Source organism: Antedon bifida, chromosome 7 (genome assembly GCF_963402885.1).
Source record: "Antedon bifida chromosome 7, ecAntBifi1.1, whole genome shotgun sequence".
Lineage (NCBI taxonomy): Eukaryota > Metazoa > Echinodermata > Crinoidea > Comatulida > Antedonidae > Antedon > Antedon bifida.
This window is the reverse complement of record NC_136232.1, coordinates 17,674,563-17,735,510: the sequence shown is the minus strand read 5'-3', so window position 1 is coordinate 17,735,510 and position 60,948 is coordinate 17,674,563. Positions and strand designations below refer to the sequence as shown.

Below are 60,948 nucleotides of genomic sequence, written 5' to 3'. Positions count from 1 at the left end.
ATTTATAGGGGGCGCGCGTGCGGAGGGTGCGCCCCGCTCTGGATCCGCCATAGATTCCTTGCCGAAAAGAACATGAGTTTAGACACCAAGATCATTCAATCTAGCCTAATTAGTTCCGCTTTTAAGCAATTTTAGAATTGGTCGCCATTTTGACAAATGGCCGGCATTTCAATATAAAGCAAAAAAATGGATCGAACAGTGCCTAATGGATTCCTTTTATGAAGTGCATGTGTTTAAACACCAAGATCGTGAATCTACCATATTTAGATCAGATTTTAAGCACATTTTATATGAAATTGGTTGCCATTTTAAAAAATGGCCGCCATTTCAATATAAAGCAAACAATGAAGTGTCAACAGGGCCTAATGGATTCCGTGTCTGAAGTACATGTGTTTAGACACCAAGATCGCGAATCTACCATTATTATTTAGATCAGATTTTAAGCATCCACTTTCTGTTACAAAAATGTTTCATAATATTGCAAAATATATTATCATAATTCTATTTAATGTGACATGTATAATAGCTATTACATAAAGTCTTCTTGGTCTGTATACATCCGCCCTTACGAGGGCGGGCATCCACTCTCTGTTACAAATTTCTAATGCAAAAATCGCGTTTTACTCATTCTTGTGATATTATATTCTTTGGCTGGGTCGTTAAGTTCGCAAGCTATAACTGATGTTGTGATAATAAGAAAAGGCGATGACAGTCAGATGAATTTAATCAATTTGTTGTTTATTAATTCCTACGGATTATTTTTCGAAGATGGGATGATGTTTGATTCTGTCAAAATATAGTTATTTTACGATAAAAACCATGCCTTTTATAAAACGAACGGTTGAGCCCGTGAACGTTAGCGATAAGCCGGTGCCTAAATGCTGCCGAAATGAGTTGGAGACAGTATCTAATTTTACGTTGTGTGGCTTGATAAGGCAGCTGGCCTGCCTAGCAGACCAGGCCAACAGTGTTTTTGATGAGATTGGAATTGAAACAAAACTAGTGTTTGAAAGGACCAATTCGTTGATTCTATGTGTTGAAAAATTAAAAGCAAAGGTACATAATTTGGATGCAAGAGCAGTTAAAGTTCGTAAGTATTTTATAACTATCGGCTATTTTTGATACAATACAATATCAATTATTATGTATTCATCTTTTCCATTGATTGTAGAACTCTAATGAAACATTGTATTTATTCAGTATTTTATTATTCAACTTCTGTATTTTTTTTCAATAATAGTCAATATAATTCAATTAATAGTCAGTATTTTTTTTATTATCATTACTGTAAAATAATCACTGTGTATATATTTTATAATTATATTTTTTTGTAAAAATCACTGCACATAGGCCTACACATTATTATGGTTATTAATTATGAATTTCTGATTGACTGAATAAAGTTCACAAGAAACAAGGCCTCTCTTTATTCTCAAGCATATATTTTTTTTGTTTAAAAATGCAAGAATTTCAATAAATTTCCAATAATGTTCGCATTTGAAATCAAATTTTCAAATGTTTGACTGCATGTAGCCATGATTTTAGGGTGCTACTGCAGTTTTGTACCTAAAACTGGACATAAGACTTCACAGTCACTTACCATCAAAGCCATGCATCGAGTGAATGTTTTTAAATTGGGTAAGCTTGAGTGTTTTTGGTGTGAAAGTGCATTAGCACCGATTTTAGTAGGGAGACGAATAATCCATCTGTCACCTTTCAAAGTCCTGTATGTTTCAGAAATGCCTGGGACAATTCAGTCCAAAACATTCCACTTGGTTGTCCGAAATATCCCAGTTTAGACCACTGATTGTTATATTTTTGGTATTTATTGAGTTTTTAAAAGACTAAAGAACTAATGGATGTCGGTAAAATATATAAAATAAATTACTAGAAAATGTAATTGTATGTAATTAATACTATCTTAATGCATAGTTTTTGCAGAGAAGAATTTGTTGAATCGTTGGTGTGGGAAAATATGAAAATGTTTACAATTATTCGGCCTTATTAAAAAAAATAAGTTAGATTTTATAGTTTTTGCTTTTTTGCATCGTTACCTCTAGTACCACAAACTCTTTTGAAAATGAAACAAACTAAACATTAAATTTTATTGAAGAATTTATTTTGTTCATGTAACATTGTAACCCACTACCTTGAAAAAGAAGAGAATCTCATAGTAGCGAGATCATAACTTACAAGCTTGTACTGTACTAGACTCGGCTACTTAATAGACCATTCCAAATACTGTATTGTCCATCACTAGAGAAGAGCAATACAAGTTTGGTAAAAAGTGATTACAGTCCATCCGAAATATTGACGTTGCCCAGAATTAACTGCATATTAACTTAACTGAGTACTGTATTTGAGCCACATGGTGGGGGCTGTGGTGAAGCAAATGTTGTTAAAGGACACCCCTAGATGGCCGGAAATGGTACTTGCACATAAAATTCATGTAAGTGGCACATCTACAGTAGTTAGCCGGAAATGACACTCCATTGAGCGGGCTAGCAAACAGCAAAATAATCGTATCCTATTTTCTTCAGGACCCTAGCTAAGGGCTGCATTATGCCAGTGTCTATAGGACTAATCAATAGCCATATTCAGGGCTGAAAATTAACCTTTAAACCATAGTGGCCAACTTGTTTATTCGAGCATAGTGTGTGCAGCGATCTTCGCCCCCGATGGAGTGTAAAGAAAACATGACTGCTAGGCCTGATATGGCCTAGCTTATATTAGCCTAGGCTGTTTGTAATAAAAGGTAGGTGGATGCGGTTTATGGAAGTCACCAAATAAAGGTCGCCATTGGTGACCGGGCGACGGTTAATTTTCAGCCCTGCATATTGCACTTTGCTCTCAATGCAGAAACTGCTTAACACTATAGATCTTGTGATTTTATTTACAAGTTCAGATACAGTAGGCCTGCACAGGAAGGCCCACATAATTGTATCCTCCATTTTTACCTATTCATAGTGGCTGTCTCTTTTTAGCAGACCCTCAACTCATGTTGTGGGCACGATACACCACGATATTGATGATAACAAGGTATGACAAGATGCAGAGAGAGCAATCAGAGTCATTTAGGACCATGCTCGGTGATGCACTTCAACATTTCTATCGTAAATCTCGGTCTAGGTCTAGATCAAAAAGATCACAAAAGAGAAGGAGATCCTGTACAGTAGTGTCACGTTCATCAACCTCCTCAGATAAGGAGTACATTTCCAGGCATAGGCCTAGACTATCGCTGTAAAGAGGAATAACTGATGATATGATCTTAATTGTGGCAGAGGAAGAGTTGGTCCAGCTACCAACCAGCCCAACCTAAAATGTGAAGCTAACAAACCTGCACAAAGTGTTGAAGGGCACTGCATATTCCCATAAGGTACTAGAATGGTGGGAAGTCCAACACATACGTTGGAACAACCAAAGAAAGACGATTTGATCTAAAGCCAGATTCCTCGGTGGCACGATTTTTCAAATCTCATGACATGCCCAAACCAATGAGGGACTTAATGAAACGAGCGAACACCAATGCATGTAAAACATGTGGTCAATACAGGAGAACCTCCTCCGAGCATCAATGCCTTTTCTAAAGGCCATTGAAATTAATAACCCAATGGGTAAAAACGAACTAAAACCACTGTTAGAGTCAACTGAAAGCTTGCTAGGTTCGGCAATTCAGAGTATCTCTCTGTTGCGAAAGAGACATTCTGAACCCTTCAGGGTTACAGTATCTCCGAAATGTCACCCTTTCAATAGAGTGCATCTTTGGCGAAAAGTGGTCCACGAAAATCGAAAAAAATAAAAAAAAACCAAGTCATGGACAATCGTATAAACCTGAACACAGTGCATCTACTTCAACAGATTTCTTTTGCCAAATCAAAAAGACCAATATACAACCATTTAAAAAAAAACTAGACAACAGAAAACAGTTTGATTCGGTACCCCATTGCTTCCGCCTTATGAAGCTGGGGGGATACAATTTCACATAAACAATTGGGAAAAAATTATGACAGATCCATGGATACGACAAACAGTAATGGGTTACAGAATCAAATTTTATCAAAAACCTGTTCAAACAAAAATACCCTTGAATCGAATAAAAATGAATCGGCAACAGCAAACCTACGCGATCTAGAAATAAAAAAAGGCAAACCCGTTCAGGGTCAGTTCATTTCAAACATTTTTGTGGTACCGAAAAGTGCGGAGGGATTCAGGCCGGTCTTCAATCTAAAACATCTCAATCGTTACATAACGATGGTATAATGGGGGGCGTTGATTAAGGGAAAGTCTGCATTGGGTCCTCAACACCCCTGAAAAATTGCATTATTTAGACTCATTTTAATGAGGTACACTTTTGTCTAAAAATGTGATTAAACCCTACTAGTACTAGTAGTACTACTTACTAATGACCATAGCCATGTGTGTTTAGATTTAAAGTTTTATGTTGATTGACAACCGCTAAAAGTAACAGTAAGGCTAGCGAAAGATAGATCAGTATTAAAGGCCTACAAATTGTGAAATTTACAATTCAAAAGATTGGACATTTCAAGAGGGATTTGTGTTCAGGTTCATCAGGTAATTTCGGCCGATTTAACTATTTTTCCACGGAAGAAAAACACAACCAAGTCCGATGGAAGTGCTATGATTACAATTATAAAATTATAATATCTGTAAAGATGATTAAATTTCGATCAGTTTAATTTTTTCCTCAAAAGAATTTATTATTTGCAAAGTTATTATAAAAAGAAGTTGAAAATTTGCCATATTTAGTGGATTTTGATGACCTTCACTGACGTTTTAATTAAATTTTGCTACAAAATATTGTTGTAATGTAGTTTTTTAAATAATATGTCTAGTAAACTATCTGTCATTTAATTTTTTTTAGCTTTTTTCTTACTGAAAGTGATAGATAATAATATTTTATAGTTCATATGAGATTGCATAATGTAAAGGATCATTAAAATAACTATATTGCTATTAGATACTCCAGTGTATAGGAATATAGATTGATTTGCTGCAATATCCTTTGTCCCTCTATTGCGCATCATTCTATTATTAGCATAATATAAACATATCATTATCATCACTGTATATGGTTGTCACTGAGTAGAATATTTTATCATGCCAAGCATCTGTCAAAAATCCTATTTCAACTTGCAATACACAAAGTTACATTATATAATATAGCTGTATACCACACACATTTTAATTCCCAATGGGTAAAATATTTATCTCCTCCGTGAATGCAGTTTAAATGTTGGTCTTTAGCTATGCACACAGCCTGTCTCCTTGGATGTACATTATTTATGTTAGCTTTTTATCCATTGCATACAGCAATGAAATGTTGCTATGTGTAGATTAAAGCTGTGTCACTATTACGTATGTCAGGAACTCCTATTACATATGTTTCTGAGTGGTTGAAAATACTTTAGGAACTCCCTTGTGACATAAAAGTATACACACAAAATCCTCAAAGTTGTAAAATAACTCAAAACAAAGCTTTAATTTCAATCAACTTCAACTTTCAACAATCCAGTACACTTTAAACAACAGCTTCACAATAACCTTTACAATCCAAAATCAAACCTTCTTCAAAATATATGCTTCAATCAAAATCCTTCTCCCTATTTACAATTGTCCTACTTCCCATTATATACAATATGTTCATAACCTTCTAGATCATTCGTTATACTTTATTCTATTGGATTACAACTTCTATTAATAGTATACTTTTGGAATGTTCCTGATTGTTCTTCTATTAATTATAAAATTGTTTCTTAATTCTAAACATACCCTTATATAATTATTCTAGAATGTTCCTATACTATGTTACTGTATATATTAAGGAATGATAAATTATTACAGTCTAGTTCCATGCCTAAAGTTAATTGTGTTTAATTAAGTGTCTTTAGTGCACTCTGCTCCCAAGGGATGTTTACTCTTGTCTTTGTTGTGAATGTTTTTCGACAAACATATAAATCTCATTTCTGTTTATTGTCACATGACTTAAATTTCTGTATGCAGCATAAATGACTGACTGTTTATGATAATATACTACCATATAAATATTATTTCCCTTTAGAATAACACAAACTAAAATGTATAAAAAATTGAATTCGGAAAATATTTTATTAGTTGAAAGATTGAACACACATACAGTATTATTAAAACGTTTACATGGTGAATAAAAGTAGTATAGTAAGGTTTGTGGTACACATGTGTAAAAAGTATTTTGTCATGAGAATTTCTTCACTATTGGTAGTTTACTAAGTGTAACTCTACTAGAGTGGATTTGAATGGGTGGCAGTCGACTTGTATATATGAACGTTTCGATTAAGTAGTGACATGTTGACATGCCAGTGAATGTACTATATGAGAATAATGTATGGAAATGACTTTTCTTCTGTCATGTCATCCGTAGAAAATAAAATAAGTATCTGTATTATACTATGATTTTAATTGTAGAAACTTAGAACAGTGCTTTTTCATTTTTTTCTAGGATATCAATAGATCTGCTTCTGTCTACATTTTGTAATTACAGTTAACAGTAACAGCCGTACTTTCAAAGGCCTGTTTGTTCTTCCTATCTGTCCTTTTTAGCTTTATTTTCGAAGCTTGTGTGCAAAAAAATCAATCAAATGATCAAAAATAGCTATATATAGCTATACTATAGTACAGTTTTTCTTGTTCAAACATTTAATTCTTTATATCAATGTATAGAGTAATGTCTACTCTACATTTTGGTTTTAACATTTGATTCAATTTGAATTCAGTTCAAATTTTATTCCATTACTTTACAAATAACATATCCTGAAATCAGAATTTTGTGACAACATCAGTATAACAAAAATGCATTCCCAAAAGTTTTTTGCCTTTTATCCATTCACACAAGGTCCATAGAATATATATAATCAAGAACAACACAATTCAAGTATTACCATAGACGTTGTGAAGCTCCAAACTTTGGCCAAAATTGGATTTTTTACCACAAGTAAAAACACCCCTAATGAAAATAAATGGTACGGTCCATTTCCATGCCCGACCAACAATATTTTGCTTTCAGTTTGTTTATACGTCTTTCATCATCTTGTAATAAAAATTAAATTTCAACAATTCGTGTAAGAGTTATTGAAATCAACAGTGACAGTGAAATAATAGGAAAAATTACAAAAAATGCTGTAATTTTTAAAATGGCGGTTACTATGGCAACAAGATACAGATATAAAAAATAATTTATCTGTGCATGTTTCAACCAAACCTCTTTCATTGTGCAAATTTTAAAGAAAATCTATTTTTTTGACTTGGCCACCTAAAGGTCGATATTTGTTAGACAACTGCTCTTAAACAGTCATTCCTTGTCTTAAATGTACTGTACGTTTTATGGTAAATTATGATAAAAAGAGAGAACCAATGCACTTAAATAGTGTCCTCTCATGGACAGTCTTTAGGCCTGGCCTAGCTAGGCTTAGTTTTGTAGGCCTAGCTGGTAAACAGCAGTATGTACGAACATTGTACACTAGCTAAATAGGCCTAGCCTGACGTTGTCTAGTTTCTGCATTAATTCTCTTTCTTTTTTTGCCAGAATCCAAATTGGGGAAAACCCGGTATTTTCGCTGAAAAGTTATGAATCTTCCATTTGTTTTAGCCTAATGATTGATTAAAAAGTGGGTGAATTACAGAAGAAAAACCAAAATATCAATCCGTGCGCAGTGCATGTTGGGATATATAGCGGGCTGCTTATATTATTAAAATCAACTTATTTTTAACCGTTTAAAGACCAAAAATGATTGCAATAGGACCATAATATTGATTTTTACATTAAATGTAGTTTGTGACATTAAATTAGATCTAAAAAATGTAGGCAATGGGAACCGCCTGTTTTTAAAACATGGAAAAATACAGCAGCCAAGTCTATAAAGTAAATTAGTATGTTTGCGAGAGCAAATCTGTAGGCTTTTCAGGTTTCATGCATAGCTGAGGTTGTGCACTATTAGTTTGTCAGTAGAAGAATATTGAACCTTGAAATAAACTAATGAAAGGTTTTTGATTAGCCATGTGAAGTAGGTTAGAACACATGAACAATGGTTGTTTTGGACATTTAGTTACAGTACAGTATGGTTGCAAAGTAAATACATAATTGTGACCCGATCTCGCAAAACCCTCTCTTTGTCGGCAATTCAAAATTCACGTAATCAGTCAAAATACGTCCAAATCGACTACCCTGGCAGATTACATGTTTTTGCATTTTCGAAATATTTCACTATTTAAGAATACGTCTACCTGATTTAAACTCCCGAAATTTAATTAAAATTATGAAAAAAGAGAGTTTTAAAAACATGTATTTTCCTCAAGCCTAACAATTTATTCACGATCTACGCTAAAATTTTGCGTAAATTCAGTTGAAAGTTGCAGAGTTTGACGACGTTTTGATCGCCAGTTCGCTGCACAATGTTGAAAGGTGACACATCAAAATAAAGCTCATCCATTTGACATTCCAAATATGGAAGTTTTAGGGCGGAGTTTGAAGAAGGAACCAATGAAAACTTTGATTTACTATGACATAATTTCAGAAAATTCGGTTCTTCGAAGTTTCTGGAACAGCGAACTGCGTGTGTTGCTATGGCGCATCATCGCAATAACAAACGTTATTGGTAAACGCGCTAGATGCTATACGCTCTACGCGCGGAAATAAAAAGTTGTTTACATTTTTGTGAGGTTATTTTCATTTTACACACAGCATGTCGTAAATTGGAATAAAAACGATTTTAATATTCAAATTAAAGTGTTCTGCAATAGCTATAGCCTGTATTTGTTTATTCCATAGTAAAATAGACAAGTCAAAAACAATTCACGTCATAAATTCAATTGTATTTTCTATATTTTTTTGGGCTATAGGCCTTAATTTTATTATGGTTGTAGGCCTACTACTACTGGGCCTAGCTTTATTGTCAATAAATAATTTTCTTTATACATTTTATATATCCAATCGGCTCTTAATTATTTATTTAATTTATTGTCCAGTCCTTTCATCTTAAATGTTTTTTAAACTAATTGGATTCAAGTCCAAACATTACAGCGAATCTTCCAAGTTATAAAACAAACAAATGTATTAAATCGTCAATACAATGTAAGTAGCTAGCAAGCTGTGACTCTGCAAGGCGCCAAACTTGTCTAGGCTAGTTTACTACTAACGCCAGCCCCAATGTCGATGCACCGCTGCCATACACGGCCTGATGAACACCCATCAGTAGGTCTTACAGGCGATGACGGCGAAAATCTGAATAGGCCTAGCTAGGCCTGCTTGGTTTTTCGCTGTTGATATCGTAAACACCTCCGAAACCAGTTAAAATAAGCTTGACGTTATAATGCTGTTTTTCAATAGTGCAAAATAGTTAATTCGAGTGACTAAATAGGTTAAAACGGCGTCTGAAATCAGTCAAATTGACTATGATGTGCACGCTGCTATTATATCGCACACACTTCCTAGTATGACGTCATTGTGCCTTAGACCAAAATACCGCGTTGCTACGGAGTGAGTTTTCAGCGCGTATCAAAAAGAATTTCATTGCAAACTTCAAACGCGATTTTCTCGTAAACTAATTGAATGATTTGTAAGTTTTTAAAATGTAATAACTTTTTAAATATTTGCTCGATTTTTATGAAATAAACACCACTACAAAGCTTATGATTCAAATAATCCAAATATATAAAAAAATACAAAATGAATATTTCCGACAAAAGTAGGGTTTTGCCAGATCGGGTCACAATTAATATCTTAAGACTCAAACCATTCACCAAGTTGCCAAAAATGGGCTGAATCATGCTGGCACCAAAAAAGTGAGCCCAATCATCCCGGATTCAAAAAATTAAATGCTAACTCTATAAATGTGGAATGTACCAGTCATTCTCAATTTGATTAAATCATATTATAACACACTATTATTACTATTATTATTATAACGCACATGTGTGTATTCTTGCCATTTTATAGGCATTTTATGCACTATGTACTGTTTGGTATTAGTATATTATACTGAACACAAGATAGAATTATGTTTTTTTATAAATATTGTTTTATATTTTCATTTACAAATGTAATTTGTATATCTTAAAATAATCACCAAATAAAATTCTGCAAAAGACAAAAAAAAAACATTATCATGACCCTTGTCACAATGATTTGAGTTGATAACTGGCTATTATGTTGAAACATAGTGCTATTTACCATTGATGATGTTGAATCAACGTTTTTGCTTCATTGTACTTTTGAGCAGATGCTAATAAGGCTTGCATAAACACTGCATCTCATATTAGGCTGTGTGAACCCTGCTTCGGATAATCGCCTTTTCATTTTGTTTCTCCAATCATGCCACATGAGACTAAACACTCAAAATTCACACATCCACAACAAATAATTGTTCAATACTCCTTTTCAATTATAACAATGCGTCAGAGTAGATCACAATGGTTTTTGTGTGAATAGACTCAATATGCATGCTGTATCACAGCTATCGCCGACAATTACTGCAATTGAATTTAACTTTCCGTGCCCCCTAATATTTACCTTATGTTAATGTGTGTATACTAGCATATTATATATGATATTTATTCTTATTATTAGAAGGTACTGAGTGTATATTTGTTTCATAGTCTACATGACCAAATTTAAGCATGCATTTTTCACTTTCATGCTTTTGGGTTTTAATGCAAAATATCAATTGATTTTATTTTTTATTGACTAGAATACTTTAACCTCAAATTGTGTACTGAATAATTTAAGATGTGTTCACTACTGATTTAAATTTTGCAGCTAATCTCAAACATAACTTAACTTTCTAATATGTATAGAGCCATATACCAAGTAATCCTCTTTTTAATTTAATAATAAATTCACTCTGCTATTTTTGGTAATCATTCACTCAGCTACTTTATAATAGAATGTTCAGTTGTTGAAATGTACCAAATAATATTCTGATTGTTGTTCCTAAAATTATAATCCTAATTAATAATTTTTTGTTCCATTTCAGACTCCAGTTTTTCTTTATTAATAATTTATTGTATAACCACATTTTTGTTAATTTCAAGTTCATTTATGATTAAACTTGTATTTAATAATAAAAAACAACTTTTCTGCACTTAGTGTTATGAATATATTTACGTATGTATTTCATCATGATGTTATAATGTGTGTTCGTAAAATTGTGAATTCGTTAAATTGGGGTTCGTAACTGAGGGTTTTTACTGTGCTGTAGAGTGTTCCTTTGTGATCCAGAAACGAGTACCATTTAAATAGAGTATTTTTGCATATTTGTTTTGTTTTACATTTAATCAAATTTGCCCACTTTTTAAAAAATGATGAATGAGTACAGTAATTACTTTTAATTCATCATTGACAAGTTCTTACAGCATACAAATTAAATTGATATGGTAATGAGGAAATGATCATTATACAGTTTACTAAATCTCACAGATCCTTAATTCATTACTGTACATTTTTTGCTCCTAAAAATTTCCTTTGGAAAAACTGTATAGATAATTGATTGTGTTTTCAATCTTGCTAATGGTGGTTTATTGTTAAGAACACATTATGGAGGAATATGCAGAAGGCTCTTGGCTACTACAGTATTCTAGTATACTCACAAAACAATTTATATTGTGCTTCTTCTTATGTTAATTATGTTAATTCTATATTCAAGTGCACTGATTGCCAATTGTTTTTTCCCCTCTAAAGCAGCACATTTTAGGTAGTGAACTGTGAAATACAGACATCATACAGAACAAAGAAATTGCTAAGGGTTATTTACTCTAATTCTTAATATGCTGCTAATCCTAATTGGATTTGTATGTTTATTAATTGTATTGCAGTAATATTGAATTAGGTATTTAAAAAAAAAAGTTGAATTCTTGTGGAATTCATATTTAATGTATTTCATAGAAAAAATTTAGTTAAATAAATACAATCATTTTGTTGAATGCTTTGTTTTCATAAATCCACAAATGTGTAATTGTTCTTTTTACATCTAGCCTATTTTGTAGTTCAAGGTACTGTATATATTATAAGGCTTATAAGACATTTTGGTATTGACATACAGTATTACAACCCTAGAATAATCATACTATATATTGTTTTCTTTGAAGAAATGTTACCTCTAAAGACCTCTCTCTGCAGAATGCCTCTCAAGTCCTGTGTAAATTTTCTGTATAATGCTCCGTCACATTACCTAATGTTAAGAGCTGTCCAGTTTCATACAGCAGCCTTACGACATCGACAGTATTAATTACCACAATTTGTATAGATTCATATACTGTGGGGTGGACCCCTTCATTAATTCACTAATTGTCAGTATTATGTTTGAATGGCTTGCTATCCATTAAAGTTCCAACCACAAATTTAAAAACACAGTCATTGTGTCCTAATATTAATTATTTATAAATTATATATTATTGTTATATATCATGTGAGTGGTTGTTCATCATAGTTATTATTCATCAGATCTGATAATGAGTTTAGCTAATCAAATGTTTTGAATCAAATACACATATCCTCCTATAGTACGATATTTACATTAGGTACACACAATGACTTCATAAAATTGTGCTGTTTAAAGTCCATTTTGTACTATTTATTTGGTATAGCATTATGCTTTTGTAGGTTGTGGAAACATTATGAACTGTACATCCTACTGTATACATACAATTGATTCTAAAAAAAAAAAATGATCATAAAAACATGATTTTGTGTATGTTTAAAGTTTAATTGATGTGTATCTAAACAAGACATAGCTTTTACTCTAAAATTAGGGAGGTCAAACTATGCTCCAGACAACGTACACCTGCTGAATCTGAAGTCAATAAAGTAGTCTTTTTGAAATTGCTATTAATATAATATAATATAAAATCCATTTAGAGAGTTGTAATTTTTCAGAGGTGCTAACCGATATATACACCTACTAACCTCAACTTTATTTGTACATAGCAAGGATTAATATAAATGTATTTTTAAAGAAGTATTTATATACTTAATATTATACTTATTATACATACAATTGATTCTAAAAAAAAAAAATGATCATAAAAACATGATTTTGTGTATGTTTAAAGTTTAATTGATGTGTATCTAAACAAGACATAGCTTTTACTCTAAAATTAGGGAGGTCAAACTATGCTCCAGACAACGTACGCCTGCTGAATCTGAAGTCAATAAAGTAGTCTTTTTGAAATTGCTATTAATATAATATAATATAAAATCCATTTAGAGAGTTGTAATTTTTCAGAGGTGCTAACCGATATATACACCTACTAACCTCAACTTTATTTGTACATAGCAAGGATTAATATAAATGTATTTTTAAAGAAGTATTTATATACTTAATATTATACTTATTATTCTAATAGAGTACGAATATTCCGAAAAATTCCAAGCAGTGTGCACACACTGCACCGATGCATGCATAAACATAGGACGCTCATCCCTCTGGTACCTGCGTCTGGAAGGAAATGCTTTAATTTTATATGTTGCAGTTATTTCGTTTTCCGAGTGTGTGCAGAAAACAGATTTTACAGTTTGCTTGATTTCGCTATGATTTCTGGATCAAAAGTTACGATCTGATGAAAATTGATTTTCCAATTTTAAATGGGTTCCTCCCCACAAAACTAGATCAAGTATATATTTTTTAAAGCTTAAAATATAATGCATTAAAGGAGTTTCAAATTGTTTTGTACAAACGCTTAGCACACATTCAGAAACCCGTCACAAATACTGTATTTTTCTAGGAGCGTCAAAGAGGTGAGGAACGCTTTCGATTGTTTGAAAGATTTGAAGTTTATTTGCACTTTAGTGGCATGTACTGTGATATCAGTTAACATCAGTGTGTGTTCTGTGGCCTTGGAGACTACAGCTTCACTGGCATGCGAAGTAACCGATTATGAACAGGGCTCTGTAGAGAATGAAGTTGTATTTGGATTTCATGCTGCCTTGCTTATGTCCAGTTTAAGCATTGTCACAAAGTGGCCGAGATGTTTTATCGCACACAATGCTTAATAATAATACGAGTGGTCTACTAATCTATTCATTTGTATTCAACTTTAAATAAGTTTAATAGTATAAAAGCCAAATTTCAATAACACCAAAAAAAACAAAGATAGATACTACCGGACAGTCCACACAAGTTATCTTCCTTGGCTAGGCCTAGGTTGCGTTCTTGCGTTAGTACCAACAGTAAACGAAACACCACACATGCACATTCCAAGCAAATCTACCGGGCCACGAAAATTTACAACACAACGCGCAAATATTGTCACGGCTAATTCTCAGCATTCACGTACACAGACTGCGGTCGGCTGAGGTCCACACCGGACTCACAATTCCCAACAACATATATTATTATTATTACGAGGCGGCTTCTCGGCATTCACATACCCACACTGCGGTCTGCTGAAGTTCACACCGAACTCGCAATTCCCAACAACATATATTTTTACGAGGCGGCTTCTCTGCATTCACTTACCACAACTGTAATTGGAGAGGCAGGAGGTCCACACAGGACTAACAATAACCAACCATGTACATCAGTATTTCAGTATATCAACTCACCCCTGGCGTCCACACAGGACAAATTGTATCAAAAAATCTCCTCACAGGATTTAACAACCTGCTTCGTTCATGGCCTCTTCGTTTCTCCCCCGATCCTCCTCCACGCTTCTCTGTCCAGCTTCCCACCACCTGTCCATGCAAAACAAAACCAACAACAATACCCTTGACATACCACCGTTAGATGGTGTCTTACAATTCAACTATACAAAACCACCATTTTGTGATATGATGTCATCGTAAGTCAATCAAAGCTGAGCTTTCCCGCGATTGGCAGAGCTCACAGTTGAATGATTTTGGATTCTGGCTAACAGTATTTGATTGGTAGACGCGAATCACCCACAGCGGAATGTTTTTCTCACATGGGCTCTCTGTACTGATCGTTACTACACTAATTTAGAGCAATGAATTTGTGCGAATTCCATTAAACAACTTTATCTATTTTATAAACATTTTATATTTTATTGATATTTCCAATTTATTATTTATTTATTATTTACTAAAAAAACGTAATTAGGCCAAAAAAAAAATTATTGTGTTGGCCACATTTTGGATAAATCCCCAAAATGGCTAGGTCGGTAGGAAAATTGGTTTTCCCGGCAAAATAATAAACAATGTATACAAATGATGGAAAAAGACCATATTTAAAAACACTTCCCGTGTTTTCTTTTCATCGTACCCTAGGCTCACGCTAGCTATAAGTATTGTTTCACTAAAAGTTTATCAAATAAACGTAGGCCTAGCTGCTTGCTAGGCCTAGTTAATAATTTTTTAAAGCCAAAATGATCAAGATCGAAATAAAACTATTTCTGTGTTATTTTGCTATATTACGCAAGTTTACATATTATTTCAGATGAAAATACTGAGTTTTATATTGTTTTATCCATTCCTTAATTACACTGGCATTAAAGATAAAACCTTAAAATGTAGGCCATAATCAGCTATATAGTCTGATTTCTCATTGCCAGGAAATTCCCCAGACATTGATTGATTGAAGAGTAGGCATATATGCTAGAGGCCTAGCATGTGTGCCAGAATGGGTGGATTATCACTAAATAAATAACAAGTTGGAATCGAAAGCTTAGGAGCTTCCGGTAATATTAGGTAAATTTTAATTAACATTGGTAGAGTCCATTAATTATCAGGATGTTTAAAAATTGATTACAACAGGGGCGGTTCTAGGATTTTGTGAAAGGGAGGCGCAACTGTAGAGAGTCCATACCGGAAATGGCACTTTCACATTATTATAAATGTATTAAAAATTGATATTTTATTTTATGAAACCTGAGGTACTAGCCTATTAAATGGGGACATTTTTCCCATAGGCCTATTTTTAGTAAAAGTGTCACAACAGGGCGCTTTGAGCAAGTCAGCGTTTGCACATGACGGAAAAACGTGCTTGTCCAGGGCCGTCAACAGTACCTGTGACGAAGCGAACTTTGTTGAATGACGCCTCAGATGGCCGGAAATGGTACTCTCGCACATCAAATTCATGATAAATGAAGACGCTTTCATATATGATGATGATACACTATACTAGCCACACATACTGTAGGTAACCACGGCGTTCCATTTTTTACGTATATACACTTTATGCTTGCTGACTGCCAGCAATCTAAACAATAGGTAGGCCTACGCGGTTGTATGGCGGTGTCCTTTGTACGAATCGTTCGTGCCCCAGCTCGCTGTATGTGTACGATACACGCGTCAATATCATGTTACATCCAGGGACCAAAATGCATTTATTTTTCAGGTGAAAATAGCCAATTCATTTGCAACTCTTAGAAATTTACAGACAGCAACGGCAATGGTGACCTCTAATAAAGATAAATTAGCACGGCGCTGAAACAATGTGTTTTAATCAAAAGTGAAAGTACTTTACTCTTACGCTTTTTTTCCCACATTTTTTTTCCTTATGGTATGATCATTTTTTTTCTTCAGATTTATAGAGGGGGGGGGGGCGCATGCGGAGGGTGCGCCCCCCCTCTGGATCCACCACTGTTACAAGGTATTTTGTGATAATATAAATAAAATAGAGGGCATAAGATTTTATATAGTTTCAACGAATTTGACAATGTCACAACTTTGCCAGCAGAACATTTCAGTCAGAATTCCCAGTGGAATCATCACCGCTGTTGGATATTGTACACAATTATCTAATTCCTTTTAAATGTTAAACTAATAAGTTGTGTTGTAATTACCATTTTATTTTTAGGATTCAAGGGTGTAGACAATACCTATATACTGTATGAAATAATAACTTAAATATGACCATTCATGTTAATGAACTATGACATTAATGCACTATAAGTCTATACATTATTCCACACAACCTACTGAACATTTATTTACTCAATTTGTTAATTCCACTTTAAAAACACCTTAACAGTAATTATATGTACACATTGCAAAATGATTTATTCAAATTGCTTAATATCCTGATAGTGAATGCATAGTGAAGACTTCACTTTCAAGATATTGATATGTTCAATAATTCTCTGGTCATACAAATGAGGCATATGGCCACATGCATTTAATGTTTTATAGTGAAAAATATCACAGAACAGTAATAGCAATTATTTACTTCTTGGAGTTTAGAGCTTAACATTTACTATATTATCCACAAGTAAAACTTTGCTAAAACAAAAGAAGTGTAACAGTAAAATGAGCAACCACCTAGTTAGTATAATAGTACTATATAATTGTATAGGATTAATGAGAAGATCAAGCATAAATTACTTTTGCTAGACTGAAAAGTAATAACAAATATCATAACTATTATTTAAATTTTTACTAGAGATTTCGAGCCCTGCTAGGTAGGTAATAATGATGACACCACTCAGTTAATATATAGGGTTTGTTTTAAGCTGTTTTTGCTATGCAAGTGGCTTATTAAGAAAATTGAGCAATTTGGTAGTCTTAAGAACACTGCTCATTATCTCATTCCTTGACAGCATTACAATCTAGCATTGCTACTTATGTTAATCGCTCTTGCTGTGAGAAGACATTGAAAATGTCGATAAGATCTCTTTTGAGATCAATAAGCTGTAAAGACTAACAGTGCAAATGTATTATATTACATTATATTGCTCAATATTACAATTATATTCAATATTTATTATTTTTTTCATTTTCTTAATATTGAACTATAATCTGGCTATTTTTGATGATGAGTTTGACCTGGGTCACCGACATTGCCTCAACAATATCTGAATCAAGACTGTATAATTCTAGAATCCAATCCATTTTTACTGATCTTAAATATTTTTAAATATTAATAAATTAATAATATTTTTGCTAATCAGTGGCTAATCCATGATTAAGGTAATGCATATATTACTTCAAAAACATTAAACCATACCATTCCTTGTCTTAATTGTACATTCTATAGTTAATTACAAGAGAGAAACAACATACTACAGACTGTTAAAGTAGGCTACAAGGTTGGCATGTGAAAATGTCTCGCTGAATTCATTTTCTTTATTTTTTTTTAAAGAATCTATTACAAATTTAATAAAAATCAGGTAAGACAGGGTATTTTTAAGTTACAATTCTTCTATTGTTTTCCCTTCACGATTGCACCAGCTAGGCCTACAAAACTAAGCCTAGCTAGGCTAGGCCTAAAGACGACCGACGCGAGGAAATTCACCGCGAGCTACTTAGGTAGTGCATTGTTTATCTCTTTTTATCATAATTTACCATAAAACGTACATTTAAGACAAGGAATGACCTGGTTTTAATGTTTTTAAAGTTTTTATATATGCATTATTTTTACAAAACGTCACAAATTGTAGGAAATGGGTCGTTAACCATTGAAAAACTAAAAAAATAAATAATTATAATATTGACAGAAAATATAGATTGGCCTTAAATTAGATCGATTGGGATAGTGTCCCATGGCATGGCATGGGATAGTGTCCCATGGCATGGCATGGGATAGTGTCCCATGGCATGGCATGGCATAGTGTCTTACATTTATGAGAAAATCTGTTTTTGAATTGAACAATAACCACCCAAGTTGTTAAGGTGAAGTCTGGAAGGAAATGTATCAGGGGGATTAGGACAGTGATTAATTTACTATTGGTACAAAAAAACAATTTTGGTCCATTTGTTTTTATCTTGCTCATAATAGTAATAGGTATTTTTATCGTTGTTTTTACACAATAAATTTATATTTCTACAGACAAAAGTGGTGAAGGTGGTGTGGTACTTTATACTTGAGTGGTGCATGAAAAAATGATTTACCACTTTATCATTTACATACACAATATACCATATTAAAACAATGATACTCATATACCAAAGCAATGAATAATAAGACTAAATCAACATTTTATATTTAAACTACATATCTCCAATATAATTCAAGTTTACAAAATAGTACACCTTTGCATATAATTACAATGCCTAAAGGAAGGATTTTTGCAATTAACTTTGCATATTACTTCACTAATTTGTGAGATTCCCCATTGTTCACACCTAATTAGATAAGCCTGTACAATATTATTTCAAGTGAAACGTGCATTTTCATTTGTGTATTCATGTCTACTAAAATTATTTGCAGATTAGCTTGCTATTTTTTTAACCAAGGAAAAATTAAACATATATTAAAAATACAATTAGTATGTAAGCATAGTTTATATTTATTTTAATTCTCAAGTTTAAAGACCATGTAACATAGGACCACTCCATCCTACCTATAATGACTCTTATATTTATGTTAATAAACATAATAATGATAATAAACATATGCATTCATATGCATGTTAATTAAACATGCATATGAATGCACTAGCCTACAGTATTCTCGTCTGAACCCACCATTATCAGTAAAATAGTCTGAACTTGCGTTGAACAGTACAAGTCCCCCAAAGCAACGTAATTTGAGGCCGTTTTAATCAGATTTAGGGTAGCACACTTTTTCCATTTTTTATGGTACATAAATAAAATACTGCGTGCAAAACACATTGCATGAGGTTCGAAGCAATGACTGTGTGTAAATCCATTCTTTCAATTTTAAAAATGGCCTTTAAAGTTCAATATGCCTATGCCTATATTTATTGGGTAAATTGTAGCATAGAAAATATACGCAAACGTAAAACGTACCCACAGGCCAAGAGGTATATCATTAATTGCAGAGGTGTAGGCTGGTTGCTGTCTGGGGGCGCAAACATTACAAGTCTACAGAACCAGCCCGCCATGGTTGGGATGGAGCTAAGAAAATCTTGAAAAATAGAGTTGCTATGTCCCCAGAAATTGGATTATACTTCGAAATATGAAACAAAATACAAATTACAAGTATACAGATTGGATGGATTTAAGAAAATTGTGAAAAATAGAGCTTCTAGGTCCCTGGAAATTGAACTTATCAAGGCCCCAAAATTGTAAGTCAACAGGACCAGCCTGCCATGGTATATCACTGGTCTATTTATTCTATTCAATTCAATTATATACATACAAAATACATTCATAAAATTTAGCAGCAGGAAAAAAAAAAATTTCAGCTGAATTGCACTTTATGATAATAGAAAATGATTACAATAATTAACACATTACAAATTTAACTCATTAAGTAACTGTACTAAAATATGATAAGGGACTAGTCTTGTAACGCACCATTTTATAATTAATGTTACGTATCCTGTCAGCATTGCGGGTATAATATTTATGAATAGTATTCCTCTAGGTGGAAGAAGTGGGAACAACTTAGATTTAGGATTCAAAATAGATTTCGCAAAGGATATACGAAAGTCTCTATGCCTTTTACACGCAACATAATCAAAGCATTATTGTATGAAGTATAATTTCTTCCTAATTAAATTTTAAAGGCACGTTTCTGAACTCGTTCAATTACCCTAATATGGTTTGATGTCAAACCTCCGTTCCAAACCAGAGCAGCGTATTCTAACACCGGTCTAACATAACCTAAATACACTGACATAAGGTCGAGGGAAGAGACACCACAGCGTTTTAATGTCCTTAAAAAGTACAGTTTACTGTTTCCCTTCATTATCATAGATTCTACATGTTTAAGTCGGACTGTAATACAACTTTGTTTAGACCAAGCTAAAAAATTATTAGCACAGATTGGAAGATTACACATTTGAAACGTCTACATAATAGATTTATATAGCGCAAATATATACGATGCGCTGAAAATAAAGAGAAAGAGTGGAAAACAAAAGAAAGATAACAAAAACACCAAGCTAGCACCCAAACAAGAGTATGGGGATACACCATTGGATGACGGGACACTTATGTGGGACCAGCCCACCATGGTTGGAGTGGAGCTAAGAACATTTTGATAAATAGAGTTGCTAGGTCCTGCAAATTGGACTTATTATACTTCGAAACCTGAAACGAAATGACCAGCTCTATGGTTGCGGCTGAGCTAAGAAAATTGAAAACTATTACAATTATTAGAGAGTGAGCTCGCTTCGCTTGCTCCTCGTCTAGTAAGTGTAGACGATGGTTCTCGGTATGATAAAGACTCAGGTAAAAAGGTTATAGAAGGACGTTCTGGCCTGGAAGTTTTCGGCCGTTACCATTATTGAAATGCTTGATTTGTAAAACTAAACCTACTCTGTTTCACAGTGTCTTAGATGATTAATAACATTTTCAAGTATATAGTGTTTATTGTTTGGTAGAGGCTTTATAGGGTGGAGGCAGAGTTCATGTAAGGGAAGTCTTTATTCGATTATTTTTAATAACATGGGAACATTTATACTGAAATAAAATTATCTAGTAGATATGAAAAGTGGTAAAAAAGAATAAAATATGCTTGGTAAATATTCAGTCCAATGAATTCTACTACAAATAGTATAGTATAATACAATATTGTGTGTATAAATGTAGATGGGTGTTTATTAGATGGTTGGGGGTGTGGGGTGGGGGGGGGGGGCAATGGTTGTGGCGATTATTATTCTAAGTGATGTTTTATTGGGGAGGTGTTGGGCGTTTATTCAAATAAATATCATCCTAATTGAAAATCCATCCATCTTTTGAAACTAACTTCCGCCACACAGTGGGCCGTTTTGGCCTAAGAAGGAAGACATTTTAAATGGTTTGCAACATGGGCAGAAGTATCTCAGGGTCCTAACGGGACACAGATAGTGCACAGTTAAATACAGTCCTGCCAGCTTACTCAACAACTTGGCTATAGGGCTTCAATCGATTTCAAACAAAAGGTCTTATCATCAGTTCTGCCGATGTAATTTTATACTCAAAGGCGTAGGGTGCGTGATATTTCATTGTTTTTTTTAACATTAAGCGCTATAGACTCTGGGCCTAGCTAGTTAGGCTAAATAAAAATATTGGGCGTAACTGCTATATTTGTCAATCATTGTTCCCCTTAATTCATCGATATTGTTTATATCACATTACAATAGACGCATGGCAAAACAAATGCCTCTCATAGGATCGCGATCAAAAACAATGCAGTTCGTGGATCGCGATCAAAACCAATACCTCATAAGCCATGTGTAGTCTCACATAGCCATGAAGCTGGAATGTGGGTTACGTTGCTGTAATTTTTTGTAGATACCATTCTGTAGACCAAACTTCATTTTTTAGGTAAAAGTATCTGAAACATCTTTTAAGTGCCAAATATGTACTAATATTCTTGCAGTCTTGCTATTCTATATATAACCACGCAATAAACATAGCACGGTTTCATGAAAATAATGAATGTATGCATGGTCGGGGCATTTAATACATGAATAGTAAACCAATAACATAATTTAGAACCGTATATATCATTGTACTAGTTGCATAAATTTATAACTAAGCCTGTACTAAAGAGCATTTGTTTTACTTTTTCGCACATCATTAATGCATAGCTGTTGCTAGACATTTGGAAAGTGATTTTGATGAGCATCATTTGTGATGCTATTCTATTACTTTCAGTTTTTAAGTTTCTCTTAGTCGTGTTCTTTCTCTAATAGTAGAAAAGTTTTTGGGAGTCGACTTCTTTGAAGTCATGTCTGTGTCAACAGTATCATGAAGGCAATTTCCGTACCCCTCCTTTGGAACACTTTTCCGCAAAACGAGAGGCAAGATATATTTTATAATACTACAGCCAACTCCTACTCAGGGACCCCTATTAAGGTGATAGAGACACGTTTAAGTATGTAAAATGGTTGATTCAATCCCTATTAAGGGGAAATTTTTTTTTTTTAAACATCAAATGATTTATTCTTTCACATCGTTATTGATACAAAAAAGGATATTATGATAATTATGATAACCAGTAACCTGTGCTCCGCACTCTCTTTTTCTGCCTTTATGTGATTATATACTAATTCGCATGGGATGAATAAATATTATAAAAGCACACTCTTACCTGATAAAAGTACTCTGACAAATTATATAAAAAAAAAAACAAATTGTCAAATTCTGAACTATTTATGGCCATTGATTTTTGTACACGAAGTATTCCTTTACTTTGAAATATCTGTAAAAGAAATGAAAGCAATACTGGATATGGGACTTTATGCTAAAGAAAAATTGTTATTTATGAATAGTAATCTAGGTTGCGCATCAGAAAGTGAGGGACATGCATGTTGAACTTCGTCAATCAGTCGGCAGTTTACATGAAACAATATGAATTGGTAATTTATAGAACTCAGATGATAATAATAATGTGGAATAATAAAACTAAAGCTGCTTACGGACTTGAAATCAAGACGGTGGTGGTAGTAGAAATTAGATGATGCACGCTGACACTAACATAAAACACCAAACTATATACATTTTGGGTGTTTTTTGTGGCGTATTATTTGATATTTTGTTGAGCTTTGTTTTTAATTATGCTCAGAAATAGTGATGTGTATGCAATAAGTCACATTTACCTATAGATAGAATAAAAAAGTGGACATAAATCGAATGAAAAGTGCGGAAACACGACATAAACACATTGTTAATTGTTTTTCGTAATTGTGGTGGTAAGTTGTTTTCATGTTCAACAATATATTAAACCATTTGGATTCTTTTTGTTTGTGTGTGTTTATTTTGATTCATTTACATTTTTTTTTATTTCAATGGTTTTGATCTTTTGCAAATTTTGTTGGTGGTTGATTTGTTTCTTTTATAATTAAATTGTGGTCTAGTTTTGATTTTTTTACTTGAAGCGGTGACACTTATTATTTACACATTTTGCGGATACGAAGTCGAATGTACTAAGCATTGATATCAATGGCCACGGCGTTTTACTCACCGAGCTATCCGTGATTGACAACATTTATTATGTTCAAAGGATAGATGTAATTGATAAAAACTTCAATGACACAATCAGTCGATATGGTTGGCCAGCTGCCGAGACTAGACACCATTTTAATTCGGCCATTGTGGTACACAACGGAGGAGGTTGCGTACGTGACGTACCAAGTCAAACGTCAAATTACTGTTATTTTTTCCCTTTTTAGTGTTTGTCCTTTGCCAAGGAGCAATAGGTAAAGTCGTATAGTGTGAGGTTAAATACAGACAAGGCAAAGATGTTTTAAATATAATTATTATTATTATAAGATATGATCTATGCTGGGAAATCGGTGTGGGTGGTTAAAATTTAAAATTTCAGACGAGGTGAGCACCTCATGCTGGCTACAGCTCTGAATAGGCATGTCTGAACGATTTATCTACTCTTGATTGTTTTTTAAAATTAAGTTAATTAATTCAATCCATGTCATCAACCCAAAATTTGAGTATTCTGACAAACTCATTTAGCTTATAAAAGTCAATGGCAGTTTCTAAACATTTCTATTCTTTAAATCCCCATTCCCTATGTTTTTAGCTAATTTAAGGTCACAAACTACATTTAATGTAAAAATAAATATTATATGGTCTTTAAATAGGTTAAAAATAGTCGATTCTAATAATTTAAGCTATAAATTCCAACATGCATTTGTGCGGATTGATATTCGTTTTTCTTCTGTGATTCGATATTCACCCACTTTCGATCGATTGTGAAGGCTAAAACAAATGAAAGAATTCTAATACCCAATTTGTATTAACAGATTCTGGCAAAAACAGAAAGACAATTAATGGGGAATTTTAGATTTTCATGTCGACTGCTAGTACCCTATTACAGTACAGCTATTAATTAGCTGTTGTTTATTTTAAATAAAGCTTTTAATAATACTGGTTATGGCCTGGGTCTTATCACTAGGACGCCAGCCTTTGTTTAGAAAATTAAGTGTCTCGGCTAGGCCTTAAGCTACACACTTAGCCTGGCCTAAGCCTCTGTACTTCCACCGACCCAGCGGTGGAATACTACCACGAATGAGCGCTACTATAGAGATTACAAGGTCAGATCCTAAGGTCATTACGTCAACGACCCATGTGGACGTGACTGTCGTGTGCATGTTCACTTAATCTAAAAGTCGGGCTAGAAACTTATAGCTTGCATACGATGTTCGTATGTTATTGCTGTTTACCAGCTAGGCCTACAAATCTAAACCTAGCTAAGCTTGGCCTAAAGACCATCCACGAGAGGATATTCGACGTGAGCTACTTAGGTAGTGCATTGTTTTACTCATTTTATCATAATTAATATATATGCATTGTTTTTACAAAACGGCAAAAATAATTTAATAATTTATAAACCTTGCTATTGTTTTAGTACTTATATTCACAATGCTTGCTAATTCTAAGAAAAAGTGAAACAATACGTCATCAACATTATTATATTTGAAGAATGTTCTGATTATTATTTATTTTATTGACAATATATGAATTGAGGAACAAATAGAGAGATTTGTTTTTTGTAATTACTGGTATTCAATTGAATAAAATTGTGTTACTTTTTAATTGCAGCTGAATCTAACCTTGATGATTACAGTGTTTTTCGTGAGCACTACCATGCCCAACCCAAGATCAGTAAAGACCTCTTTACTTCAGCAACTCGACCACATTGTGTGAAGGATCTCCGACTAATTGCCAGCACAAACTTCACGGATATCTTGCGCAAGTGTCAGGAATATCAGGCTGATAAGTTACTGGTTAAGAGTGTTATGGAATCTCGGTGGGTCTCGGCCCAAGACCAAATAGAATCACAATATGAACTGGATGTCTGCAAGGTATAATGAATTTTTTGTTTTGTTTTTTATTTTTAGTATTTAAAAACATTTTAAAAATAAAATTGTATTATAATTTACTCTTATTTTTGGACAGCAGAAACACAATTTTGAAAATTCAAATAGTGGTGATGGTGACTTTTGTTTGTACGTAATAGCCAATCAGATACAAGCTTTTATTTGGGGTCAAATATGGTAGTAATTATAATTACAAGGACTTTTGTCAATAAATAGAATTAGGAAACTAAAAACTGCAGTTAATATCTAAAAATCCAGATGAAAGAGCCATTGCTCAGGACCTCTAGACTAGACCCATATATGATGCTTCATGGTGCTGGTGGAGTTGCAAATTATTTCCCTGAACATCAAGTTGGTAATTAGTTTGTGCGGATGAACATTTTGATTAATACATTATATTTTGTGTTGTGGGCGCAGTTTAACCGATCGCACAACCAATAAACAATACAAACAATTTTTGGAAATACAAATTTAGCAGGAATACTATTTTTTCCAATAAATGATTATTCTATATGTTGCAGAAACAGGCATTCGTTAGAAAAACAAAATTGTATAATATTTTAGTTGTCTAGAAATAGGAAGCTAGTAAAAATCGTGATCGTTTCATTGATGTTAATGCTGATACATTCTTTAACTGGTTTGACCCCTTTACCTCAATTTATTATGTATAAGAATTTAATTATAATCATAAATAAGACTAAGAGAACATAATCATTATTATACAATGTACTATGTAAATTGTCTGTATAGTTTCCATCCATTTATTACCTGTGTACAAGTCATAAAATGGTTGTTTATTACTGTACAGTGAGGCAATGCATCTTTAGTCAACATTTGTCGTCTTGGTTTGTTCTAAAGGCCAAATCTGATATCACATTGGCTTTTAATACAACGCAAGATATATCTAGTAAAAAGGCAAATAATTATGCATTGTAAATGCCCCAGAGATATGAAGCTCATTGCTATCATACTGCCTTTCTTTTCACTAGTTTTTATATTTGACATTTCAAAGTGAAAGGTTAGAAAAATGTTGTATGTTGTGGTTCTAAGATTCTTACAATAATAATAAATATACAAATAATACACAAAACATATTGCAAAAAATTAGAAATGAAATTTAAAATGAAAATTAATTGTGTTCTCTATGATTTACTTAAATTTCCTTTTAAAATTTCTTTTTCTTTATTATCTTGTTTTTATTTTTAATATTGTATTTATTTTTTTAAACATTATATATTTCCTTTCACTTACTTTCTATATATGTTTTATGTGTAAAGTAAAACAGCCAAAAAAGTATATATAAACACATCAGGCACAGAACATGAATTCTAACCGGCCCGCTGATATACATATACAGTACATCACCACTACCACCATTGCATACACATTTTTCACGCTGCTGCTCTAGCCCGCTACGTCACAAGAGATGACATAATCCGATATAAAGCAAGCAGCAGTTTTAGTACTGAGAGACTGACATTTTTGCGAAAATGGAAACTCCACTATAATTTATAGGTCCCAGCTGCTAGACCCAAAAAACGTCTGGGAAAAAAATATAACGGTTGAATGACAAATCCCAAAGCATTTCTGGTATTTATGAGTCCCATGATATTATATAATACTGTAAAGTGCATGAAAGTTTTTGTTTGTACCATGGAACTATAATTATAGTTCCATGTTTGTACTAAAGTAACAGAAATTGAGTCTGTATTTCATATCAAAGTTATTCACTTCTGTAACAAAAAAATAATATTTATTCACATATAAAAAGAGAAAAGAAACGTTTAATTATAACTCGAAAACCATTGTCTGACAGACAATTTAAGTATTTTTTGCTTACAATTACATTTTTTCAGGTAAAATAACTATTATGTGACAATAAAATGACACATTCAAAAACAAATTTGAAATAAAAAATATTTTTCAGAGGGACAATATATCTTTTAAACTGTTACGTCAATAAGCGAGCAGCGTTTTTTGTAAGAAATATTTCTTGTTTAAACTTAAAAGCTTTCACACAAAAATATCAAATAATATACCACCAAAAACACCCAAAATATGTAGTTTTATAAATAAATTATCATCTAATTTCGACTGCCACTTTAGTAATTGTTGTTAACACAACGATATATAATAAACAATTACTAGTCTATTTCGTGCCTAGCTTACCTGGATAAACCAACAATAGCCCCTTCTCCTCGAAGAGTGAGATATAACTCGAAAAGTAGAAGTTTTCATTGAATTCCCCTCTTCACAAATGGTATTGTCCATAAACTATGCCCTCAAGTGGGAGCCTGCCCACAAACCACCAGCATCATTTCTTTTCGAGACATGAAAGAGTAAACATGTCTTCAAAGAGCTTGCACAGTTTTCTTGCTGTTGCAATAGAGTTTTGATACTGAGACTGCTGCTATATGAAGCTAAGTAGTTTTTTCTTGGTTACAGAGATTCATTGAACTTTGAAATGTCAATAAAATGACTTTTAGCAAGCATTTTTGTGAATGTTTTCACTTAGGCCAACTGGCTGAAATGTTTGCAGTACCATAGTGGCCAGGCCTAAATCTAGCAGGACAGCTTGTCTACTGCCTAGCATGGTGGTTTAGGCTTATTGTAGGCTGGCCTCCTGAGTTTCTTAAATTTTATTAATGCTCTCATAGGGGGCCTAGGCCTAGATCTTGCAGGGTCAGATGTTGCCCATGCATGTTGCCTAACAATAACATTGTGGCTAGACATAATTTTGTAAGGCCTAGCTGGAACTTTATATGAGGCCTAGGCCTACATACTGCAGGATCAAAGATCTTGTCTAGGGTGTGTAGAAAGCGACGACCTCGAATTGGACGACCCCAACGACCCGGGCGACCTCGAATTGGACGACCTAGAATTGGACGACCCATAACACGAAACCGACGACCCCTACAGCCTAGCCTAGCCTAGGCCTAAGTGTGGTATAACATCCCGAAGCCGAACATAGCCAAAGATCTTTAAACCATACCTTATATAATAATCGCAAGCAAGCAATTGATTGAAAAAATACAGAAATATCGCCATTTGATACTGAATGTGTCGACACGAACAAACGAACAGATATGGAACGCCAACGCCGCCGCTGAAAAAGGGGCCGTTTTGACCTGGTTTGCCATGTTTATGATATTTCGTGTGCTAATCGAGTCGAATGCAGTTTTAATGATGCACTCTTGGCGTTCCATATCTGTTCGTTTGTTCGTATCGACACATTCAGTATCAAATGGCGATATTTCTGTATTTTTTCAATCAATTGTTTGCTTGCGAGTATTATATAAGGTATGGTTTAAAGATCTTTGGCTATGTTCGGCTTCGGGATGTTATACCACACTTGGGCCTAGGCTAGGCTAGGCTATAAGGGTCGTCGGTTTCGTGTTATGGGTCGTCCAATTCTAGGTCGTCCAATTCGAGGTCGCCCGGGTCGTTGGAGTCGTCCAATTCGAGGTCGTCGCTTTCTACACACCCATCTTGTCTATGCTTCTTTCCTGACTGGTCTGGTTTTCTAGCTGAGTCATAGTTGACACTTCATTTTGGACACGGTCCGTATATTCGGATCAGCTGTTGTTTTCAGTGCAGCTACAATGCACCTCCAATCATGACTGCACCCGCTGCGGCCTCTGCGGTCCCGGGGGTGAATGAGATTTCTCCGGTGTTACTGCAAGCCATCGTTGCAGCAGTGAGAGCTTGCCGAGGGATGAGCCCAACGCATCCTCTCACATGAGACCTCCTCCCCCAGTTTCATATATCGATATAGGCCCACAGCAAACCTCGTTTTTACGATGGTCGTCTATCCGGCAAGAGATGACAGTGATAGGACGATGGTCTCGCTCTCCAAGAATAAGTATGGGAGAACGAGACGGGCCTGGGGAGGAAGGTCTGCAGGCATTCATGAAACGGACGGCGGTACTGTCCTTTATTTTCTTTGGCGTTGAATTCATAAACCTAATTTTACCAATTCGTCGCTGCTGTTTGGCCTCTCAACGGCCCTGCATGTGTGACACGCCTGGTACGAACGCCGGTAGCGTTCTTCCACCAACACAGCATTAGTTATCGTGGCCCAGTCCAGGGACTATAGCTGTTAAACAGCCTAGCTTTTGTCTGCCTCGTAACGGAACAAGCAGGATTCCTTATAAACGAGGCAAAATCATGTCTTATGCCTACACAGAATCCTCGTTTAATATCTCGGAGCTCAAATTAATTAGGTAACGGGCCGTGCGTGCCCATCCATATGAGCGAGTGGCCAAGGCAAGATATGCAGTGCTACATCTCACGCTCATGCTCCGACGGGGTACGACTGGCTAAGCACATTAGAGTCACTGGCCAGCTTCGTCGCCCTCGTTCCGTGCTGCCGCCTCAGGATGTGACCATAACAATTGCACCTCCCGGCAGCTTTCCGCCAAAGACAGTATCGCGATCGCCGGCTCCCCCGCTGCTCCTTTGCAGATGCAGCTACCCCCTCCGCCACCGGCACAGCCTATGCAAAGAAACGAGGCTTCTACTTCTAGACAAGCTTTACATAATCCCCGTCATGGAAATAGTGGCGAGAGATGAGACAGAGGTGGTCGACGCCACAACAATGTGAAGTGCCGGTGACGGTTTGGGGGCGCCCGTCCCTCCGAGCGAGGGCGGGCAGGTGGGAGGGGTCGCCTGAGATGGTTTTGCGCAGGTATGGTAGGCCATGACAAAGGATAAGTAAGTCTCTACTATTAGCGCTCGGGTATCGCATATCATTTCGAGCCCCTATGAGAGGTGGTGCCCGACATACGAGGTTCCGCCAGAGCCGATTAACAGACAGGCGCTCATGGCCGGCCTCAACGCACTTCTCCAAAAGGAGCTGTGGTGCAAGTTCACATTCAATATGCGATCCCGGGACACAAGTCCACCATCTCTTGCCAGAAAAGAAATCTGGCAATTGGCTACCCCCTTTAAGTCTGAACAAGCGGTTCATTCGGCCCTGCAGGTAGGATGTAGACAGCCTTCATCTATCCTGTTGGGGCTAAGACGAGGCGACTGGGCTGCCACAATAGACCGAAAGACGCTAAAGAGTGCTTTCACATGCCTATTGCAGGTCAGGATCATGTGCTTCCGAAACCATGATCACTTCTACCAATTCGTCGCTCTGCTGTTCGGCCTCTAAACGGCCCTGCGTGTGTGACACGCCTGGTACGAACGCTGGCAGCGTTCTTCCACTAACACGGCAGTCAAACATTTATGTACTTAGACGATTGGTTATCGTGGCCCAGTCCAGGGACCAGCCTAGCATTTTTCCGCCTCGTAACGGAACAAGCAGGATTCCAATATGCAGCTACAATGCACCCGCTGCAGCCTCTGCAGTCCCGGGGTAAATGAGATTTTCTTGCGTTACTGCAAGCTATCGTTGCAGCAGTGAGAGCTTGCCGAGGGATGAGCCCAACGCACCCTCTCACATGAAACCTCCTCCCCCAGTTCATATATCGATATATAGGCCCACAGCAAACCTCGTTTTACGATGGTCTCGCTCTCCAAGAATAAGTATGGGAGAACGAGACGGGCCTGGGGAGGAAGGTCTGCAGGCGTAAATGAAGCAACATCTTGTCTTCTGCCAACACAGAATCCTCTTTATATCGGAGCTCAAATCAATTTGGTAACGGGCCATGCGTGCCCATCCATATGAGCGAGTGGCCAAGGCAAGATATGCAGTGCTACATCTCATGCTCAAGCTCCGACGGGGTACGACTGGCTACGCACATAGAGTCACTGTCTAGCTTTGTCGCCCTCGTTCCGTGCTGCCGACTCAGGATGCGACCATTATAATTGCACCTCTCGGCAGCTTACCGTCCAAAATCATTCATTCATTCTCACGCATCTGGTAGCTTGCGGAAGGCTGGTTGCTTGTGGGCAGACCCATTCAGGGGTCAGAACCGGACTTCCGTTTTGAAACGGATGCGTCCGAAGTAGGTTGGGCGGCTACGCACTGTCAGTGGAAGTCGCTTCTCCGGCATTTGATCATGCAAGGAGACATGCCCACATCAACCGTTTTGAACTGGGCAGTTGAGCATGGAAGCTCTCCTACCCCATCTGGCAAATCGCCATGTTCTCGCTAATTCCATCAATACAACTGTGGTTGCTCACATAAACAGCAGGCATGTGGTAGCCAACATTGTGATGCCACACATGGACGTTACTAATGTGTTGCACAGACCACAACGTAGACCTCAGTGGCCCAAGTTGCGGGCCGACTGAATGTGGAAGCGGACACTCTGTCCCAACCCACATCTACATCCTACGGAATGGCGTTTCCTTTCCGCCGATTGCCACCCAAATTTCAACCACTTCGGGCGGCCCCACATAGATCTGTTTGCGACGTCAGGCAGCACGCATCTTCCGCACTGTAGTCAAGATGAACATGCGTGGGCAGTGGATGCCTGTCCATACCGTGGGACGGTTTTGGGCTCATGCATTTCCACCAATTTCGATACTGCCGTTGGTCCTGACGCACATTCAACGCCATTAATGCCGAGTACTTCTGATAGAGCCATTGCCCACAACAGACTTGGGTTTTTCTGCTCATCAGCCTGCTTTACGATCAGCCTCTACGTCTCCAGATTCAGGGAGACCTGCTGACGCAGGACTGAACTTTGCCGAACCCCCGATCCCTCGACCTGATTGTATAATCACTGTCAGGGATCAGCTCAGAGTCTCGGACATTCCAAATGGCTTGGCCGCCCTCCTTGTGACGAGATCCCGACAGGAACCCTACTCGCCGTCTATAATAGCCAACTAAAACACTGTTTTAAATGGAGCAAGCGCCAATAGACTGACCCTATGAAAGAGATCTAGGTAAAGTCTGCGCCTTCCTGCATTATCTTTTTGAGTCAGACCTGCAGGTCCGCACCGTGTCTGGCTACCGGTCTGCCTTGGGTGCTGTAATTCCGACCTTTTAAGACAGCTTGAGCATACCTACATCTCCTGCAGTTTCAGGTTGCTTTGCGAGATGTTTAGAGATCGGCCTCATGTTAAAGCCCTAGTTCCTGTTGGGACGTCAGTATCGTACTAGCCGTTCTGATACATCAGTCAGATGCCTTTCGACAAGGCCCATTACAATTCTCACCTTTTGGCATTCTTATTGGCAATGAGAAGACAACATATGAATGCTGAGGCGTGTTGCACACACCTCAGATCTGGTTAGTTTTGAATGTGGCTAGTATTGATGCTTGACGGCTCGCAGATTGCTGACTGTGTTTATCATTCCCAAATCTACTTATCTTTTGGGTGACATAATACATATATATATACTTGTCTCCAGTGAGGGCAGTTAAGTTACAATCCACCGCACTGCCAGAAGGAGTGTCTCAATATCACTGCCTCGGTGCCCCGCACCAGTCAGGCGCAAATTCAACTGAAAATTTAGTTATGTGCTTTATCAGACACTCCACCACCGGTTCACATGCATCACTTGTGTGTGATTGCATACATGTTGTATACTGGTGGTACCAGCAAGCTGGTGTACACAGTCAGTTCTCTCTCTCCCACCTACCGAATATCTCCACAAACCTTGCACCAGTAGCCACAGCAGAGCTGAAAGTAATGGATACACAAAGCTCTTTTTAAACTTGTCTCCCACCGCCGACTAGTATCTAGTCCGGTGCTACACTGGCTATTGTTGGTTTATCCAGGTAAGCTAGGCACGAAATAGACTACACAAACCAACAGTGGTGTTGGTAGTCTATGAGTGCCGCTTACCTGGATAAACGCCCTCCCACCGTCCCCTCAGACAAGAGGTCTTGTGAAATGATGATGGTGGTTTGTGGGCAGGCTCCCACTTGAGGGCATAGTTCATGGACTATACCATTTGTGGAGAGGGGAATTCAATGAAAACTTCTACTTTTCGAGTTATATCTCACTCTTCGAGGAGAAGGGGCTATTGTTGGTTTATCCAGGTAAGCGGCACTCATAGACTACCAACACCACTGTTGGTTTGTGTTTCTGTATAATTTATTTCCAAGTGAATAATATATTAGATCCAAATCGATGAACAATAGATAAGATTGCAATAAGCTAGAAATGATGTGTACCAGATAAGGATGAATGTTACCGTGTGTTAAAACTTTAGATGCATTCATTCATAACATTTATAATGCGACATTTATATAGCACTATTTCGTAAAGATCAGAGTGCTTTGAGTGTTAGTTGATTAAAATTATCTAGACTCTGAACAGGAAATAGGCTAGTCTATATCGTGCCTGCTTACCTGGATAACCCCGACGTAAGCCCTTTTCCACGAAGTGCGAAATAATTACGAAAAAAAGAATTTTGCGGTCGCTCACCTCCATGATAAATGGGACAGTATGCTATAGTGTACGCTATATCTCGTGGAACCACTCCCACATAATACTGTCATCATTTCTTTTCGTATCGACAAGACACAAAGATTTGAAGAGAAAATTTCTCGAATTCTAAAGAATTCAGCCAAGTCAAGCTAGCCGAGGCTAAGTTGCTCTTTATTTATAAAGAATTAGATACGTTGCAATTCGTTGCCTTTGTTTACTTGTAAACAAGGCAGAAATACCGATATGTATATATCGTTTTAATTTGACCTGATACGTTGAAAACACGAGCCAGAAATATTTTTCTTCACCGGAAGTTCACCGGCAGATTGTGTAGGCAACAATAGAACCAGTCAGGCGTATCACCATAACAAAGACTAGTTACGCTAGGTTTATAGTAGGCTGCTAGATGGTATTTGTGTGTCTGTTAGACAGGTGTTTTGCCCGCCAATATGACAAAACAAGAGTGCGTTCATTGCAGGGGCCCGCGTTCAAGTGTGAAGTAGGATCGCCACATGCGATGCATTAACTGCCGTACGTGTAACCAAGACGATCCTTGCGACGGATGGCTACAGCATCGAATTCACGACCCCCCGGTGAGCGGGGGCGCTCAATCGACAAGAATACCACCAGAGCCTTTAAAGACGGCCTCACTTCTCTGCTTCAGAAAGGAGCAGTAGAACCAGTCGACGAACAATGCGCCATATCGGGACACAAGTCGACCATCTTCCTCACAGAAAAAAAGACACGCGATTGGCGACCTATCTTAAACCTGAGGAGTCTAAACAAGCGGCTCCAGATGTTCCGGATGGAGACTCTCATCCATCCTACTGGGGCTAAGACGAGGAGACTGGGCAGCCTCGATAGATCTGAAAGACGCTTACTTTCACGTTCCTAAGAGTGTTCATGTATCTCGACGATTGGTTGGTCATGGCCCAGTCCAGGGACAGACTGATGAGCAGTCTACAATATGTCCTTCTCGTTACAGAACAGGCAGGTTTCTATGTCAAAAGTCGTGTCGGTGCCGACTCAATCCCCGATATACCTCGGAGCACAGATAAATCTTGTGACAGGCAATCTAATATCTGCTCGTGCTCCGACGGCTTACGAATGGCTCAGATCACTGGGTTGTCTTAGTTCCGTATTGCCGGCTGCATCTGCTGGCTTATTACCGACCGCACATAGACTCCCTACACAAAAAAGTCTCGTCGAATGCATTCATTCAGACGCATCTCGAATGGTGGCTGGTGGAAGGCAGGTTGACTGTGGGAATGCCAATTCAAAAATCTTTACCGGACGTCCGTATAGAGACAGACGCAACCGAGACAGGCTGGGGCGGTTGCTCCAAGGCACTTCGCGCCTCCAGCGTTTGGACGGTCGAGGAGGCGCGCTCCCACATCAACCTCCTAGAACTCTGGGCAGTCGAAAGAACCCTGAAGGCCCTTCGGCCTCACGTGACCGGTCGTCTTGTCCTTATCCATTCCGACAATTCAACGGTGGTAGCATATATAAATCGTCAAGGGGAACGAAGTCCCCGACGTTAAATGTTTTCACCTGTGGACACTGACGTTGTGGTGCATAGACAACATCATCAAACTCTCGGCTGCCCACATCGACCTGCTCTACAATCATCCCCTGCGTTTTCCAGTTCGAGAGGATCTGCTGACGCAGGGCCGAGCTCTGTTCTCTCTACAGGACCTACAATCCCTGCGCCTTACTGTATGGCCATTGTCAGGGATCAGCTCCGAGATTCAGGCATTCTGGATGGCCCTGCCGCCCTCGTGGCGAAATCTCATCGGGAATCTACTCTTACTGGTTACAATAGCCATTTAAAGCATTTCTTTACATGGTGCAGGTGCCAACAAAAAGAGCCAGGGTCGGTTACCCTCGGTCAAGTATGCGCCTTCCTGCATTACCTATTTGAGTCAGGTCTTCAGATCCGCACCATTTCAGGCTCTAGGTCTGCCATTGGGGCAGTGACACCAACACTTAAAGACGGTTCTACTATGTCGTCATCCCCCGTTATCACTCAGCTGATACGAGGAATGTTCAGAGAATGACCTCCAGTCAAGGTCTTGATTCCTCAATGGGATGTTAACGTCGTCCTAGCCGCTCTTACACGCCCCCCCATTCGAGCCGATGAGTAAGGCTACTCTTTATAACCTCTCGCTGAAGACGGCGTTCCTGCTCGCATTATCATCTTGCAAACGCTGAGGCAAGCTCTTTACCTTAGAACCAGGTCACGTGAGGTTCGAGCGGGGCAGCGTGAAGCTAGTGTTTAGGAAAGATTTCCTGGCCAAGACACAGACCTTAAAATATTCGCCGCCGGCTGTGTTTGTCCCCACCATCACATCTTTTTAGGCGGTTGACGGAGACAAACTTTGGTGCCCAGTGAGGGCCCTCAAGTGGTATATCCACTGCACTAAGACAATTAGAGACGGAGTGTCTCACCTTTTTGCCGCCTCTGTTCCTCCGCACCGCGAAGTCGACCATTGAGAAATGGATCGTATCAACTATTCAAAACCCTTACACTTCCTCAGACACACCGCCACCAGACAAGAGGTCTTGAGAAATGATGACGGTATTACGTGGGAGTTGTCCCCACGAGAGGGTGCTATAGCGGACTGTCCCATTTATCATGGAGGTGAGCTACCGCAAAATTCTTCTTTTCGTAATTGTTTCGCACTTTGTGGAAAAGGGCTTATGTCAGGTTTATCCAGGTAAGCGGCACTCATAGACTACCAACACCATTTCTGGTTTGTGTAACCAAAGACAATAAAAAAAAAAGGCAGAAAAATAGCACGAGTAACTGCTAGTGTATATATATAATATATTAGGGCAGCGTTCTTCAACCTCCTTTTCTGACCCAACATTGCGTATTTGAGCTTACAGCACAACCCCCTGCCACCCCCCAACAACCCTCCCCCAATGATGGTGCCTGTGGCAAAGCGAATTTTGTCAAATCCTGATTATATCAATTTCATTCATTCACTGTTGAGATCAAGAGCAGACTGTAATCGAAATCAAGATCGATATATCCTTGGGCTAGAATATCAAGATAGGAACGCAGGAAAGCTTGTCGAGCGCATAAAGACATCGTATATTTGCGCTATATAAATCTATCTATTATTATCATTATTATGGTTAGTGATTTGATTTGATTTGATCCAGATTGAAAAGGAACTGCCTGTACACAGATATCTAGATGTGCTAACCATCGAGTGTGTAACAGTAAACAGTCTTTACAGTTATATTAACTTTCAAAATGACATATTCTGTCAAAGTAATTATTACTGACAAGAAATATCAAATATGCTATAAACAGTAGTACATCACTTTCAGTATGTACTTAAGCATGTACAAGTTTTTTGTATGTTCTAATCACTCCCTCTCGTTTATAATTTTGTATTTATTATAGTTTCAGAAATATAAATTCTAAAGTGTCTTTTTCTCAAAGCAAACCTTCTATTAGTATTAAATTATAAAGAAAATTAAATTTGAGCCTTCTCAAATAAGAATCCTACTTCACACACCATTACTAATATAGATTATTGGTTATATGCATCAACAATCTCTGCGTTTGTTATGGCGGAACAGCACTAATCCCTCAATTGTATGCACGCGCACCACAGATATCAAATTGATACGCCCTCATCTTTCTTATATAAAATATAAAATTTCATGACAAAAACAGTTTGAATAAATGTTTACAGTGGTGAATTGTACCTATTTTGTTTTTTTAATTTTTTTTATTTACGGAATGCACTGTATAAATTATATACAGTGAGCAAAAAAGAAATTACAAGATTCATCTTTTATTCACATTTTTAACATGATGATGTTAAAATGAAACAATAAAAATAAAAATTGAAAAAATGCATATTTTTTTTGCGTAGCATGCTATTTTTAACATGTTAAAAATTGCTCAATATTATGAAGTGTACTTTTGGAAAGTTTCATTGATAAATATTTTTGATCAACCTTTAAATTTCATAAAATCACGCGTAACTTAATCTGCGCCACTTTGAAGTCATATAACAAAGATTCCTGCACATCTACAGTTAGATGTCAATCTTCTGACAAAGTTAACAATGTTAGGTTGAGTTAGCGATACAGCTGCAACAAAATTCGTCGAAAGAAAGTAGAATAAGATAGAAGAAAAAAAAGATCCTGACAATAACAAGGGGTTATCCGCAAATTGCGGATAGCCAAAAGTCCAAGTTGAAATTTAGTGTGAAATAATAATTGTGAAATTAATCTATTTTTTTTTTTAGTTTGAATTGGCCAAGTTGCTTCAATACTTGCATGTGCATGATAGTCTTGCAGTTAGGGTCCCCTTCAACTAGTTGGATAATACTACTTTGACTGCCAAACACAGAGATATTCGTGTTTGGAAACATCGCTTGACTGCCGGTGGATATTTTCATATTGTGATGTCTTTCACAAAATTGTGAATATCTCGACTTTCATGCACGAAATTCGGAAAAACTAAAAAAGTGAAACCATTTTCTATGTCTTGAAATCTGTCATTTGATCTTTAATGATTTTAATAATCAAAACTAAGCTATGTTCGCTGTATTCTTATCTTAGTCTAATTTACCTCCGCCAAGGAGGTATATGTAGTCAATCGGTGTATTTGTTTGTTAGCAGGATTACTCAAAAAGTAATTGCATAATCTTTACCAAAATGAAAATACAGATACATATTTGTCAAGGACCATTCCATTAAATTTTGGAGACAATCTGGACCAGTGTCCCAATTCTTTTCAATTTTGTTTTTGGCGTTGCTGGTCTATTGTTAGTCAACTGAAACTATATTGTTAGTTGAAAGACTGGTTACATAACCATTACACCAAATTCGCATACACATTTTTGTAGTGAAATTAGCCTAATCACACATAGCATTAAGACACAACAGTTAAAAAAATTTGTTTTTTCCGGTGTAATATCATGTAGGAGAATATATAGGTTTACAGCAATGAAACATTCAATAAACAATTTGTTTTGTTAAAATACAATACAATATAATGTACTGTAACTAAAAAATAACCACTCAAATAAATAAAACCCTGCACAAATGTGTAAGTCCTTGTTCGATCCCTTACTTTTACCTAATATTTATATTGTTATCACAATTATTAATTTGCTTGCATTTGGTTGTTTTTATTTTCCTCTCTGCATGTTTACCTACCTGTCTGTCTGATTCAACCTTCACCTGCACATCTTCTTTATGGCTGTTATCCGGTCTTCTTCCCTTGTGGTAGGTACCTTCATATAATATATATTCCAAGGAACCAGTATAGTTTATGGTACATCCAATTTTTTTAGTTGCATGAAATTAAAAGGCATAACATATATTAGATTGTCTCAAATGTTTACATCTCGTAAATTCCAAATTTGCAAAATACTGTTTGGAGCAACGATAAATATACATTTTTGACTACAGAAAACAAACAATTCAATAAAATCGTTTTTTATCTTTCTTTTATATGAGTATGGTAAACATTAACACTGTTAAAAACCTTGAAAAAAAACATTATCCCCTGCTCTCTGTCAGTATTGAATGCATTATTTTGAGACATTAAGGATATAATGTCCCCTGAAAAAGAAATGTTTTTGTTGAATATGCCATTTTAATGTCAAATAATGCCTATTAGATGGCCCTTTATTTTGCACGTTTTTTTGGTTAGCATTATGTTAAATGTAACAAAATTTAAGAAAAAAACAGTGACAAATTGCAATGTACTTTCAACTGATACTACTGTAAAAAGGCAAGAAAAAGATGTCACCGGTTAAATTGTATTTGAATAATGAGTTATTATGGACTAGAAAGTTCACTGCAGATATTGTCTGTGAATAAACACCTTGCACAGTTAAAGATATCTAAAATAATCTTTACATATGAACTTTGCAAGAAACTTCAGTTAATTGTGCAACAAAATGCTATATATGACTGCAATTTATCATTTTTTTGTTGTGTTTTATAGCACGTCACCCATGTTCTTCCGAAACAGCGCAGGAAACCAACTACATCAACAGGCTCACCAAAAACTTCAAGGCCTTTATCGGATGGTGATATTCAAGAAGATATTTATACACGTTCAAAAACACCTTTACCAACTCCAGAAGAAATAGCTCGGCAAAATGTACTGCCATCAGCTGTTGTCAGCATTGATGTCACAGGATGTAGCTTTCAGCGGATGTCCAGCCTTCGTAGGCTTGATTCAAAGAAAAATAAAAGATCTAGCCTACGAAGGCGGACAATCGGAGGTACAGCTGCACCATCAATTGACCAGTACAGTGCTTTGCCAATTGTCGGCCTAGATTTAAATCAAGATAATTTATCAAAGACTCAAAGCTTAGATAGAAGTTTAATTCTAAGGCGACAATCCTTCAATGATGGACAGTATGCTATTGTTCAGCCAATTGGAACGAGGAAACGACCCCTTTCGCTACGTTTACAAAAACGTCCAAAATCACTTGGAAAATATGAAGTAGTTCCTGAAGGAAAGCATGTCGATTTTCATGGAAATGGAACAAGTACTGTAGTCAGACGAAGTAATAAACGTGAAGAAGGTACCCGGAAAGGAATCCGAGTAACTATGCCTGATCATCATGAAACACCTACAAGTTGTCAAAGCTGTGAAACCTTACCTCCTTACAATTCAGCAGGTAATGATTTCAGAAAAATGTGTACTTTTTAATTTGAGCAGGAATGATAATCAAAAAATAGGTATTGCATAGATTCTGTTTGCAGCTTATTGCCAAACAGATAGTTAAGAACTTAATTGTTCTTACAAAATAAAGATCCAGAAAATTTTGTCTTTGCATTTCAACAATTTACTATTGTGTGTTCTCTATGTATATTAAAACAATCATTGTATACAATATATTGTATTTATTTTACTTATTTTAAATTTTGGTTTTTTTTTAAGATTCATTGAATAGTGCCCTTGAAAAAGGCTGGTCCGAATCTTCACCAGTTCGTCCAAAATCTATGGAACTGGATCGAAAATATTTGCAAGTTGGAAAGATCCCAAAGTCTGCATCAGCTGAGCACATTAAAAGGAATGGTGCTTATCCGCTAAATAAAACCAATTCTTCAACCATGATGGAAAATGTATCCAGATCTCCAAAAAAGAATGTTGCTGAAAACAGTTATATAACAACTCATCATTCCCATACATTAGATGCTAATGTAAAGCTAAGATCAAGTAATCGACGTCAAGATGAGAGACAATCAAGTTCAGGAAATTGGAGTGAATCAGACAGTAATAGAAATTCTCTACAATCTGATACCAATCAATCATGGATTTCGGATGCCTCTAGCTCAATGATCTCCACTTGTGACTCAGCCGTCTCTATGAATTGTCCAGAAAAGTCACAGAGTCCAGAGCATGATAGGAGTTCTTCTGATGTCAGTCAAGCATCTGATTCAACAATAACCAACAATGGGAGTCAAGAAAGATTAGAAATTTCTGCTAACAAAAATATAGATAGTTCACAAACAGAAGTTAATTTGAACATAACACATATGGACACTGAATCTTGGCTTCAGTCAGTTGGAGTGATGCATCCTGTACTAGAGAAAGCTTTTGGAAACCAGGCACCCATGCAAAAATATGACTATGATCCAGCTATATTGTCAGACACATGTAGTTCTTCATTAACTTCAATAGATAAATTTGAAAATTCAAGTGATATTTCTGATGATTTAGAATTTTATTTAGGCCAGTCGGGAAGTGACGTATTTGATTCTAGCAATTCTCTTTGTTCGATTGATACTGATGGTTATTGGACATCTATGCATTCTGATTGTGGTTTACCAAGTATGAGCCGTAGACAACCAAAATACATGCCTCCAGCTTCTATTCCAATTGGATATACTTCAGAAGAATCAGAGTCAGGTTCAAGACACTCAACTCGTACGCCTCCAAGAAGAACAAGTCCAAAGATGCGCTTAAGAAAGAAGAAGAATGGTTCTCCGGCATCTGAGAGAGGTAACAATTCTCCTAAGATACTTCCTGGTGTTGTATCTCCAAATTCAGGCTCAGATAAAGGTATTGTGATTTTTTTTGTAAATGAAAGTAAATTAGAATACTACTTATACAATCATCTGAATTCCAATAAAATGTCTGTATATTATCAGGTTAAACTTTAATTAAGAAAGAAATGATGTTGTTCATTTAGCACTTTGAAAGTGGCAAAAACATGAAATTATAACATATGTCCAAACAGGTGGACATACAATACTCTAATTTTGAAAACATTAACATTTTATAGTTTTATAATAATGTAATTAGTGCACTTATTATACCCTATTAGGAAATTGATCGAACATTGGAATATAAACATAAAAAATGCTTAATATATACTTTGCGTTTTTTTTTTAAAGGAACAAAAGTCAGGCCAACCAGCCTAAAGCTACCAACCAGTGGCCCACTGTCTCCCAATAGCAGGAGTTCATCACCTGGATGTTCTGATACAACCTCAGATGCCAGTAGTTATGATCTCCCAGAACCAATGAGGACTCCTACCAGTGGGGGACTGTACACAATCTGTTTCACAGGTAGTATGCATCTGGATGACATGATAAAATGTACATCAGAAAGAACGCAGCAGTACACAGATAGATCAAATTCACCAAGTTCAGTATCTTCAGCAAGCTACGATGATTCTCCAAACAACACTCTCACAAGAGGCAGTAGCATGTTGATGCAAACTTCAACACAAACTGCATCAGAATCATTGACACAAACATCTACAATACCTGTTAACAATCCCACCCATAGTGACCTTTGGAAAGAATTTGAAAATAGAAGTATAGTTGAGAATTTTGAAGAGATTCTTCCTGGAAACCAAAACAGTGCATCAAAAATTAGTGAAGACCACCAAACAACTACACAATTGGTTAGAGCCACAAAGACAGAGGACCAGCTTAATAGTCCAAGAAAAAGCTACTATGATCATCGATATGGAATTTTTGTTGTAGAAACACCAGAACACCATGAGAATATAGCATCACCACCATTGTCTGCTGATAATGGAAAATATAATGTAACAAAAGACACATCTGATGGAACAACATGTTTCACTTTGACAACTGATGGGAAATATTTAGTTAAACCTAAGTCAAGCATTCCCACTCAAGAAAAAGTATCCAATGGCGGAAGACTTAGCCCTCCAAAGTTTGTAACACCATCGCCAAGGCTACAAAGAAAGACTGTCATGACAACTGATTTAGATAGAGTATTGGAATGGAATGAAACAAGCTGTGGTCAGCCTGTTGTAATGGTTACAAAAACAAACCAACGGAAACCAAAGGAGCCCAGTAGACCTGCCATTAGCCAAGCTTCTACATCACAGATTGAAAAGTCGTCTCACAATTCAACATTACAGAATACTCTTCAAGAAAGAACAGAACCTAGTAACAAATCAAATGATATCTGGAAACGAAAGCTATCAGATGAAAAAATAACAGAGACCGATATCGTTTGGCAAAAGCAGAGTCCTACACAAATGAGAGCAAATAAAATTATCAACAAAGATGTTCAAGATATAGCAAGTCCAAATGGATTTGGATCTGAAGGTTATGATACAATTAAACGATCACCTAGGCAAAAACAGCCTTCCACTACTTCTCAAACAAAATATACATCTGAGAGCATTCATGTTTCAATACCAACAATCCATTTTGGTGACAATTATACTCCTCTTCAGACAACTATAAATACAAACCAGAACATAGCCAATCTTCAACAAAGTGATCAGCATGTTGAACAACCTAATTTTCTTGTAAACAATAATGACATTCAAAAGTCTACTAATAATGGTCTCTTAAATATAAGTACTTCACCAAATCAAATTTCAGATGCACATATATCAAGTACAGAGAATGAAGTAACTCATCAGAGTCCACTAGCATCACCAGTCAAAGGTGATCGTACCTTGTTAGATTCCCCAGATTCAGATATTAACTCAGTCCAGAGTTCACCTTGCAATGCCTTGCCTGCAATAAATAATACTCTATGTTCTAATCCAGAGCCAAGTCCTTCTGGGTCACCTGTAAAAAACAAAGACAATTTAGAAAGCAAACAATTAAAATCAAATTCAAATGCTACTAATAACAGTACATTAAAAGAAATTAAGCAACCACCAATGATACACATACAACTACCTGGAACGAACCAAATTCTTCAGAGTGATAGCTACATTGAATTTGAAACTGGTTTTGGGATATCTAGTGACAAATTGTCAGGAAATGTATACTCATCACTACACCAATCAAGGCGACATGACATATTTGTACAAGCAGAACCAAGTTTACAGTTGATATCACCAGTTGAAAAGAAAGCAAAAAATGATTCAAAAAATTCATTTAGAAACTCATATAAAGAAGAGCTTCAAAACAGTAACAATGACCCTGATTTGGCAATTATTAGAGCTGCTGGAAAGATAGAACACGTCAGGCAACTAAGTATTACACCTCCTAAAACTAAACAGGATCAATCAAGTCACAGGATACCTTGTGAAATTAATTTTATAAATGGACTTGAAGCATCTAAATATCATAGTCCTTCAAAGAGAAGTGAGCAAGACAGTTCACCTAGACCCAATCGTAATAATAGTAATCATGTAGAGGAAGGAACACCATCATCTCCAACACAATATGTATTTGATCCGCACCGAAAACCTACTTTTTCAATTTTAAAGAAAAGGAATGGAGAGTCAGATAAATATTTTAAAAGTACTAGGAAAGAACGTTTATCGTTTTTGCAAGCAAGTAAACACAAGGTTAACGTTAAAAATGAAGATCTTTATAGAAAAGCTGTTATGGCATCTTTAAGCAATGCAAAGGGACCATTTGGATCTGATAACTCCATTAATCTGAATTCTATACCAACACGAGGTATCACATTTTCAGATACAGTTATTGTTGATCATACTCCAGTCAAAGTTTGTCAGGTGTCTGGAAAGCCTCAGACATCCCTTGAAGATTTTCGGTTTCTTCTTCAACAACAATCTCTTTCACCTAGAACAGAATCTGCAGCTTCTGCCCTTAATGTCAGTGGTAAGAATAACCGGCACAATGCTACAGAATTACTAGTGAAGTCTGCATATATGGATCGTAGTCAGGTGAATGGATTCCCAGAAACTTCAGGTGGAATTAAAGTAGTTTCAATGTTTGACAGGAAGTTTATGGATGGGTCTGGAAATAGTAATTTAAAATTTATACCAAACCCACCATCACTTGAATCTCCAACAGATGGAACAAAGAATTTTCCAATGTTGTCTATTGAAGACTTGAAATGTCAGTCTAGACAGTCCTTACCTATTCCACCTCCAGATGCAACATTTAATTGGTTAAAAGGAGTTACTGCTTCTTCATCAGTGCCAGATAGGCCATCACCTGGTCCGTCAAGATCTCTACTCATGGAGGAGATAAGAAGGCAATCTGGATCAGTATCACGTCTGGTTGCAATTAATCACATAGATCAACAAGTAGATAAAAAGCAAACACTATCTGGGAATGAGAATGATGGCGGAAAACCTGAATTTCATGGTTTGTTTAATTCAATTTCAACTAAAGTCAAGAGATTGCCATTAGCAGAGAATGTGACAGAAAGTGAACATGAATATCCAACAGATGCATGGGATTGAAGTGGTCCATCAACAATTCTATAAAGTAATTGAAAGTACCACATGTTTCTTGTATTATTTTTATTTTAATTGTGTTTTAACAGTTATCATAGACAATTTTTTTTAAACACAAACAGTCCAGTCTAAATATAATTGGAAGGAAGATAAAGTATGTAACATAATTGATTTCAAATACAGTAATGTGACAAGCAGGATAATTTTAAATTCAATTATGTTATGTGTTATTCAAATGAAACTAACGGTGCCCAATATTGTGAATGTATAATGTGCCAAATTAATGTAAAACTATAAACGCATTATCTTAAAGTTCCATTATGAAATAAGGTGCACAATAAATAGGATTAGGTGTATGTTTTTCATTATTTTTAGAATAATGAAGAAAAATGGTGTATAAATAATTAATAAATTTAATTTTCTAATTGCCTTTTAAACTCCACAAAAAGAATCTTTACTATTAAGGCTAGTATTAAATCTTTTGATTATTGTTATTTTATCAAATGTCCCTAGTAATAGTAAATAAATGTTTTGTAAACATACTGTTAAAACTTCCCTTAAAACCCACTATAATTGTCAGTACATACATTTCTCTAGTTCTTTTTTTGCACTGTTTAATATTAACATGATTTGCATTTTGTTAAAAATATTTCTACTTTCTAACCACACTTAATTAAATACAATTACATTAATTCCACCACAATACAACACTATAATTCATATGATCCAAGAAGTATTAGTATGTATTTTTAACCTGTTTTGATCCTCCAACTACAATAAAAGCATAGCAACAACAAAGTAGAGAAACATCAACAGCAGAGAAACATCAGCAGCAATGAAACATCAAAAGCAGAGAAACATCAACAGCAGAGAAGCATCAAAAGCAGAAAATTGTTTTAGGCAAATTGGAAAGCAAATAAAACACAAGCACAAAAACTGTTTAGTTGACAGTCCATTGAGCACCAGTTTATTAGAATATGAATGCTGCACATACCAAACTCTGGTGTTATATTTACATGTAATCTTTCATAGTCATTCCAATTATTTAATTTTTGTTTATATTTAATTTAATTTATATGGTAGCAAATGAAATGTTTATAGTCCATTTACAGTGCTCATATGCAAAATTTTATTTCCATATTAATATTCAGGTGGATAACAAAACTAAAACTACTGTATCTGTATATTGGGGAAAACCATGTTTAAACTTCCAAACACCAGATGTTTCAGGAGGACAATCTATAACTTTTAATAATAAGTATATAGTAGTATTGTGATCACTTTTGTGCAATGAATCAGTACATAATTATATGTGGTGATGATGACACATATTCATAAAATCTACATCATCTTTTTGAGGTCATTTCTTTTTTATTTATTTTGAACGCCTTGTGGATATGTTACTTAAATTACTTGGATATTCCCAAAATGATGATAAACTAAAGTTCTTCAAATTGCAATGTTGTGTTCAACTCAAAACAGTTTTCAGTGCAATTGTAAGTTTAAAGTTATTATCTATTTCCCATTTAAAGTGCAGAATATCCAGAATATCATAAACTGTGTGCTGTTTGTAAATACAAAAAATGACATGCTATTAAATTAGTAATACATATAGAATATTGAACGAAATATAATTTAAAAAAAAACCTTGATGTGAAACTGGTTGTGGACATGTTTGTGCAAAATATTTTTTATTTTGGAGGTCGTAGTTCAATCAATTAGTGATATATTGTATTGTATAACTATGTGTCCAAAAGTCACCAGTACTACAAACCAGACCTTTATATTGGGCCTACTTCAATGTTCATGCCTCTAGACAATAAAAGTATGTCAATATTTAAATTACTGTACATTGGTATTTCAAACTTTCAAAAGCTTACAGATAATTTACAATAATTGTTTTTTTTTAGACATGTAGTTATAACATTCCGATATTTATTGTGCAATTTATAAATATTAAGAAGTGTAATTTGTTGTAATTTTGAATGTTAACTTCTTTTGACTAAATTAATACAAAATATGGAAGTATTTTTAATAATGTATTACTGCTAATTACCATTAAAAGGGGAATTGCTGAGTTTAAAATCATTATTATTTAATAAGAAAATATGAGCATACAACCACATAATAACTCGGTGAAAAATAAGACTGTTCAGTGGCTACATGTTTTCATTTGTTAGAGAAGATAAAATAAAAATATAACCTTCAATTATCAAGTTTTACATTATTACTATTACTACCAAAGACATGTTAAGGTCTTCTCTCATTATGCAGCTCCTTCTGTTTCACTAATGTTGGAAGACTAGTGTATGGATGTTAGTGTAGAAAGCATTATTCATGTATAATCACTGTTGTAATTTCTATTTTATTTTGACAAAAATATGTAATTTGTTATACATTTTATATTAGCACAATATATTAATTTTATTACAGTGTACATGGTAGCAAGAATTACATTGAGTAATTTATGATAAATAATATTGTTTTAATTAGAAAATTTAAAGATCTTCATGAAGATCAACATTTAGCTATGGTCGGTAATTAGTAACTAATATCTGTGCTATTTAAAAATGATTCAATTTTAGTAGATTTGAATGTTATCTCTATATTTTATTCGAATAATAATATCTGAAGCGTGGTGTTTAAAGCATGTATTAGTGTAGTAAGTAATTCTTAAGACTATTATACTATCTACATATTATACAATCATTTGAAATATATTTCCATTGTAAAAGAAAGCTTCAAGATTTGCCAATAAGTCCTTTCTGGTAATAAGCACCCAAAATTGCCTTATTAATAAAGAACAATATACATGGGTCAAGTTGGTAATTGGTTAAATTATAGTTTTGTAGATATTTTGGTCAATAGTCTCAACACTGTAGTAAGAAACCACACTCCGGAATCTCGGATCAGTGGTAGTATTTTTAGTAAAATCTTTTTAAAGAAATGTTTGATAATGTGATTAAGGTGTCAAAATGAATAGAGACAATGCTCCGTTTCAGTCTATTGGAGATATATTTACCAAGTTTTGATTTTTTTCCCATCTGCTATCATTCCTTGTAGATATTTTAACAAAAATTGTAAATATAATTGTTAACTATACAATATATTGACATTTTATTGTGTGTGATATTTTTTGTCTATGTTGTTAATTTCCAAAGAAATCAATTACGGTAATAATATTTAAAAATAAACTGTATGTTGTATGAATAAATATGTAAACAGTTAATATAAATTTATGTATAGATATAGTCGATTTTATGCAAGCTTAATTGTAAATCATGTTATAAACTATAGTGATAAACTATAGTGATAAATGTATCTATAGGGCTATTGATAGAATGTTTGACATCCATATCACAGCGATTAGAAGTAAGAGATTATGTAATCTAATTGTGAAATGCATTTAAACATCGTATCTTCGTATCTCAAAGATTACCTGAGATTTATTTTATTAGATTTGTCTTGTTTTTAACTTATTTAAGCACTTTGTTTACATTATGATTTAAGTTATGTTATTTACTTATTTTTATCTTGGGCCATTTTTAATTCTTGTATAGTTGAATAGTACTGTATACAGTACTTTTTGAATATAAATAAGTCCTGTAGAAGAGTTTACTCGAATAGGAGAAAATAAAGGATACGGATCAATACGTTGTTTGATAATATGTTTGAATGCTGTATTGTCACTTTAGGCCATAGTAAAATACAATAAAAATAGTGTTGTGCTTAAAAGAAATATTTGCACCTCTAATCTATATTGACAACAGGACATACATTAAGCGTGAGGTAACTTATTATCGACCGATGATTTTGTCATGGCTTTTCTGGGCATTGATTTTATTGAAATGTTAATATTTTTGGTTATCCGCACTTTTCTATCTTATTCTTAATTCTTTCCCAGAATTTTGTTGCACGTGTATCTCTAATTTTTGTGGACATAACATCGTATAACTGATGTGCAGCAAACGTTGTTATATGACGTTAGAGTCGCGCAGCGTAAGTTATTAGACAGGCAGCCCAGAGACATTTGGTTAGATGAGCTAGGTACCAATATCTGACTATTTAAGTGTGTTGGGGGTCACTTGATGTCAATGAAAATGGGAGTCTGCCGGGTACCCCCTGCTGCGTCTAGACCGGGGGACCCCCGAAACGTGCTAAAAAATCGGCCCCGGTTAGATGAGAGAGATACCACCTAATTTTACCACCATGGGATGCCCATTGGCATCCTAATACCAGTATCACAAACGACAGACTTTTTCTCTGCTGCAAAAGGCCCGCCAGACCCCCCGAAAGGAGGGCCGAAAATGGGGTTAGCATAGATGAGTGAGGTACCACTCAAAATTAATGCCAAATGAACAAGTTGTGTTCATACAATACTAAATGGATAACAACAGACTAATTGTCTGCTGAAACGCAAGTGCCAGACACCCTAAAGTTAGACTAGAGACCCCCTTCCCCCAACTAGCCCAGCTTAGATGTTGTAGATACCACCAGCAATCAATGTTATATGATTTAGCACATTGTAAGCAATACTAAATGACCTATTACAGACTATCTGTACACTGCCTTGGCCCTGGCAGACCCCTCTAAAGTTAGACTAGAGAAACCCCCCCCCCCCTTTCCCCAACTATCCCAGCTCAGATATTGTAGATACCACCAGCAACCAATGTTATATGATTTAGCACATTGTAAGCAATACCAAATGACCTATTACAGACTATCTGTACACTGCCTTGGCCCTGGCAGACCCCATCTAAAGTTCAACTAGAGACCCCATTTACCCCAAATATGGCCTAGCTTAGATATTGTAGATACCACCAGCAGCAAAAAAAACCACCTAAAACAACATGTTTAATTGAATAAAGTTTAACTTTAATCGAACTAACACAAAACAATTGAAAATATATCACATCAATGACGATAAAATGACCATTACCATTCTAAAGGGGAAAATAGTTTTAAGAGTTTCACTTAAAGCTTATATAATCCAAATATATATATAACAAGTACGGATTCGGGTAAATTTAGCATTCCTGCTAGATTTGTGAGGATCTGGAATTCCTTGCCTTTGAATGTCAAAGATACATTCGTCTGTAACTCTTGCGACCTATTTTAAGAGAAAGCTTAGTAATCACCTTATCAAATTCAGGATTGTAGAAACTTAATCAAAAGTGATTTGATTAATTAATAGTTGGTAATTTTAAATGCTGTATATTATAATCTTAATCCTGTATTCATATTTATATATATAAATCCAAAGGCAAATAACTGAAAAAATGACAATGCTGTGGGTATCAGTGGCTGGATCTCAATGGAGATACAAAAAAAGCGAAAAGCTAAATCAAAAGGATAAAGTAAAACAGCCAGAAACGTTAGCAGAGCTTTCGGGCAACACTAGCCCTTTATCAGTGCAAGTGAAGGAATTTGGATAACGTCATAGTATAAGAACTGGCAAGTGCTGCCTGGGTGGACAGGAATAAAATAAATACAACAAAAGGAGACAGGGTGGAGTCTGAATAAGAGTAGAAAACAAAGAAGGTAGCTTGGTAGAGATATAAACAATTTTGGAATGAAACTAAAAAACAGCTTAAATGGTGGTTAATATTGAAACTTAAATTTTGGTAGTCATTGGAATAATTTTACCGACCTGGGAGTATGTTTCTAATGTTAAGTACAAAATGTTTTGTGGTTTTAAGTTGTAATTCCCAGTGGTTTTCTTTGTCTTTGCGAGTTTTGTCGCTCCATTTGACATCATGGAATATTGCAATAACTCTGAAATTTGCAATCGAGTGACCAGCTGAATTAAAATGTTCGGCTACAGGTTGATCGAGCTTTAATGATCTGTGTTGTGTCATTCTCATACGGAGAGTGTTTTTTGTTTCTCCGACGTACTGTTTGCCACAAAAATTACAGTATATGAGATAAATGACGTTTTTGGTTAGACAATTAATTGATTGTCTTAGCCGAAAAATGCGGCCAGTTTGGTTACTCTTAAATTGTTCAGTAGAATCAACCAATGAACAAGTTTTGCAAGATTTGCCGCAAAGGTGACTGCCCAAATTTTGTCTGTCATGAGAGTTAATTTCACTCTTAAATTTGGATCTGACTAATATATCACGAATGTTGGGAGGTCTACGAAATGCAATAATGGGTGGTTCCGGAAAAACAGTCCTGAGACGTTCTGTGGACTGTAGAATGGGCATATGCTATAAGTAATAGTTCGTAATGGAGGCAACCTAGGGTGATAGGTTGTGACCAATGGCACTCTGGTCGAACTTGGCTGACGTGGTTTGTACGTCAGTGTTTGACATCGAGGAATATCTTTTGCTTTCTTTATAGCAGTTTCGATGTATTCCTTCTTGTAATTTCTATTCCGGAGATGTCCGGTTAGTTCTTCGGTACGATTCTAAAAAAAATCTAAATCTGAAGAACAGATACGTCTGATACGTAATGCTTTACTGTTCGGTATGTTTTTAGTACAGTGTTGGGGATGACAACTGCTAGGGAGCAGGTACATATTTTTATCCGTGGGTTTACGGAATAAGTCAGTTTTGAGTGTACCATTTTCTATGGTCACTATATAGTGTCCAAAAAATCAACGATACTAGTGGATTTGGTAGCTGTAAATTTGATAGTTGGGTGGGCTGAATTAATATTGAGAAGAAAAAATTCCAAATTATCTTCACCATGGGTCCAGACCATGAAGATGTTGTCAATGTATCTAAATATATATTTTATGGCGATCCTGTTTTGGTGTTTTTTCTTTACACTGTTGGATCTTGAATAAATAAAATAAAACCAAAAAAGTGGTTTATTAGGTTTGAGGGACAGCAATTTGGCCTCAAATTGTCCCATAAATAAATTTGCAAAAGATGCCGCCATTTTTGTGCCCATCGCTGTGTCATGAATTTGAAGGTAATGGTCATTTCCAAAAATTAAATTGTAGGTTAAAATCAACATGACCAGTTCTCATAAATGAGCTTCAGTAGGCGTTTTGCCTGGAATTTGTTTGTAATTTAAAATACATGCGTCGGCTCCTTCTTCGTGAGGGATATTAGTATACAACGATGAAACATCTAATGTAGCCAGAACAGAATTATTATGTAAATTTTGAATTTGGTTAATTTTGCGGATAAAGTCCGTGGAGTCCTGAATGTATGAAGAGAGATCAGTCACATATGGTCTAAGTAAATCATCCCCATATTCAGAAATTTTCTCTGTAGCAGTGCCATTGCCCGAAATAATGGTTCTACCAGGACTGCCTGCTTTGTGGATTTTAGGTAGGAAATAAAATCTGCCTGGAACTGTACCAAATGAGGTTCAATCTTAGGATCGATGGAGTGTTTTTTTACCATCACAGAAACAGATTTGGCCACCTTATCCGCAATTTCCGGGATGGGATCCGTTGTAAGTTTACGATATATAATGAAGAGGATTGTTTACCTGTCTTAAGTATTCCTCTTCATAAAATTTGATGTCCATAGCAACAGTGACAGAACCTTTATCAGCGATCAGCGGGTTTAATGATGATATCATTAGGCTGACGCAATGTGGCAACGGCCTGCCTCCTGCCTCTCTTGTTTTGAGACATTGTCACGTTTATCTGGACTCGGGACGTAGTTTTGTACATCCTCCTCAATAGCCTGGATAAATGTTTCTAAAGCTGGACAACGATTTTTAGGTGGATTCCAGGAACTTTTTGGTTTAAATTTGTTAACGTTGCCTTCGTTTTGCGTGGTGCTGCTGTCTGAATCAGCAAAATATTCACGTAATCGTAATCTTCTGGAGAAAGACTCCATATCCAAAGATAGTTGTTGTGCGCCGACCTGCCTTGGTTTTGGCCAGAATTTAAGTCCTCAGGAAAGAAGTTTTTTCTCTCCATCGGAAAGTCGACAATTAATTTCAACAACTGAATCTTGTTATAAGTCCCAACGAACCTTCTGCAGGGTTTCCTAAAAGCCCTGAAGTCATCCGAAGGTAGACCTGCAGGTAGACCAAATTTGTGATGTCCCCTTCAGGCCATTACCGTTGATTGCTTACGGCAATCATTGGCGATAATCCTGAGTTTGTTTTGAAACTCAGAGATGCAGGATTCTAGAGTGAATTTCAACGTCAAACTCAGTGAGGACTTTGCGGCAATTGCCAATTTGGATCTCATTGAGTTGACAAGCATTTTTGTAAAAGATTATATTAATTTTGTTCAAGTACCTTTTTTAATAGATACAGTACTACATATCTACATAAATAAACTACATAAAAAAAAAATTATATATATATATATATATAATTTTTTTTTAAATATTTTTTCGATCGAGATACGGTATTGTTCAGTCTATCTGAAGATCGTTTAACGTGAAACACTGTGATAGACGTCCGTGTTCCATCTACTTTATAAAAATATATATTCGCTCTTGATTCCAATTGAACACTCTTGCAGCCTAAACGCATCTATATATACCATGAAAGCCCCAGTGGTCTAATGGTTAGGACATCTGCATATCAAGCAGGCGGTCCGAGTTCGAGTCTCGGTTGGGGCGACTTTTTCTCATTCTCACAGATTTCCTCATCTTTATCGTTTCAAATTAATTAATTAAATTTCAGTATATCACCGGGCGGTTTAGAATTAATGTTCTTTGCCTACTGTGTTTATATATATATATATATATATATACAGGATTAAGATTATAATATACAGCCTTTAAAATTACCCACTATTAATTAACCAAATCACTTTAGATTAAGTTAATACAATCCTGAATTTGAATTAAGGTGATTACTAAGCTTTCTCTTAAAATAGGTCCAAGAGTTACAGACGAATGTATCTTTGACATCCAAAGGCAAGGAATGCTAAATTTACCCGAATCCATACTTGTTATATATATTTGGCTTATATAAGTTTTAAGTGAAACTCTTAAACTATTTTCCCTTTAGAATGGTAATGGTCATTTTATCGTCATTGATGTGATATATTTTCAATTGTTTTGTGTTAGTTCGATTAAAGTTAAACTTTATTCAATTAAACATGTTGTTTTAGGTGTTGTTTTTGCTGCTGGTGCTGGTGATATCTACAATATCTAAGCTAGGCCATACTTGGGGTAAATGGTGTGACTAGTCGAACTTTAGAGGGGTCTGCCAGTGCCAAGGCAGTGTACAGATGGTCTGTAATAGGTCATTTGGTATTGCTTACTATGTGCTAAATCATATAACATTGGTTGCTGGTGGTATCTACAATATCTAAGCTGGGCTAGTTGGGGGAAGGGGGGTCTCTAGTCTAACTTTAGGGTGTCTGGCACTTGCGGTGCAGCAGACAATTAGTCTGTTGTTATCCATTTAGTATTGTATGAACACAACTTGTTCATTTGGCATTAATTTTGAGTGGTACCTCACTCATCTATGCTAACCCCATTTTAGGCCCTCCCTCGGGGGGTCTGGCGGGCCTTTTGCAGCAGAGAAAAAGTCTGTCGTTTGTGATACTGGTATAAGGATGCCAATGGGCATCCCATAGTGGTAAAATTAGGTGGTATCTCTCTCATCTAACCTGGGCCGATTTTTTAGCACGTTTCGGGGTCCCCCCGGTCTAGACGCAGCAGGGGGTACCCGGCAGACTCCCATTTTCATTGACTTCAAGTGACCCCCAACACACTTAAATAGTCAGATATTGGTACCTAGCTCATCTAACCAAATGTCTCTGGGCTGCCGGTCTATATGGTTGCTCATAAATTCTGAGCAAAAATATGGAGCAACTTTTGACATGATAAAAATGGCGAGCTACGCAAAAAATTACGCGAGTACGGTAGTTGTCCTAGAGGGTAGTTGTCCTAGGGGGTAATTGTCCTAGGGGGTAGTTGTCCTAAGAGGGTAGTTGTCCTATGAGGGTGGTTGTCCAGGGGGTTATTGTCCAGGTGGTAGTTGTCTGGTGGGTAGTTGTCCTCTTTGATCAAGCACCCTCTCTGTTAACACGATCACATTAAGTTGAAGACAATTTTTCTTATTTTTCCGTCACCGATTTCCATCCTAACACAACATTTTTACAAGTAGTACAAAATTAATTTCTAATCAATTTTGCGTTCATTTTAGGTCATTTTGAGCATTTCAAATTTGTTTAATTTTTGCGTTTTGCGTACGCGCTGGTGCGCACAGCTCGCACAAATTTGTTTTTCATACCACCTGTAGTAGATTTCATTCATTTTGATTAACGTTAATTGCAAAATAACGACGCATGTACACGTTAAACTTTAATAATCGTGTGCTAAATAATAGGGAACTTAATGAAAATTTGTGCAAAAATATACCTATTTTTAATCAGTTATAGCTCCTCATGATGGCTGGTTACCCAATTTTTTTGTAAATGTATTATGGAAGCTGATGAGTTGTAGATATCAATTGATGTAAAATTTGTACCTACCGGATGTTCTGACGTCACCATATGGTCACTCGAATTTAAAAAATAGAATTTGTTTCTCTTTAGTACTAGTTAATCCAATTTAATTTATGCTTATCCCAAGATTTTAATATGTTCTTTCTCAATCAATTTTCTTTCACAGGCGTTCAAAAAATTGAATTTTTATTACGTCATCATATTAAAAAATTAGAATAACGTGACCTACTTAATTTCGTCTATACAATATATTTCAATCTGTTATAGCTTCTCAGAATAAAAGTGACCAGCATGATTAAAACTTATTATGGAAGCTGTTGAATTGTAGTTATGAATTCCTATAAAAATGTTGTCTATCTGATGTCATAAAGTCATCATATGGCCAATTGAATTAAAAAAGTCAGATTTTCATCTCTTTCGTAAAAATTCACCGCATTTAAAATAGCGCGCATCTCACTTTTTCGTGTCTAAAATTCTTAACATTTTCATTAATGTAATTATTTAGATAATTATCTTCTAAAATTGCTATCTTTATACAGTATTACATTTTGATGACGTCATCAAGTTAAAAATTGGGTTAAAAATGGGTCTCGTAATTTCATCTTTGCTACACTGTATATAACATATACAGAGTATTCCGTAAATACTGTTATGCTTTGACACAAAATAGGTACAATTCAACACTGTAAACATATTTAATTCATGTCATAGTATGACATAATACACCATAATAATTGCTGGCGTTCATATAATGTATGTGGTGCATGTTGCGTTTGCGCGGATAACCCGAACTCGTCAAAGTAACGAGTTCAAATCTAGTTTACTGTTTAAAATTGTATTTTCAGTATTCGTATAAAAAGGATTTCTTTTCAAAACACAAAGAGGTTTTTAAATGATTATAGGTGTCGAAATACTGGTATAGGCCCGATTAAAGTAAATTGGAAGGCTAATCCATGTATTGCGCTATACGACAAATGGACTCACATTTTGATCATGAATGATTATTATAAAACACTAGTTGTTTAAATAATCCATTTCTTGTAATGGGAATCGTTGATGGTACCAACGAACTTGTTTTGATAGTGAAAACACAATATTACAAGTTCCCCTTTTCAATGTATTTATTTTGAAAGGTTAATTAGAACTAGATTCTAGTTGGGGCAGCAAAGTGCTCATTTAGCCGTTAAAACGCTGTATTTAGTCGCGTGCAACGCGACTCTACAGGTCACTATGTCGGTCGGTTGATCGGTAAACACTAACTTGAGCACGCGACACTGCAGCCATGTATTATAGTCCATGGGATTTAGCTAAAAAATGACCCTTTTCTCACACAAATTGCAAGAAAAGGTTTTTTTGATGAAATGTGTTCTTTAGACCCTACTGAACACATTTATCAGCGTTAGGACATTTTTAGACAACGGGAAGTAGCCTAATTTGCATAATTAAAAATGGCGGCCATTTTTAATAACGTACTCTGTATCTTGGAAACCGCTAGTCACAGATACGTAATTATGGTGTCAAAATCGTTAGAATATATGTTTTTATATTCACTTTAATGAAAAAGTTTGTCCAAAAATGAATAGAAGTGCTATTTCTAACATTATTGACCTTTGACCTTGATTTATCATATCTCAGCAACCACTAATCGGAGATATACAAATTAGGGCTTAAATTGTTCAGAAACTACACATTTATATCCAGTCTAATGGCATGTTTTGGCAAAAAATTGCGGATTCTAACATTATTGACCTTTGACCTTGATTTCTCGAATCTTAGCAACCACTAATAGGAGAGACACAATATAGCTCAAAATGTTCAGAAACTACACATTTATATTTAGTCTAATGGCATGTTTTAGCCAGACTGATTCTAACATTATTGACCTTTGAACTTTACACTACATAAAATCGCATAACTTTGAAAATATTGTACATATGAAATTATTTTTAGTGTCAAATTGTTCAGAACATACATGTTTCTATATATATTTTGTACAATAATGGCCTATTGTATGGTTATTAAAATTTTAACTATATTTGAGAAGGATTTCCACCCGGAATCTTCTTTATGTGGACATCCATTAGAACATGTGATTTGGCACTCTACAATGTAAAAGAGTTGCAACGTTGACTTATTACGTTTAGTTTAAAGTAGGCCATTGGTACATTAAATTTATAAGCATAAAATATTGCATTCATCTATAAACTGCCTACAAGTTTACACGTTTATTTCTTATCGTCTTCGCAGCTGAAGCTGAATTACAAGATATTTATATTAAAAGCATTAAAATTGATGGTAAACATAACTCTCTTTTCCCAGAAGTTTTTTGGGTCCAGCAGCTGGGATCTATAAATTATAGTCGAGTTTACAAAGTCACAAAACTGTCGGCCTTAGATACTATAACTGCTGCTTGCTTTAGCTTCTGAATGAGTAGTCCTCATGGGACGTAGCTGGCTAGAGCAGCAGCGTGAAAAAAAGGTAAAAATTAAACACATAGAAACATGGTACATACACAATACATTCACTTAAAAAAGTACAAAAACAAATTATAAAAGGTTAAAAACTATACACTACTGTGGATATTGAAATAAGTAAATAACTTAGTCTAATATTTTTTAGAATATTTTCAGTAACTAAATTAAAACTGTTTAAATGCACTTTACCACCATATTCTAAACAAGTAGTGCCAAATCACATGTTCTAATGAATGCCTACATGAAGATTCCGGGTTAGGCGATTTTATGTAGTGTAAAGTTCAAAGGTCAATAATGTTAGAATCAGCCATTTTTTGCTAAAACATGCCATTAGACTAAATATAAATGTGTAGTTTCTGAACATTTTGAGCTATATTGTGTGTCTCTCCTATTAGTGGTTGCTAAGATATGAGAAATCAAGGTCAAAGGTCAATAATATTAGAATCCGCCATTTCTTGCCAAAAACATGCCTTTAGACTGGATATAAATGTGTAGTTTCTGAACAATTTAAGCCCTAATTTGTATATCTCCGATTAGTGGTTGCTGAGATATGATAAATCAAGGTCAAAGGTCAATAATGTTAGAAATAGCACTTCTATTCATTTTTTGGACAAACTTTTTAATTAAAGTGAATATAAAAACATATATTCTAACGATTTTGACACCATAATTACGTATCTGTGACTAGCGGTTTCCAAGATACAGAGTACATTATTAAAAATGGCCGCCATTTTTAATTATGCAAATTAGGCTACTTCCCGTTGTCGAAAAATGTCCTAACGTTGAAAAATGTGTTCAGTAGGGTCTAAAGAAGAAATTTCATCAAAAAAACCTTTTCTTGCAATTAGTTTGATTTAAAAGTCTAAATCCCATGGACTATTATGGCCTTGTTTAACTGCGCAGGAGGTCACTGGGCATCTCATACTTGCGGTGACTTCCGGTTCGCTGTTTACATTCGCGGCAGATATATTTCGTATCCGGACAACTACCCCCTGGACAATTACCACCCGGACAACTACCACCCGGACAATGACCCCCCCCCCCCCCCCTAGGATAACTACAACCCGGACAATATACCCCCTAGGACAACTACCCCCTTAGGACAACTTCCACCCGGACAACTACCCCTAGGACAACTACCCCCTAGCACAACTACCCCCTAGGACAACTACCTTCCTAGGACAATTACCCTCTAGTCCAACTGCTATGCCCCTAGGACAACAACACCCTCTAACAACCACACCTATATCATGACATCTACATCTCGTTGTCCCCTCTTCACACACAATTTGATTTTACAATATTATAATTGGCACCAAAGGAAGCAGCTTGTTAATTTGGTTGCCAATCGTAGTTGTCCAAAGCTGTTGTTGTAATTTTCCTAGTGTGTAGTAAGAGGGTAGTTTTCCTAGGGGGTAATTGTCCTAGGGGGAATTGTCCTAGAGGGTAGTTGTCCTAGAAGGTAGTTGTCCTAGGGGGTAGTTGTCCTAGAGGGTAGTTGTCCTAGGGATAATTGTCCTAGGGGGTAGTTGTCCTAAGAGGGTAGTTGTCCGGGGAGTAGTTGTCCTAGTGTGATGATGATGATGACGTTATCAAACAAAAACTTGAAGATGACAATTTCGGAAGATAATGAATTTAACAAATAAATATAAGATTTGGAAGAAAATTTGGCACGTAGAAGCGCAGTGCGCCCTATTTAAAAATTGTTTAACGAATAGATGAAAAAAACTACTTTTTAACTTCAACTGGCCATTATGATAACGTCACAACATCCGATAGGCTTAATTTTTATATGAATTCATATCTACATTTCATAAGCTTTCATAATAAGTTATAATAACCAACCAACCTTTAATTCTGAAGACCTGCAAGATATCCAAATATACGGCGTATACATGTTCTGCATAGAAATTAACTACTGTATCTATAAACAGTAGCTAGAACTAGCTGATCAAAAGTTGAAGATTTCATGTCTTCGGCGTCAGGTAGATTTTTCTCAGCTAAGTGGCTGTAATGTACCGATTTACAATACAAATAAGTGAGAGAGACAAGTTCTGTTATAGTTGAAAGCTACAACTGAAGTGTTTATTAGGTGATCATTTAGAATAAAATGATCACCTATTGTTATTGTATGAAATCTTTATTCTTATTAGTTATCCGCATTCAGCGGATAACTCCTTGTAACTGTCCTGTTTCATCATCTTTTTTTTTTCTTTCTAAATTCTTCTTTCTTTCTGTCATTTTTGTGTCATGCGTAACTCAAAAACGTGTAAACATAACATTTTATAACTTTGTCAACATGTGGGCATTCACGTGAAGTTGTGCACCTGCTATTGTGAATGACGTCAGAGTTGCGCAACGTGACTTACGCGCGTTTTTATGAATTTCGCGTATTTAACATAGATCGAAAACCATATAACATTTTAATTTGAAACTT

General features: G+C 35.7%; 1 protein-coding gene across 2 annotated transcripts; it reads left to right on the top strand.

Moving 5' to 3' along the window:
* The first annotated feature begins 558 nt into the window (after positions 1-558).
* LOC144848615 (uncharacterized) lies at positions 559-49,309 on the top strand. Of its 2 annotated transcripts, XM_078705431.1 has the most exons (5): positions 559-1,090; positions 25,397-25,659; positions 39,989-40,673; positions 40,937-42,061; positions 42,397-49,309. In XM_078705431.1, the coding sequence occupies exons 1-5, from the start codon at positions 820-822 to the stop codon at positions 45,660-45,662; spliced, it is 5,610 nt and encodes a 1,869-aa protein (XP_078561557.1). In that variant the 5' UTR covers positions 559-819; the 3' UTR covers positions 45,663-49,309. The 2 variants fall into 2 exon arrangements, with proteins under 2 accessions (XP_078561557.1, XP_078561558.1); XM_078705432.1 differs by lacking the exons at positions 559-1,090; positions 25,397-25,659 and adding an exon at positions 38,779-39,261.
* Positions 49,310-60,948: the final 11,639 nt, after the last annotated feature.

Bases quoted from the DNA above. Each gene is read 5' to 3' on its own strand.
- LOC144848615 (XM_078705431.1), top strand. From the start codon at position 820: ATGCCTTTTATAAAACGAACGGTTGAGCCCGTGAACGTTAGCGATAAG. The intron at 1,091-25,396 runs GTAAGTATTTTA...TTTTAATTGCAG, and splicing joins TGCAAGAGCAGTTAAAGTTC to CTGAATCTAACCTTGATGAT. The intron at 40,674-40,936 runs GTAATGATTTCA...TTTTTTTTTAAG, and splicing joins ACCTCCTTACAATTCAGCAG to ATTCATTGAATAGTGCCCTT.